This window comes from Coregonus clupeaformis, chromosome 13, assembly GCF_020615455.1.
Source record: "Coregonus clupeaformis isolate EN_2021a chromosome 13, ASM2061545v1, whole genome shotgun sequence".
Lineage (NCBI taxonomy): Eukaryota > Metazoa > Chordata > Actinopteri > Salmoniformes > Salmonidae > Coregonus > Coregonus clupeaformis.
This window is the reverse complement of record NC_059204.1, coordinates 6,172,286-6,233,233: the sequence shown is the minus strand read 5'-3', so window position 1 is coordinate 6,233,233 and position 60,948 is coordinate 6,172,286. Positions and strand designations below refer to the sequence as shown.

The window sequence follows — 60,948 nt, the reverse complement described above, 5'->3', positions numbered from 1 at the left end:
AAATACTTCTAAATCAGTGGAGGCTCCTCAGAGGAGGAAGGAGGACCATCCTCCGTTTTAGATAAAACTTCACATTCCAAATAATTGATTAAAACACACTGTTTTGCAATGAATGTCTACAGCAGCTCTCTGTAGGGAGTAGCGCCATGGTGTAGCCGGAAGACAGCTAGTTTCCGTCCACCTCTGGGTACACTTGACTTCAATACCAAACCTAGAGGTATGTTATGTTAGCTAGCTGGCAGTGGCTATCCAACACTGGAACTCTTCCAAGTCAAGGTAAGCTTTTGGTTTTATTAATTTATTGCCACCGGGGCCCACTGGTGTAACTGCTAAACTGCCTGCTGACTGTACACTGTACTGCATGATTGTAGCAGGTTCACTAACGCGTTAGATCTAGTAGCTATCTTGACTATAACGTTAGCTAATATGGTGACAACGATGTAGGCTGTGTGTGCTCGAATTCTACAACGAGCAAAGTGATCATGCTGTTTGTATGTGGCTGCTATGAAAGTGAACTGTGTTTGCGGTGATTAGGGTGTATTCATTCGCTCGATTCTGTTGAAAAACATTTCTTAAAGGGAAGCAAACGGAACGAAACGGGATAAACATACCTGAATTTGTCCAATAGAAACTCGTTTGCAACTGTTGGACTAATGATTACACCCTAGATCAGCTAGATGCAGGCAAGAGTGTGCAAGGCGGTATTGAATGTGTCACTGTCGGTCACCTTTGATTACTCAAATGTTCTCTCAACCACTGATTACTCAAAATGTTCTCTCGACCTGTGCACCTGCGTTGTAAACTTTCATTCGTAGGCTAGGTTGTAGCAACCTCATGATGGGTATAGGAAATATTTGAGTATCATGTAGTAGCTAAACCTATCGCTGTTACATTGATCTGGGTAAATGGAATATGAATGGCAGTCATCCTGTACACTGTAATAGAAATAAGGCCATGCTCATAAAAAAACAATAATCCTCCCTCATCTTAAACGGCATGGACCACCACTGTTATAAATATAAGAATATCTAAATATACATTAAATAAATACATTAAATCATGATGTCACACTGATATTTGTTATTTCTTAATGGCTATAAAGGCTTATAGACATAATATAAATATTTTATTTTGAAGAAAATAATTCAAGTACTTCATGTTAATTTCACCGGCGCCACAGCTCTCTGGGCCCCTCTTCTGAGCAGCTTCTTGGCCGATTCCTTAAACTCCTCCGTCTTCAGAACGTATATGATGGGGTTGAGCATGGGTGGCAGTACCGAGGTCAGGGAGAGGTTGATGATCCGGGCGTTGGTTGGTACGAGGGTTTGGAGGATGTATGTTAAAAATAACAGGCAAGTAGAATATGGCAACCAGTATTAGGTGTGAGCTGCATGTCTTAATGGCTCTGAGTCTGGGAGAGAGAGAGAGAGAGAGAGAGAGAGAGAGAGAGAGAGAGAGAGAGAGAGAGAGAGAGAGAGAGAGAGAGAGAGAGAGAGAGAGAGAGAGAGAGAGAGAGAGAGAGAGAGAGAGAGAGAGAGAGAGAGAGAGAGAGAGAGAGAGAGAGAGAGGTGGGAGAGAGAGAGAGAGAGAGAGAGAGAGAGAGAGAGAGAGGTGGAGGGAGAGAGAATGTGTGCCAGTACAGTGATGTGATCATCTATCCAGTAAGTTTAACTGTATTCTCAATATTTCCCAGCATTTATCGCTCTAACAAGTCCATCCCTCTAACAACATATTTCTGAGACCTCACACCAATCAGTATATAGGCCGTTTGGCTTGGACAAGGCTACTTAATGTCTTGACTTGACTTACTGATACCAATCAGGATTACTTCTCACCTGTCTTGGGGCAATGTGATGGTGAACAGGGCGTGTGTGATACAGATGTAGGATGATATGATGAAGACCATGGGGAGATAGAGGGCTGACACAGGGGTTGATATACGCCATCATCAGATTAGGGACCACATCAGAACAGGGGGCCGCCAGACGGAACAGGGGACCATGGTCACAGAAGTAGCTGTTGATCACCAGAGACCTACAATACAATACATTATACAACATTTTTATTGTCCAGATATCAGAGCGAACAACAGAAATGTGTCTTCTGCTCATGTTTTCTCCAGGGTTACAAACCCGTGACCTTTCGGCTACAGGCTCACCTCCTTATCTGTTGGAATTAGTCTCACATTTAAGAGGAACTGAGTTAATGACAACATTGAGCCATCAACTTTACAGCACTGAGTCAAAGACATCATTTAAACTTAACCTTTACAACAACCTGACAGATGACAACAACAACATAACATTCTTATTTTTATCTCCTTTGTTTTATTGGTTTTTACTGTAAAGTGTTTTGCGATTTTTAAATGCACTTGAACTAAAGTTTTGATATGATTTAACTCTACAAGGTATCGAAAGTGTTCAGTAGGGATGCTGGCCCATGTTGACTCAGATGCTTCCCACAGTTGTGTCAAGTTGACTGGATGTCCATTGGGTGGTAGACCATTCTTGATACACACGGGAAACTGTTGAGTGTGAAAAACCCAGCAGCGTTTCAGTTCTTGACACTAACTGGTTTTTTTTGTCTTATTTCTTGTTTGTTTTACAAGAAAAAAATATTTTGCATCTTCAAAGTGGGAGGCATGTTGTGTAAATCAAATGATACAAACCCCCCAAAAATCAATTTTAATTCCAGGTCGTAAGGCAACGAAATAGGAAAAATGCCAAGGCGGGTGAATGCTTTCGCAAGCCACTGTAAATCTATGTAACTGGAGTGATTTGGTAAAATGTAACTAAGTAAACAGTAAGTTGCAGTTCTTGACACACTCAAACAGGTTGACAGTTTTTTTTAATCTCCTTTATTTGATTGGTCTACTGTGAAGTATTTTGCAATTTTAAATTCACTTGAACTAAAGTTTGATTTGATTTAACAGATTAAGCTATATTCACAGAAGCTATGCTTTGCTGTAGAGTCATTGCACTACAACATGGTACATACTAACCTACAGAAAGAGAGGCGGGTGATGAGGCCCACAGAGATCAACACCATCAACACAGCAAACGTCCAGGCAGCCCCAGTCAGCCGGAGCATGGACCTGTGAGTCACCATCATGTGGTACCTGGAAAGAACACTAGAATGGAACTTTGAGGGTTGATGACATAGCCCCTCTAGTAATTTAATAAGATCTCTGTGGGAAATAATAATCTGTTCAACATTATCGTGTTATTATCCTCAATGGTTTTGTAATTATTCAGTCGAGATTCCCACATTTGGGGAACTTGCAGGAGTCAGCACGGCCCGAGTGCAATGGCAAAGCCTCACCCTGGGTAAACCTCTGGGATCAAGGTGTCTCCGCTGCCAGGTAACTATATCCTTCTATATATTTTAAATACAGTGTATCCATATGGATACATATGGTGTGTTAAAACATATTTTTTATTTAATACATTTACAAAATAGTTTTGAATAAATTGTCAAATAAATCAAATCATTCAATTAAAAATACTTTATTTATCCCATAAGGGTCAAATAATGTAGGCTTTTTTAATTTGAATTTAGTTAATGATTTGATTTATTATCTGAGACCTGAGTGGGCAGCAGATGGCCACCAGCCTGTCATAGGAGAGGATGGTGAGGTTGAAGGACTGCATGGTGAGGAAGAGGAAGATGAAGAAGAGGCTAGTGAGGCACTGGTCGTAGGAGATGAGCTGTCTGCTGAACAGGAACATATCCAGCAGTTTGGGGACCAGGGCCGTGCTCTCACACACGTCTGTGAAGGCCAGGTTGAACACAGCAATGTACTTGGGGCTGTAAGGTAAGATCATAACATAAATACCTAATCATATTAATATAAATGTCATGTAAAGGAGATTGGGGAGTAGGACGTGCTATGAAGGAAGTATTATACTGTAGTATGTTAATGAGATAAAAGAGGTCTGATTACCTGTGGAGACTACGGTCCACGTAGATGCCAGTCATGACGAAGGCGTTGCTCACCTAGACCCAATACACACACACAGACACACAGCAGAAATGAACCAAAATGGAAATACAGGTACATGCATTAGGCCAGTGACTATGGGTTGTGCTATAGGCCCCAACATAGTTCAGCTGAAATGTATATTATGTTTTCTTAAATTTTACTTCTATAGGAAAGTGAACGACTTTTGAGTTTTATCAACTGGACCAACTAGCTGATGCTGGCCGCACGTAACACCCTGGACCAGAGCTAGTTAGTAACACCCTGGACCAGAGCTATGGACTAACCAGAGAGATGATGTATACAAAACAGAGGAAGACGTAGTAGTACTTCATGTGGGGGATGGCTATGAAACCACTGATGAAGAAGTAAGGGGGTCGGATGATGGTGTTGATGTTCTCTGTCTGGTTAACGTCAGAGGTCAGGGAACTCATCCTGACTGGTGGTGTTAACGGTTCCCTCTGGCTGGTAGTAATCTGTGGAAATACATTATCAATTAATACATTATTATAAAAATAAAGATATTCATAACTGTGTATTAATTAACCTGTTGACACAAGCATCATTGAAGCATCGTTAGTGCAAAGAGAATTATCCAAGTTAATCAAAAACGTAAATTAAAAATAAATAAAATAAATGCATTTTATATTTAAATTGTTTTAATGTATTAAATGTTACCACATTCGATACCAGCTGCTAAAAAAGGGTTAAACCACTCACTTCAGACATCAAACTAAATACCAGAATGTCAACAACTCCATCAACACCGTCAACTACTAAAGCCACTGTTTATCATGTAACGTGATGTAAAGTTGAACCCACCTCCTCAGGTGATATGGTGGACCTGACAGCCCACGTCTACTGTGAGTACCTGGGCAGAGAAAACAGGCTTATATACTCTATCATCTCTACCTGCTGGCCATTAGTGGAGCCAATAGAGTTACATCAGTGATTCCCAATCCTGGTCCCGGGGACCCAAAGGGATGCACATTTTAGTTATTGCAACAACACACTTGACTTAGCTAATCAACTCATCATCAAGCCTTTGATTAGATGAATCAGGGCAAAAAACAAAATGTTGTTGACACTTTGGGAAACACTGAAACACTGAATGACATGTATAATACTGTATAATAATAGGATCTCTATGGTGAAGTCATCATGGAGGGTGTGGGACTGACAGTCAAGTTCTTCCATGTCCAGATTTAGGATCTTAATTGGATCACCTCATCCACATAATAATTCACATTTCCTTTTGCTGCAGGATAATTTTCATGCTGTAGGAGACTGGTTTAAATTAAGATCCTACAGCTGTAGTAGCATTTCTCCACCACTAGGATGGAGACTTTCTCTCCCACAGGGATGGACAACCGGCGCACCTGGGCCAAACACTCACCTGGGCCAAACACTCACCACGCCAAAATCAGGCAAAATGGGCCAAAACACTCACCTGAATAACACAGGGAAGTGATGTGTTTAGAATTATGTCATTGTTTGGTATATGGAATCATCAAGCCATCCAGGACCTCTATACCAGGCGGTGTCAGAGGAAGGCCCTCAAAATTGTCAAAGACTCCAGTCACCCTAGTCATAGACTGTTCTCTCTGCTACTGCACGGCAAGCGGTACCGGAGCGCCAAGTCTATGTCCAAAAGGCTTCTCAACAGCTTCTACCCCCAAGCCATAAGACTCCTGAACAGCTAATCATGGCTAACCGGACTATTTGCACTGCCCCCCCATCTTTTTACGCTGCTGCTACTCTGTTAATTATTTATGCATAGTATCTTTAACTCTACCCACATGTACATATTACCTCAACTACCTCAACTAGCCGGTTCCCCGGCACATTAACTCTGCACCGGTACCCCCCTGTGTATAGCTGTCACGCCCTGGCCTTGAGAGGCCTGTTGTCTTTAGTTGGTTTGGTCAGGCCGTGAGTTTCTATGTTATATATTCTATGTTTATGTTCTAGTTAGTCTATTTCTATGTTGCAGTGCTGGGTTTGGCCGGGTGTGATTCCCAATCGTTGTCTCTGATTGGGGATCATCCTTAGGTAGCCCATTGCCTGCTGTGCATTGTGGGATGTTGTTCCTGTCAGGCTGGTATGTGTATAGACCTTTGGACTTCACGTTACGTTGTTTCTTGTTGAATGTTTATTTGAGTTAATAAACATGTACGCTTTTCATGCTGCACCTTGGTCCGACCCGTCTCTCAATCTTCGTGACAATAGCCTCCCTACTGTTATTTTATTTTACTTCTGCTCTTTTTTTCTCAACACTTTTTTGTTGTTTTTATATTTTACTTTTTTATTAAAAAATAAATGCATTGTTGGTTAAGGGCTGTAAGTAAGCATTTCACAGTAATGTCTACACCTGTTGTATTTGGCGCATGTGGCAAATAACATTTGATTTGATTGAATAATACCGTATTGGTCCGAATATAAGACGGCCTTTTTTCCCCTCGAAATAGGTCCAAAAAAGTCGGGTCGTCTTATATTCGGGGTCTAGTATTCAGAGCGCAGTTTCTCTTCTTCGGCGCTCCCTTTAAATGTCAATACACATTCGCGGGCACAGATGGCGCCAAAAATTCGTTCCGGACGGAGGGAAGAGGCGTCCTTAACAACCAGCCCGTTACCGGTGTTTAAAGATGGAAAGACAGGCTGACCATTTAGAGACAAGTGGCTCAAAAGTGGGCCAGGTCAATAAACAACAGCGGAGGAGCTATGATGCCAATTTCAAAATAATGGTTGTCAATAAGGCAGAGTCATCTAACAACTGCCAAGCTGCCAAGACATTCGGGGTCACTGAGTGTAATGTAAGAAGATGGCGAGCAGAAAAACAACGTCTAAAAGATGCTAACAGTCAGCGAAAATCCTTCCGTGGTCCTCAAAGTGGTCGTTTCATTGAGGTTGACCGGAGGGTTTTTGAATATGTCAGGGAAAAAAGAAGTGAGGGAATGCCCATTACCAGAGCTGTCATCCAGGTTAAGGCCCTGGAAATCGCCAGAGAGCTCAACATCACTGGATTTAAAGCCAGCCTCGGCTGGTGTCGTAGGATGATGCGGCGTAATGGACTGTCACTTAGACGGAGAACGAAGTTTGGCCCAACGCCTGCCGTCAGACTTCGGAGAGAAGCTGCTTTCGTTTCAGCGCTTTGTTATCAACCTGAGGAAGAAGCACTCCTACCCGCTGGATCAGATCGGCAATGCTGATCAGACACCCGTTTATTTCGACATGCCAACATCGGTGACTGTCAATAGAAAGGGAGAAAAGTCTGTGTTGGTGAAATCAACGGGCAACGAGAAGAGCCGCGTCACTGTCATGTTGACATGTCTCGCTGGTGGCAGCAAACTCCCCCGTATGTCATTCTTAAGCGTAAGACTGTGCCAAAGGACCCAATGCCAGCTGGCATTATTGTGCGCGCCCAGGAGAAGGGCTGGATGGAGTCGGGGCTTGTAGTGGACTGGCTAAAGGTTGTGTGGGGCGCACGCTACGGGGGACTGAGGAAGAGGAGGAACATGCTCGTTCTGGATGCGTTCCCGCGGACATCTGACTGAGCCCGTGAAAAGTCAGGTGCGAGCAATGAACGGGGATCTTGTGATCATACCAGGGGGAATGACAAGCCAGCTACAGGTGTTGGACGTAGTTGTGAACAAGCCTTTCAAGGATAACCTGCGAAAAAATACACAGAGTGGCTCCTGTCTGGCAACCACGCACTCACACCGACCGGGAAAATACAGAAGCCGTCAGTCCGTCTACTGTGTGAATGGATCCTGCATGCATGGGATGCTATTCCCTCACAGAGCATCATCGATGGCTTTAAAAAATGTTGCATCTCAAATGCATTGGACGGCAGCGAGGACGACGTGCTTTGGGAGGAGCCGGTGGAAGCGGAGCAGCTGGGGAGCGATGACAGCGAGAGCGAACACAGCGGGGCAGAGGACGTGTGTGAGGGATAGAGAGACATCGGAGGAGAAGTTTGGCGAATTTTTGTTAAGTTTAGTTAAATGTGTGGCCTGTATTTTCTCTGTTATTTAAAAATGTTGCTTTATTATTGCTTGATATTAATTTTGAATCATACTGTACATAGTTTGCCTTTGTGTTTAATTCACTGTGTTTTTAATATTGTTATTTTAAAATAAAATGAAGTTCTTTGTTCGGCAAATCTAGTCTGCAAATCTGTTTTTCTAAATGTTTGTGTTGAAAAACGGGGGGTCGTCTTATAATCAGGGTCGTCTTATATTCGGACCAATACGGTAATAGTAATAATAATAATTCATTTAATTTGTAAAGTTCTCACACCCAAGGTGCAAAACGTTTGTTAAAAAATACATAAATAATGAAAGCAATCCAAACACAGAGAACATAGGACAGAGAGAACAAACAAAGCTATACAGTGGGGAAAAAAAGTATTTAGTCAGCCACCAATTGTGCAAGTTCTCCCACATAAAAAGATGAGAGAGGCCTGTAATTTTCATCATAGGTACACGTCAACTATGACAGACAAAATGAGAAAAAAAAATCCAGAAAATCACATTGTAGGATTTTTTATGAATTTATTTGCAAATTATGGTGGAAAATAAGTATTTGGTCACCTACAAACAAGCAAGATTTCTGGCTCTCACAGACCTGTAACTTCTTGTTTAAGAGGCTCCTCTGTCCCCCACTCATTACCTGTATTAATGGAGCCTAGGGTTAGAGCAGAGCCAACTCCCCGTACTCAGGCTAGGAAGCGTGTGACTGCTCCACTCCGGAGCCAGAGCAATCCGCTCCACCAGGGTCCGGTCCAACTCCAGTCAGCGGATCCACTCCGGAGCCAGAGCAATCCGCTCCACCGGTGCCCAGTCCAGCTCCGGCCAGCGGCTCCAGTCCGGAGCCTGTACAGATCGATCCACCGTCGTCGGGTCCAGCTCCAGTCAGCGGTGCCAGACCAGACCAGGGGCGCAACGGGGTGGTGGAGAGAAAGTGGTGGTCACGCCCAGAGCCGGATCCGCCTCCGAGGCGGAATGCCCACCCGGCCCCTACCCTGTTGTGTTTGTGTGGCGAGGTCGCAGTCCGCGCCTTTGGGGGGCGTCAACGTTGGTGACAACAGCACAGTCTTGAGCTGGGCCATAAATGTCACGATCGTCGGTGAGAGAGGAGGACCAAGGTGCAGCGTTGAAGGCGAACATATTTATTATATTAATGATCACACGATCAAAACAACAAAACGATGACGTGACAGTGAATGGTCATACACAAACCAAATACGAACAAGAAACCACACCAAATGAATGCCTAACGGCTACCTAAGTATGACTCCCAATCAGAGACAAAGAGCTACAGCCGTCTCTGATTGGGAGCCACCCTGGCCAACATAGATATACCAAACCAGAAAGTGAAACCTAGAACACACATAGACTATACACACCCTGGCTCAACATATTAGAGTCCCCAGAGCCAGGGCGTGACAGTACCCCCCCCCTAAACCAAATACCACCGGGGAGGGACCGGGTGGGCACTCCGCTTAGGCGGCGGATCCGGCTCCGGGCCTGATCCCCGCTCCCTCTCCAACCCCCCAAGGTACCCCTGGTCCGGTCTGGCCCCGCTGGCCGGAGCTGGACTGCACACTGGTGGAGCGGATTGCTCTAGCTCCGGCGTGAAGCATCTGACCGGTGCCGGACCAGCCACCGGTGGAACAGGCACGGGCCGTGCCGGATTGACGACGCCCACCACTGGTTTGGTGTGGGGAGCAGGAGCGGGCCGAGCCGGGCTGTCGAAGCGCACCCCTGACTTGGTGCGGGGAACAGGCACGGGCCGTGCTGGACTGACGACGCACACCACTGGCTTGGTGTGGGGGAGCAGGAGCGGGCCGAGCCGGGCTGTCGAGCGCACCCCTGACTGGTGCGGGGAGCAGGAACGGGCCGAGCCGGGCTGACGGGCGCACCACTGACTTGGTGCGGGGAGCAGGAACGGGCCGAGCCGGGCTGACGAAGCGCACCACTGACTTGGTGCGGGGAGCAGGCACGGGCCGAGCCGGGCTGACGAGCGCACCACTGACTTGGTGAGGGGAGCAGGAACGGGCCGAGCCGGGCTGACGGCGCACCACTGACTTGGGGCGGGAGCAGGAACGGGCCGAGCCGGGCTGACGAAGCGCACCACTGACTTGGTGCGGGGAGCAGGAACGGGCCGAGCCGGGCTGACGGCGCACCACTGACTTGGTGCGGGAGCAGGAACGGGCCGAGCCGGGCTGACGAAGCGCACCACTGACTTGGTGCGGGGAGCAGGAACAGGCCGGACCGTACTGGGGACACACACCACTGGTCCTACGCAGGGATCTGGAATGGGCCGGACCGGACTGGTAACACACCCCAGTACCTCTCGCCGTGCCTCTACACCTTCCACCCCCTCTTCGACCAGTGGCCCCCGTAACCTGGCGGCCTCCTCTGCCAATCCGCTGGGCCGCTCTGCCGCTGGGCCGCTCTGGGGCGGCAGATAGCTTAGTGGGTAAGAGCGTTGTGCCAGTAACCGAAAGGTCGCTGGTTCTAATCCCCGAGCCGACTAGGTGAAAAATCTGTCGATGTGCCCTTAAGCAAGGCACTTAACCCTAATTGCTCCTGTAAGTCGCTCTGGATAAGAGCGTCTGCTAAATGACTAAAATGTAAATGTAAATGTCTCCTGCTGGCCTGTCGTCCACGGTGTTAGCCCCCCCCTAAAAAATTTCTGGGCGTCTCTCCTACCCGTGGACCAGGTCTCCATGTCCCTCGCCAGCCTTTCGCCCTTCTGCCACAATGTCAAGCCCTTCTCTTCCTCACTCGGCTTGACCCAGTCGAGGAAGTGAAGGAGATCTGCTAGAGATCTCCCTGGCGATGGCTCCTGGACACGCTGCTTGGTCAAATCTTGGTGGTTTCTTCTGTCACGATCGTCGGTGAGAGAGGAGGACCAAGGCGCAGCGTTGAAGGCGAACATATTTATTATATTAATGATCACACGATCAAAACAACAAAACGATGACGTGACAGTCAATGGTCATACACAAACCAAATACGAACAAGAAACCACACCAAATGAATGCCTAACGGCTACCTAAGTATGACTTCCAATCAGAGACAACGAGCTACAGCCGTCTCTGATTGGGAGCCACCCTTGGCCAACATAGATATACCAAACCAGAAAGTGAAACCTAGAACACACATAGCCAGGGTGCACTTCAGCCACACTCAAGGTCCTAAACGATATTATAACCGCGATTGATAATAGACAGTACTGTGCAGCCGTCTTCATCGACCTGGCCAAGGCTTTCGACTCTGTCAACCACCGCATTCTTATTGGCAGACTAAATAGCCTTGGTTTCTCAAATGACTGCCTCGCCTGGTTCACCAACTACTTCTCAGATAGAGTTCAGTGTGTCAAATCGGAGGGCCTGTTGTCTGGACCTATGGCAGTCTCTATGGGGGTGCCACAGGGTTCAATTCTTGGGCCGACACTTTTCTCCGTGTATATCAATGATGTCGCTCTTGCTGCTGCTGGTGACTCTCAGATCCACCTCTACGCAGACGACACCATTTTGTATACATCTGGCCCTTCATTGGACACTGTGTTAACAAACCTCCAAACGAGCTTCAATGCCATACAACACTCCTTCAGTAGCCTCCAACTGCTCTTAAACACTAGTAAAACTAAATGCATGCTTTTCAATCGAACGCTGCTGGCACCCGCCCACCCGACTAGAATCACCACTCTTGACGGGTCTGACCTAGAGTATGTAGACAACTGCAAATACCTAGGTGTCTGGTTAGACTGTAAATTCTCCTTCCAGACTCACATAAAGAATCTCCAATCCAAAGTTAAATCTAGAATCGGCTTCCTATTTCGCAACAAAGCCTCCTTCACTCATGCTGCCAAACATGCCCTCGTAAAACTGACTATCCTACCGATCCTAGACTTCGGCGATGTCATTTACAAAATAGCCTCCAACACTCTACTCAGCAAATTGGATGTAGTCTATCACAGTGCCATCCGTTTTGTCTCCAAAGCCCCATACGCTACCCACCACTGTGACCTGTACGCTCTTGTTGGCTGGTCCTCACTACATGTTCGTCGTCAAACCCACTGGCTCCAGGCCATCTATAAATCACTGCTAGGCTAATCCCCGCCTTATCTTAGCTCATTGGTCACCATAGCAGCACCCACCCGTAGTCTGCGCTCCAGCAGGTATATCTCACTGGTCATTCACAAAGCCAACACCTCCTTTGGCCGCCATTCCTTCCAGTTCTCTGCTGCCAATGACTGGAACGAATTGCAAAAATCTCTGAAGCTGGAGACTCTTATCTCCCTCACTAACTTTAAGCATCAGTTGTCAGAGCACCTTACCGATCACTGCACCTGTACACAGCCCATCTGAAATTAGCCCACCCAACTACCTCATCCCTATATTGTTATTTATTTTGCTCTTTTGCACCCCAGTATCTCTATTTGCACATAATCTCTTGCACATCTAGCATGCCAGTGTTAATACTATTGTAATTATTTTGCACTATAGCCTATTTATTGCCTTACCTCCATAACTTGCTACATTTGCACACACTGTATATATATTTTCTGTTGTATTTTTGACTTTATGTTTTTTACCCCATATGTAACTCTGTGTTGTTGTTTTTATCGCACTGCTTTGCTTTATCTTGGCCAGGTCGCAGTTGTAAATGCGAACTTGTTCTCAACTGGCTTACCTGGTTAAATAAAGGTTAAATAAAAAAATAAAAATAAATAGACTATACACCCTGGCTCAACATATTAGAGTCCCCAGAGCCAGGGCGTGACAATAAAGACATTCTCTTTGGCGACTACTAAGTATTTTAAAGTCTCCTGCTTTGGGTTGGATATGTCAATGTGTAGTTCACAAATGCATAATCTACTGTATGATCAGAATTACTGTTTTACTTCAATTAGCCACGAAATCCCTAGTTAGAAAGCAACTGTTTTTCTGGAAGTTGTGTTGCGCCATTTTCCCCCTACATTTTCCCTACACGCTGAGTTAATTAGTCCCTTAACCTTTTGGCCCTGGCGGAGACTTGAATCACCCCAGAGAACACTGCTACTGCAGCTGCCCTGTCTTCATCAGACTATGTGTTCTCTCATAATCCTAGAGCATCTGGTCGTCGCGGTGGTGGCACAGAACTACTAATTTCTCCTAAGTGGAGATTTACTATTTTCTCCCTCTCTCACCTGTCCATCTCCTCATTTGAAATTGTTGTCATCTATTGCCCACCAGGTACCCTTAGAGAGTTCCTCAATGATCTGGACACCTTGATAAGATCATTTTCATGGCTCACCGCTTTTCGTATTTGGAGACTTCAACCTCCCGATATCTGCCTTCGATTCATTTCTTTCCAACTCACTCTTTCCCCTCCTTGCCTCTTTCGACCTCACCCTTTTCCAGTCACCTCCAACTCACAAGGCAGGCATTACGCTTGACCTCATCTTTACTAGAGGCTGTTCTCCTACTAATCTCACTGCAACCCCCCTCCAGGTCTCTGATCACTACTTTGTTTCCTTTTCTGTCTCCCTTTCCTCCAACCCTAACCACTCAGCCCCTACCCAGATGGTCTCTCTCTCTCTCCCACTATTCTCTCCTCTTCTATCCTATCATCTCTCCCTTCTGCTAAATCCTTCTCCCTCCTGTCTCCTGATTCTGCCTCTTCGACCCTACTCTCCTCCCTTTCCACATCCTATGACTCGCACTGTCCCCTTTCCTCCCGGCCGGCTCGGCCCTCCCTTCCTGCTCCGTGGCTGAGTGACTCATTGCGAGCTTACAGAACAGGGCTGCGGGCAGCTGAGTGACAATGGAGAAAAACTAAACTTCCGGAGGACCTATCATCCTTTCACTCACTCCTCTACCTTCTCTTCCTTTGTGACCGCTGCTAAAGCCACTTTCTATCACTCTAAATGTCAAGCTTCTGGCTCTAACCCTAGGAAACTATTTTCTACCTTCTCTTGTCATTGCTATGCAGATGACACTCGACCCACCACCACCTCAAGCTCAACAAGACGGAGCATCTCTTCCTCCCGGGGAAGGCTTACCCGCTCAAAGACATCTCCATCACAGTTGACAACTCCATGGTGTCCCCCACCCAGAGTGCAAAGAAACTTGGCGTGACCCTGGACAACACCCTGTAATTCTCTGCAGACGTCAAACCAGTGACTCCATAGAGTACGACCATACCTCACCAAGGAAGTGGCGCAGGTCCTAATCCAGGCACTTATCATCTCCTGTCTGGACTACAGCATCTCGCTGTTGGCTGGGCTCCTCACTTGTGCCATCAAACCCCTGGAACTTATCCAGAACGCTGCAGCCCGCCTGGTGGTCAACCTTCCCAAGTTCAACCATGTCACCCCACTCCTCCGCACACTCCACTGGCTTCCAGTCGAAGCTGACATCCACTACACGATTATGGTGCTTGCCTACAGAGCAGCAAGAGGAACTGCCCCTCCCTACCTTCAGTCTAACATCTGGAACCCTACCACTTCAAATAGTATCTTATATAATCACACATAATCACACCCCCCCCACCCCTCAACTCCCTCAACTAGCAAGAGGCACATCATGCACCCACAGCAGAGCGAGAGAGAGAGAAAGACCAGTGACGTGGTGCACATATCTGCACATATAGGATGTGACGTAGTGCGCAATATCCGGGGACCCCTTTTGGCTCGTGGGCACTACTTTTAGAACTACTGGCTAAAAAGTCAAACTAAAGCACCGGCGAATCTCTTTAAACGATGACAGACACTCTGCCTTCCTGACAGTTAATATTATTATTATATATTTTTATTAGGTTTATTTGAGCAGGGACAATGTATAACACAAACATTAGTCTCAGTACACTTGAGAGAAAGATGTGTTTGACCAGATTTAGCTAGCAGCTAATTTCTGTCTGTAGTGTGCTGCGGGGCTGCTGAAGGGAGATGGACCAGAAGGAACGAAGGGTGTGTGTGGTGCAGGAGAGTAGCACTAATTTATTAGTAGCATATGGCTATATGGACAGCAACAATATATGTGATGCTATAATAGTAATATACACTCCCAAACAACTGCCCCGGGCCTCCCCTCTGAGCCTGGTTCCTCTCTAGGTTTCTTCCCTCTAGGCCTAGGGAGTTGTTCCTGGCCACTGTGCTCCTGCTTCTGCTTGGTCTTTGGGGTCTAGGCCGGGTTATTGTAGAAGTACTTTTTGACAGCTGCTGATTATAAGTAATGTATTAAGGTTTTATGAAGGCTTTTTAATTATGACTTAAAAGGGCAAGTGAACGCAAAAAGAAAAACTTTCCAGGACCATAATTGACTAAAAACTGTAAGTAGGATAATTTTGGTCAACAGGTCAGTATATTCCAAAACAGAGTTTTTTTAAAGATTTACATGAGGGTTGGGTTTAGATTATAATCATGCCCACTAACACGGGATTATAATGCCAAGGGAGCACTGTTTGCACTCTATCCCATCATAGCTGCCAACCTCCAGACCTGCCCATCACACAGCGCCTCGGACTTGTTAACATAAAACAACACAATACCAATGTTATGTTGAAAGAACACTTGGACCCTAGGTCGTTTATGGAGTGGCCACTTGCCGATGTGTTTGATAGTGATCACTCCAGTCTGCCTGTTTTGGGCAAAATGAGAATTGAGACGATGGGTGCTTTCATCCCAACTGCCACTTGTCAATATTCCAAAATTCTAAACCCCTTCGCGAGCATCTTTGGTCCCTCCGCTAGACTGTTCAGTAATATGATTCCTGATTAAACACTGCCAGACTGACTCACTTTGGTAATAGATAGTGAGAAAGTTGTAAAAACTAAACGGCACCGAAGGACACACGTCACCACCAGGGGATGGAACCTAAATTATTTTCCAATCGTTCAATTCTTTTGTTCCGTTTTTTAAACCTCTGAAATCGTTTTTTTTTTTTTTTTACATTTAGCTCGACATTAAATTACTTCATCAATAGATAGAGCAGCTTGCTATGGAACGGGCTAAGCTGTGTACATGCATTGGACAGGAAAGTGTAGACTGAAATGTTAAGGGTGAGGAGAGCGCTGGGCATGAAGACGATGGGTACATGTAGCTCTGGGCATCTTGTTAGTATGATACACATTATCTGAATTAGGCCCACAGAATTATACCTACGGAGGAGCGGTTTCTATGAAGGAACTTTGAACGTCTTTGAACTTTCAGATTTGGCTTAACTAACGTCGGATCGGAACTAGCTTGTGTGTGCAGAGCGGCACCAGAATTAAAATAAAAAACCTGTATTTCCCTTTTGTAGTTAATAAATCCAGTGAGAAACGTGATAACTATAGTATCCTTAACTAGCATTGAAAAAAGTGAATCCATTGTTCTAGCTACTTGTACTAGCTAGCGTTATTGACAAACACAGAGATGGAACTTAGCTAGCTAGTGATTTTGGGGACTGATAAACAGTTTGTAGCAGCTTGTGCTTTATTTACGATAGTTTGACAGCTTGCTGATGATGAAGTTGTAAACATGTTCGATACGATAAAGCGAACATGACACACCCACATCAAATCCTCCAGACTCAAATCTCGTTCGTCTTAACGAGCAGAAAAACAGAAGCTCTTTAAACACATATAGACATAATGTACATATTTTACAAAAACTTTTTTTCATACCACTTCACTTAATTAAGTGAAGCAACAATACACTCATTGACTGTAGCTACACCAGTGGACGGCTCATAATAATGTCTGGAATGGAGTCAATGGAAACCACGTCTTTGATGTGTTTGATGCCATTCCATTGACTCCACTAGCTACACATAGCATTCTTCCAAACAAAAAACAAAAAAAAGTCAAGTAGAGATAGCAACCGAGATAGCAAAAGAGAGATATCAATAAACTTGACACTTCAAGTACTTCTAAATCAGTGGAGGCTCCTCAGAGGAGGAAGGGGAGGACCATCCTCCTTTTTAGATAAAACTTCACGTTCCAAATAATTGATTAAAACACACTGTTTTGCAATGAATGTCTACAGCAGCTCTATGTAGGGTAGCACCATGGTGTAGCCGGAAGACAGCTAGTTTCCGTCCACCTCTGGGTACATTGACTTCAATACCAAACCTAGAGGTATGCTATGTTAGTTGGCTGGCAGTGGCTATCCAACACTGGAACTCTTCCAAGTCAAGGTAAGGCTTTTGGTTTTATTAATTTATTGCCACCGGGGCCCACTGGTGTAACTGCTAAACTGCCTGCTGACTGTACACTGTACTGCATGATTGTAGCAGGTTCACTAACGGGTTAGATCTAGTAGCTATCTTGACTATAACGTTAGCTAATATGGTGACAACGATGTAGGCTGTGTGTGCTCGAATTCTACAACGAGCAAAGTGATCATGCTGTTTGTATGTGGCTGCTATGAAAGTGAACTGTGTTTGCGTGTGATTAGGGGTGTATTCATTCCGCCGATTCTGTTTAAAAACATTTCTTAAACGGAAGCAAACGGAACGAAACGGGGATAAACATACCTGAATTTGTCCAATAGAAACTCTCGTTTGCAACTGTTGGACTACTGATTACACCCTAGATCAGCTAGATGCAGGCAAGAGTGTGCAAGGCGGTATTGAATGTGTCACTGTCGGTCACCTTGATTACTCAAAATGTTCTCTCAACCTGTGCACCTGCGTTGTAAACTTTCATTCGTAGGCTAGGTTGTAGCAACCTCATGATGGGTATAGGAAATATTTGAGTATCATGTAGTAGCCTAAACCTATCGCTGTTACATTGATCTGGGTAAATGGAATATGAATGGCAGTCATCCTGTACACTGTAATAGAAATAAGGCCATGCTCATAAATAAATAATCATCCTCCCTCATCTTAAATGGCATGGTCCGCCACTGTTCTAAATATAAGAATATCTAAATATAAATTAAATAAATACATTAAATCATGATGTCACACTGATATTTGTTATTTCTTAATGGCTATAAAGGCTTATAGACATAATATAAACATTTTATTTTGAAGAAAAATAATTAAAGTACTTCATGTTAATTTCACCGGCGCCACAGCTCTCTGGGCCCCTCTTCTGAGCAGCTTCTTGGCCGATACCTTAAACTCCTCCGTCTTCAGAACGTATATGATGGGGTTGAGCATGGGTGGCAGTACCGAGGTCAGGGAGAGGTTGATGATCCGGGCGTTGGTTGGTACGAGGGTTTGGAGGACGTATGTTAAAATAACAGGCAAATAGAATATGGCAACCAGTATTAGGTGTGAGCTGCATGTCTTAATGGCTCTGAGTCTGGGAGAGAGAGAGAGAGAGAGAGAGAGAGAGAGAGAGAGAGAGAGAGAGAGAGAGAGAGAGAGAGAGAGAGAGAGAGAGAGAGAGAGAGAGAGAGAGAGAGAGAGAGAGAGAGAGAGAGAGAGAGAGAGAGAGAGAGAGAGAGAGAGAGGTGGAGGGAGAGAGGTGGAGAGTGAGAGTATGTGTGCCAGTACAGTATGTGATCATCTATCCAGTAAGTTTAATTGTATTCTCAATATTTCCCAGTATTTATCACTCTAACAAGTCCATCACTCTAACAGCATATTTCTGAGGCCTCACACCAATCAGTATATAGGCCGTTCTGGCTTGGACAAGGCTACTTAATGTCTTGACTTGACTTACTGATACCAATCAGGATTACTTCTCACCTGTCCTGGGGCAATGTGATGGTGAACAGGGCGTGTGTGATACAGATGTAGGATGATATGATGAAGACCATGGGGAGATAGAGGGCTACACAGGGATTGATATACGCCATCATCAGGTTAGGGACCACATCAGAACAGGGGGCCGCCAGACGGAACAGGGGACCGTGGTCACAGAAGTAGCTGTTGATCACCAGAGACCTACAATACAATGCATTGTCCAGATATCAGAGCGAACAACAGAAATGTGTCTTCTGCTCATGTTTTCTCCAGGGTTACAAACCCGTGACCTTTCGGCTACAGGTTCACCTCCTTATCTGTTGGAATTAGTCTCACATTCAAGAGGAACTGAGTTAATGACAACATTGAGCCATCAACTTTACAGCACTGAGTCAAAGACATCATTTAAATTTAACCTTTACAACAACCTGACAATTGACAACAACAACATAACATTCTGTTTTTTTTAATCTCCTTCATTTTATTGGTTTACTGTGAAGTGTTTTGCAATTTTAAATGCACTTGAAATAAAGTTTGATTTGATTGATCAGATTAAGCTATATTCACAGAAGCTATGCTTTGCTGTAGAGTCATTGCACTACAACATGGTACATACTAACCTACAGAAAGAGAGGCGGGTGATGAGGCCCACAGAGATCAACACCATCAACACAGCAAACGTCCAGGCAGCCCCAGTCAGCCGGAGCATGGACCTGTGAGTCACCATCATGTGGTACCTGGAAAGAACACTAGAATGGAACATTGAGGGTTGATGACATAGCCCCTCTAGTAATTTAATAGGATCTCTGTGGGAAATAATAATCTGTTCAACTTTATCGTGTTATTATCCTCAATGGTTTTATAATTATTCAGTCGAGATTCCCACATTTGGGGAACTTGCAGGGTTCAGCACGGCCCGAGTGCAATAGCCAAGCCTCACCCTGGGTAAACCTCCTTTGTCATCAAGGTGTTTCCGCTGCCAGGTAACTATATCCTTATATATATTTTAAATACAGTGTATCCATATGGATACATATGGTGTGTTAAAACATATTTTTTATTTAATACATTTACAAAATAGTTTTGAATAAATTGTCAAATAAATCAAATAATTCAATTAAAAATACGTTATTTATCCCATAAGGGTCACATAATGTAGGCTTTTTGAATTTTAATTTAGTTTATGATTTGATTTATAATCTGAGACCTGAGTGGGCAACAGATGGCCACCAGCCTGTCATAGGAGAGGATGGTGAGGTTGAAGGACTGCATGGTGAGGAAGAGGAAGATGAAGAAGAGGCTAGTGAGGCACTGGTCGTAGGAGATGAGCTGTCTGCTGAACAGGAACATATCCAGCATCTTGGGGACCAGGGCCGTGCTCTCACACACGTCTGTGAAGGCCAGGTTGAACACAGCAATGTACTTGGGGCTGTAAGGTAAGATCATAACATAAATATCTAATAATATTAATATAAATGTCATGTAAAGGAGATTGGGGAGTAGGACGTGTCTATGAAGGAAGTATTATACTGTATTATGTTAATGAGATAAAAGAGGTCTGATTACCTGTGGAGACTACGGTCAACGTAGATGCCAGTCATGACGAAGGCGTTGCTCACCTAGACCCAATACACACACACAGACACACACACACACACAGCAGAAATGACCCAAAATGGAAATACAGGTACATGCATTAGGCCAGTGACTATGGGTGGTGCTATAGGCCCCAACATAGTTCAGCTGAAATGTATATTATGTTTTCTTAAATTTTACTTCTATAGGAAAGTGAACAACTTTTGAGTTTTATCAACTGGACCAACTAGCTGATGCTGGCCGCACGTAACACCCTGGACCAGAGCTAGTTAGTAACACCCTGGACCAGAGCTATGGACTAACCAGAGAGATGATGTATACAAAACAGAGGAAGACGTAGTAGTACTTCATGTGGGGGATGGCTATGAAACCACTGATGAAGAAGTAAGGGGGTCGGATGATGGTGTTGATGTTCTCTGTCTGGTTAACGTCAGAGGTCAGGGAACTCATCCTGACTGGTGGTGTTAACGGTTCCCTCTGGCTGGTAGTAATCTGGGGAAATACATTATCAATTAATACATTATTATAAAAATAAAGACATTCATAACTGTGTATTAATTAACCTGTTGACACAAGCATCATTGAAGCATCGTTAGTGCAAAGAGAATTATCCAAGTTAATCAAAAACGTAAATTTAAAATAATTAAAAATAAATAAAATAAATTCATTTTATATTTAAATTGTTTTCATGTATTAAATGTTACCACATTCGATACCAGCTGCTAAAAAAAGGGTTAAACCACTCACTTCAGACATCAAACTAAATAGCAGAATGTCAACAACTCCATCAACACCGTCAACTACTAAAGCCACTGTTTATCATGTAACGTGATGTAAAGTTGAACCCACCTCCTCAGGTGATATGGTGGACCTGACAGCCCACGTCTACTGTGAGTACCTGGGCAGAGAAAACAGGCTTATATACCCTATCATCTCTACCTGCTGGCCATTAGTGGAGCCAATAGAGTTACATCAGTGATTCCCAATCCTGGTCCCGGGGACCCAAAGGGATGCACATTTTAGTTATTGCAACAACACACTTGACTCAGCTAATCAACTCATCATCAAGCCTTTGATTAGATGAATCAGGGCAAAAACCAAAATGTTGTTGACCCTTTGGGAAACACTGAAACACTGAATGACATGTATAATACTGTATAATAATAGGATCTCTATGGTGAAGTCATCATGGAGGGGTGGGCTGACATAAAGGTGTCCATGTCCAGATATAGGATTTAGGAGCATTTTCCTGCAAAGTAGGAAATGTAAAACTTGTAGTGTATTTGAGGTGAAAAAAATGCTTCTAAAGTATGTAATGTTGAACATCTCATTCCAAAATCATGGGCATTAATATGGAGTTGTTCCCCCCTTTGCTGCTATAACAGCCTCCACTCTTCTGGGAAGGCTTTCCACTAGATGTTGGAACATTGCTGCTGGGACTTGTTTCCATTCAGCCACAAGAGCATTAGTGAGGTTGGGCACTGTACAGGCCAGTCAAGTTCTTCCATGTCCAGATTTAGGATCTTAATTGGATCACCTCATCCACATAATAATTCACATTTCCTTTTGCTGCAGGATAATTTTCATGCTGTAGGAGACTGGTTTAAATTAAGATCCTACAGCTGTAGTAGCATTTCTCCACCACTAGGATGGAGAATTTCTCTCCCACAGGGATGGACACACCTGGGCCAAACACTCACCTGGGCCAAACACTCACCTGGGCCAAAACACTCCCCTGGGCCAAACACTCACCTGGGCCAAACACTCACCTGGGCCAAACACTCACCTGGGCCAAAACACTCACCTGAATAACACAGGGAAGTGATGTGTTTATAATTATGTCATTGTTTGGTATATGGAATCATTATTTATATTTATTTTTTGTCATTTAGCAGACGCTCTTATCCAGAGCGACTTACAGGAGCAATTAGGGTTAAGTGCCTTGCTCAAGGGCACACCGACAGATTTTTCACCTAGTTGGCTCAGGGATTAGAACCAGCGACCTTTTGGTTACTGGCACCACGCTCTTAACCACTAAGCTACCTGCTCAACACAACTCATAGCCCCCATTCTCATCGACGGGGCTGTAGTGGAACAGGTTGAGAGCTTCAAGTTCCTTGGTGTCCACATCACCAACGAACTATCATGGTCCAAACACACCAAGACAGTTGTGAAGAGTGCACGACAAAGCCTATTCCCCCTCAGGAGACTGAAAAGATTTGGCATGGGTCCTCAGATCCTCAAAAAGTTATACAGCTGCACCATCGAGAGTATCCTGACTGGTTGCATCACCGCCTGGTATGTCAACTGCTCGGCCTCCGAACGCAAGGCACTACAGAGGGTAGTGCGTACGGCCCAGTACATCACTGGGGCCAAGCTTCCTGCCATCCAGGACTTCTATACCAGGCGGTGTCAGAGGAAGGCCCTCAAAATTGTCAAAGACTCCAGTCACCCTAGTCATAGACTGTTCTCTCTGCTACCGCATGGCAAGCGGTACCTGAGCGCCAAGTCTATGTCCAAAAGGCTTCTCAACAGCTTCTATCCCCAAGCCATAAGACTCCTGAACAGCTAATCATGGCTACCCGGACTATTTGCACTGCCCCACCCCACCCCATCTTTTTACGCTGCTGCTACTCTGTTAATTATTTATGCATAGTCACTTTAACTCTACCCACATGTACATATTACCTCAACTACCTCAACTAGCCGGTTCCCCCGCACATTAACTCTGCACCGGTACCCCCCTGTGTATAGCTGTCACGCCCTAGCCTTGAGAGGCCTGTTGTTTTTAGTTGGTTTGGTCAGGCCGTGAGCCAGAGCAGTCCACTCCACCGGGGTCCAGTTCAGCTCCGGTCAGCGGCTCCACTCCAGACCAAGAAGTCAGCCCCTCTCCAGGGTCGGAGCCTCCCACACCAGGGTCCAGACAGGGCTTGGTGCATTGTGGGGGGATTGCCGATCCAGGCCCAGACGTCAGCCCCTCTCCAGGTTCGGGGTCTCCCACACCAGGGTCCAGACATGAATTGGTGCATCGTGGCAGGAAGGAGAAGGAAGCATTGCGCCGAGGTCCAGACCAGACCAGGGGCGCAACGGGGAGGCAGAGAGGAAGAGGTCTTCACGCCCGGAGCCGGATCCGCCACCGAGGTTGAAAGCCCACCCGGACCCTCCCCTAATGAGTCAGGTTGGTGCGGCTGGAGTACGCACCTTTGGGGGGGGGGGTACTGTCACGCCCTGGCCTTGAGAGGCCTGTTGTCTTTAGTTGGTTTGGTCAGGGCGTGAGTTTCTATGTTATATATTCTATGTTTATGTTCTAGTTAGTCTATTTCTATGTTGCAGTGCTAGGTTTGGCTGGGTGTGATTCCCAATCGTTGTCTCTGATTGGGGATCATCCTTAGGTAGCCCATTGCCTGCTGTGCATTGTGGGATGTTGTTCCTGTCAGGCTGGTATGTGCATAGCCCTTTGGACTTCACGTTACGTTGTTGTCTTGTTGTATGTTTATTTGAGTTAATAAACATGTACGCTTTTCACGCTGCACCTTGGTCCGACCCGTCTCTCAACGTTCGTGACAATAGCCTCCCTACTGTTATTTTATTTTACTTCTGCTCTTTTTTGTGTTTTATATTTTACTTTTTTATAAAAAAATTAATGCATTGTTGGTTAACGGCTGTAAGTAAGCATTTCACAGTAATGTCTACACCTGTTGTATTCGGCGCATGTGGCAAATAACATTTGATTTGATTTGATTGAATAATAATAGTAATAATAATAATTCATTTAATTTGTAAAGTGCATTTCTCACAGCCAAGGTGCAAAACGTCTGTTAAAAAATACATAAATAATGAAATCAATCCAAACACAGAGAACATAGGACAGAGAGAACAAACAAAGCTATATACAGGTGTCGTCAGATCAGGAGGACATGAGACCTGAATTAATAGAGGTCCTTTTCTGAACAGCACAGTCTTGAGCTGGGCCTTTAAGACATTCTCTTTGGCGACTACTAAGTATTTTAAAGTCTCCTGCTTTGGGATGGATATGTCAATGTGTAGTTCACAAATGCATATTCTACTGTATGATCAGAATTACTGTTTTACCTCAATTAGCCACGAAATCCCTAGTTAGAAAGCAACTGTTTTTCTGGAAGTTGTGTTGCGCCATTTTCCCCCTACAGTTTCCCTACATGCTGAGTTAATTAGTCCCTTAACCTTTTGGCCCTGGCGGAGACTTGAATCACCCCAGAGAACACTGCTACTCCAGCTGCTCTGTCTTCATCAGACTATGTGTTCTCTCATAATCCTAGAGCATCTGGTCGTCGCGGTGGTGGCACAGAACTACTCATTTCTCCTAAGTGGAGATTTACTATTTTCTCCCTCTCTCACCTGTCCATCTCCTCATTTGAAATTGTTGTCATCTATTGCCCACCAGGTACCTTTAGAGAGTTCCTCAATGATCTGGACACCTTGATAAGATCATTTTCATGGCTCACTGCTCTTAGTATTTGGAGACTTCAACCTCCCGATATCTGCCTTCGATTCATTTCTTTCCAACTCACTCTTTCCCCTCCTTGCCTCTTTTGACCTCACCCTTTTCCATTCACCTCCAACTCACAAGGCAGGCATTACGCTTGACCTCATCTTTACTAGAGGCTGTTCTCCTACATATCTGCACATACAGGATGTGACGTAGTGCGCAATATCCGGGGAACCCTTTTGGCTCGTGGGCACTACTTTTAAAACTACTGGCTAAAAAGTCAAACTAAAGCACCGGCGAATCTCTTTAAACAATGACAGACACTCTGCATTCCTGACAGTTAATATTATTATTTTATATTTTTATTAGGTTTATTTGAGCAGGGACAATGTATAACACAAACATTAGTCTCAGTACACTTGAGAGAAAGATGTGTTTGACCAGATTTAGCTAGCAGCTAATTTCTGTCTGTAGTCTGCTGCGGGGCTGCTGAAGGGAGATGGACCAGAAGGAACGAAGGGTGTGTGTGGTGCAGGAGAGTAGCACTAATTTATTAGTAGCATATGGCTATATGGACAGCAACAATATATGTGATGCTATTATAGTAATATGCACTCCCAAACAACTGCCCCGGGCCTCCCCTCTGAGCCTGGTTCCTCTCTCGGTTTCTTCCTTCTAAGCCTACGGAGTTGTTCCTGGCCACTGTGCTCCTGCTTCTGCTTGGTCTTTGGGGTCTAGGCCGGGTTATTGTAGAAGTACTTTTTGACAGCTGCTGATTATAAGTCATGTATTAAGGTTTTATGAAGGCTTTTTAATTATGACTTAAAAGGGCAAGTGAACGCAAAAAAAACTTTCCAGGACCATAATTGACTAAAAACTGTAAGTAGGATAATTTGGGTCAACAAGTCAGTATATTCCAAAAACAGAGTTTTTTAAAAAGATTTACATGAGGGTTGGGTTTAGATTATAATCATGCCCACTAACACGGGATTATAATGCCAAGGGAGCACTGTTTGCACTCTATCCCATCATAGCTGCCAACCTCCAGACAGTGTGAGAGACCTGCCCAGAGACACAGCGCCTCGGACTTGTTAACATAAGACAACACAATACCAATGTTATGTTGAAAGAACACTTGGCCCATAGGCCGTTTATGGAGTGGCCACTTGCCGATGTGTTTGATAGTGATCACTCCAGTCTGCCTGTTTTGGGCAAAATGAGAATTGAGACGATGGTTACTTTCATCCCAACTGCCACTTGTCAATATTCCAAAATTCTAAACCCCTTCGCGAGCATCTTTGGTCCCGCCGCTAGACTGTTTAGTAATATGATTCCCGATGAAACACTGATGCCAGACTGACACACTCTGGTAATAGATAGTGAGAAAGTTGTAAAAACAAAATGGCACCGAAGGACACACTTCGCCACTCACCAGTGACTTGATAAGCTGATTTAGATAACGTGGCTTGCTACTTGTACTAGCTAGCGTTATTGACAAACACAGAGATGGAACTTACCTAGCTAGTGATTTTGGGGACTGATAAACAGTTTGTAGCAGCTTGTGCTTTATTTACGATAGTTTGACAGCTTGCTGATGATGTAGATGTAAAATTGCGCGACAAAGACCTCCTGGGCAAAAAAACTTTACAATGAATGAAAGATTTGAGGAAGTGGCTATGTTGTTGCTACTGTGACTCAAGAGGGACAAACAACAGTAACTGCCAGGGAGGACCATCCTCCTTTTTAGATAAAACTTCACGTTCCAAATAATTGATTAAAACACGCTGTTTTGCAATGAATGTCTACAGCAGCTCTCTGTAGGGTAGCACCATGGTGTAGCCGGAAGACAGCTAGTTTCCGTCCACCTCTGGGTACATTGACTTCAATACCAAACCTAGAGGTATGTTATGTTAGCTAGCTGGCAGTGGCTATCCAACACTGGAACTCTTCCAAGTCAAGGTAAGCTTTTGGTTTTATTAATTTATTGCCACCGGGGCCCACTGGTGTAACTGCTAAACTGCCTGCTGACTGTACACTGTACTGCATGATTGTAGCAGGTTCACTAACGCGTTAGATCTAGTAGCTATCTTGACTATAACGTTAGCTAATATGGTGACAACGATGTAGGCTGTGTGTGCTCGAATTCTACAACGAGCAAAGTGATCATGCTGTTTGTATGTGGCTGCTATGAAAGTGAGCTGTGTTTGCGTGTGATTAGGGGTGTATTCATTCCGCTCGATTCTGTTGAAAAACATTTCTTAAACGGAAGCAAACGGAACGCAAACGGGGATAAACATACCTGAATTTGTCCAATAGAAACTCTCGTTTGCAACTGTTGGACTAATGATTACACCCTAGATCAGCTAGATGCAGGCAAGAGTGTGCAAGGCGGTATCGAATGTGTCACTGTCGGTCACCTTGATTACTCAAAATGTTCTCTCAACCACTGATTACTCAAAATGTTCTCTCAACCTGTGCACCTGCGTTGTAAACTTTCATTCGTAGGCTAGGTTGTAGCAACCTCATGATGGGTATAGAGAAAATGTGAGTATCATGTAGTAGCCTAAACCTATTGATGTTACATTGAACTGGGTAATTGGAATATGAATGACAGTCATCCTGTACACTGTAATAGAAATAAGGCCATGCTCATAAAAAAAAACAACATCCTCCTTCATCTTAAACGGCATGGACCGCCACTGTTCTAAATATAAGAATATCTAAATATACATTAAATAAATACATTAAATCATGATGTCACACTGATATTTGTTATTTCTTAATGGCTATAAAGGCTTATAGACATAATATAAATATTTTATTTTGAAGATAAATAATTCAAGTACTTCATGTTAATTTCACCGGCGCCACAGCTCTCTGGGCCCCTCTTCTGAATAGCTTCTTGGCCGATACCTTAAACTCCTCTGTCTTCAGAACGTATATGATGGGGTTGAGCATGGGTGGCAGTACCGAGGTCAGGGAGAGGTTGATGATCCGGGCGTTGGTTGGTATGAAGGGTTGGAGGAGGTATGTTAAAATAACAGGCAAGTAGAATATGGCAACCAGTATGAGGTGTGAGCTGCATGTCTTAATGGCTCTGAGTCTGAGAGAGAGAGAGAGAGAGAGAGAGAGAGAGAGAGAGAGAGAGAGAGAGAGAGAGATAGAGAGAGAGAGAGAGAGAGAGAGAGAGGTGGAGGGAGAGAGGTGGGAGAGAGAGAGAGAGAGAGAGAGAGAGAGAGAGAGAGAGAGAGAGAGAGAGAGAGAGAGAGAGAGAGAGAGAGAGAGAGAGAGAGAGAGAGGTGGAGAGAGAGAGGTGGAGAGTGAGAGAATGTGTGCCAGTACAGTATGTGATCATCTATCCAGTAAGTTTAATTGCATTCTCAATATTTCCCAGCATTTATCACACTAACAAGTCCATCACTCTAACAACATATTTCTGAGGCCTCACACCAATCAGTATATGGGCTGTTTTGGCTTGGACAAGGCTACTTACTGTCTTGACTTGACTTACTGACACCAATCAGGATTACTTCTCACCTGTCCTGGGGCAATGTGATGGTGAACAGGGCGTGTGTGATACAGATGTAGGATGATATGATGAAGACCATGGGGAGATAGAGGGCTACACAGGGATTGATATACGCCATCATCAGGTTAGGGACCACATCAGAACAGGGGGCCGCCAGACGGAACAGGGGACCATGGTCACAGAAGTAGCTGTTGATCACCAGAGACCTACAATACAATACATTATACAACATTTTTATTGTCCAGATATCAGAGCGAACAACAGAAATGTGTCTTCTGCTCATGTTTTCTCCAGGGTTACAAACCCGTGACCTTTCGGCTACAGGTTCACCTCCTTATCTGTTGGAATTAGTCTCACATTCAAGAGGAACTGAGTTAACATTGAGCCATCAGACTTTTACAGCACTGAGTCAAAGACATCATTTAAACTTAACCTTTACAACAACCTGACAGATGACAACAACAACAACAACAACAACAACATCACATTCTTATTTTTATCTCCTTTATTTGATTGGTCCACTGTGAAGTGTTTTGCAATTTTAAATTCACTTGAACTAAAGTTTGATTTGATTTAACAGATTAAGCTATATTCACAGAAGCTATGCTTTGCTGTAGAGTCATTGCACTACAACATGGTACATACTAACCTACAGAAAGAGAGGCGGGTGATGAGGCCCACAGAGATCAACACCATCAACACAGCAAACGTCCAGGCAGCCCCAGTCAGCCGGAGCATGGACCTGTGAGTCACCATCATGTGGTACCTGGAAAGAACACTAGAATGGAACTTTGAGGGTTGATGACATAGCCCCTCTAGTAATTTAATGAGATCTCTGTGGGAAATAATAATCTGTTCAACTTTATCGTGTTATTATCCTCAATGGTTTTGTAATTATTCAGTCGAGATTCCCACATTTGGGGAACTTGCAGGAGTCAGCACGGCCCGAGTGCAATGGCCAAGCCTCACCCTGGGTAAACCTCTGGGATCAAGGTGTCTCCGCTGCCAGGTAACTATATCCTTCTATATATTTTAAATACAGTGTATCCATATGGATACATATGGTGTGTTAAAACATATTTTTTATTTAATACATTTACAAAATAGTTTTGAATAAATTGTCAAATAAATCAAATAATTCAATTAAAAATACTTTATTTATCCCATAAGGGTCACATAATGTAGGCTTTTTGAATTTGAATTTAGTTAATGATTTGATTTATTATCTGAGACCTGAGTGGGCAGCAGATGGCCACCAGCCTGTCATAGGAGAGGATGGTGAGGTTGAAGGACTGCATGGTGAGGAAGAGGAAGATGAAGAAGAGGCTAGTGAGGCACTGGTCGTAGGAGATGAGCTGTCTGCTGAACAGGAACATATCCAGCAGCTTGGGGACCAGGGCCGTGCTCTCACACACGTCTGTGAAGGCCAGGTTGAACACAGCAATGTACTTGGGGCTGTAAGGTAAGATCATAACATAAATACCTAATAATATTAATATAAATGTCATGTAAAGGAGATTGGGGAGAAGGGCTCCCACACATGTCTATGAAGGAAGTATTATACTGTAGTATGTTAATGAGATAAAAGAGGTCTGATTACCTGTGGAGACTACGGTCCACGTAGATGCCAGTCATGACGAAGGCGTTGCTCACCTAGACCCAATACACACACACACACAGCAGAAATGACCCAAAATGGAAATACAGGTACATGCATTAGGCCAGTGACTATGGGTGGTGCTATAGGCCCCAACATAGTTCAGCTGAAATGTATATTAGGTTTTCTTAAGTTTTACTTCTATAGGAAAGTGAACAACTTTCGAATGTATCAACTGGACCAACTAGCTGATGCTGGCCGCACGTAACACCCTGGACCAGAGCTAGTTAGTAACACCCTGGACCAGAGCTAGTTAGTAACACCCTGGACCAGAGCTAGTTAGTAACACCCTGGACCAGAGCTATGGACTAACCAGAGAGATGATGTATACAAAACAGAGGAAGACGTAGTAGTACTTCATGTGGGGGATGGCTATGAAACCACTGATGAAGAAGTAAGGGGGTCGGATGATGGTGTTGATGTTCTCTGTCTGGTTAACGTCAGAGGTCAGGGAGCTCATCCTGACTGGTGGTGGTAACGGTTCCCTCTGGCTGGTAGTAATCTGGGGAAATACATTATCAATTAATACATTATTATAAAAATAAAGACATTCATAACTGTGTATTAATTCACCTGTTGACACAAGCATCATTGAAGCATCGTTAGTGCAAAGAGAATTATCCAAGTTAATCAAAAACGTAAATTAAAAATAAATAAAATAAATGCATTTTATATTTAAATTGTTTTTTTAACTTTATTAAATGTTACCGCATTCGATACCAGCTGCTTAAAAACGGTTAAACCACTCACTTCAGACATCAAACTAAATACCAGAATGTCAACAACTCCATCAACACCGTCAACTACTAAAGCCACTGTTTATCATGTAACGTGATGTAAAGTAGAACCCACCTCCTCAGGTGATATGGTGGACCTGACAGCCCACGTCTACTGTGAGTACCTGGGCAGAGAAAACAGGCTTATATATACTCTATCATCTCTACCTGCTGGCCATTAGTGGAGCCAATAGAGTTACATCAGTGATTCCCAATCCTGGTCCCGGGGACCCAAAGGGATGCACATTTTAGTTATTGCAACAACACACTTGACTCAGCTAATCAACTCATCATCAAGCCTTTGATTAGATGAATCAGGGCAAAAACCAAAATGTTGTTGACACTTTGGGAAACACTGAAACACTGAATGACATGTATAATACGGTATAATAATAGGATCTCTATGGTGAAGTCATCATGGAGGGGTGGGCTGACATAAAGGTGTCCATGTCCAGATTTAGGATCTTAATTGGATCACCTCATCCACATAATAATTCACATTTCCTTTTGCTGCAGGATAATTTTCATGCTGTAGGAGACTGGTTTAAATTAAGATCCTACAGCTGTAGTAGCATTTCTCCACCACTAGGATGGAGACTTTCTCTCCCACAGGGATGGACACACCTGGGCCAAACACTCCTTTGGGCCAAAACACTCACCTGAATAACACAGGGAAGTGATGTGTTTAGAATTATGTCATTGTTTGGTATATGGAATCATCAAGACAACTCATATCCCCCATTCTCATCGACTGGGCTGTAGTGGAACAGGTTGAGAGCTTCAAGTTCCTTGGTGCCCACATCACCAACGAACTATCATGGTCCAAACACACCAAGACAGTCGTGAAGAGGGCACGACAAAGCCTATTCCCCCTCAGGAGACTGAAAAGATTTGGCATGGGTCCTCAGATCCTCAAAAAGTTATACAGCTGCACCATCGAGAGTATCCTGACTGGTTGCATCACCGCCTGGTATGTCAACTGCTCGGCCTCCGACCGCAAGGCACTACAGAGGGTAGTGTGTACGGCCCAGTACATCACTGGGGCCAAGCTTCCTGCCATCCAGGACCTCTATACCAGGCGGTGTCAGAGGAAGGCCCTCAAAATTGTCAAAGACTCCAGTCACCCTAGTCATAGACTGTTCTCTCTGCTACCGCATGGCAAGCGGTACCGGAGCGCCAAGTCTATGTCCAAAAGGCTTCTCAACAGCTTCTACCCCCAAGCCATAAGACTCCTGAACAGCTAATCATGGCTACCCGGACTATTTGCACTGCCCCACCCCACCCCACCCCATCTTTTTACGCTGCTGCTACTCTGTTAATTATTTATGCATAGTCACTTTCACTCTACCCACATGTACATATTACCTCAACTACCTCAACTAGCCGGTGCCCCGGCACATTAACTCTGCACCGGTACCCCCCTGTGTATAGCTGTCACGCCCTGGCCTTGAGAGGCCTGTTGTTTTTATAATATAATAATAATAATATGCCATTTAGCAGATGCTTTTATCCAAATATACTTACAGTCATGCGTGCTTACATATTATTATTTTTTTGTGTATGGGTGGTCCCGGGGATCGAATCCACTACCTTGGCGTTACAAGCGCCATGCTCTACCAGCTGATTGGGGATCATCCTTAAGTAGCCCATTGCCTGCTGTGCATTGTGGGATGTTGTTCCTGTCAGGCTGGTGTGTGTATAGCCCTTTGGACTTCACGTTACGTTGTTGTCTTGTTGTATGTTTATTTGAGTTAATAAACATGTACGCTTTTCACGCTGCACCTTGGTCCGACCCGTCTCTCAACGTTCCTGACAGAAGATCCCACCAAACGAAGACCAAGCCGCGTGGCCAGGAGGAACAAACACCCGGACACAGCGGGAGGCTAAGTTGGTAGATTTTTACATTTTAGTCATTTACCAGACGCTCTTATCCAGAGCGACTTACAGTTAGTGAGTGCATACGTAATTTTTTTATTTAGATTTTTTTTCATACTGGCCCTCCGTGGGAATCGAACCCACAACCCTGGCGTTGCAAACGCCATGCTCTACCAACTGAGCTACATCCCTGCCGGCCATTCCCTCCCCTACCCTGGTCGACACTGGGCCAATTGTGCGCTGCTCCATGGGTCTCCCGGTCATGGCCGGCTACGACAGAGCCTGGATTCGAACCAGGATTTCTAGTGGCACAGCTAGCACTGCGATGCAGTGCCTAGACCACTGCGCCACTCGGGAGGGTGATGTCCTCCTCGGTTGGGGGTAAATCACGAGGAGGAGGCTGTCCGTTACGTTAGGGCAATGAAGGAGAAAGCCCGGGTAGGAGAGGATCAACGGCGACATCAACGGTGCCGGCCGAAGAGGAAGCCCGAGAAGCAGCCCCAAGATAATTTTTTTGGGGGGCTCACGGGGTGGACGAAGAGGCAGCAGGAGGCCGGGAAAGGGCTGACTAGTGAGGAGGAGGCCGCTATTTTCGAGGTCCTCCAAGACCTGCAGATCGAGAGTCAGAGAGGAGGCCACCACGTTACGGGGGCTGTTAGATCAGAGGGTGCAGGAGTTATCCGTTCAGAGGGAGGTGCTACATCAGGCTCAAAGTGAGAAGGAAGTAGTGGAGGCAAGGAGAGAGGAGCTGGTCAGGCAACAGAAGGAACGTGTGTTCATAGAAGAACCTAGGTATGCGGAGATATGCACTGTGTCGCCAGTGCGCGTTCACAGCCCAGTGCTTCCTGTGCCAGCGCCCCGCACGTGTCGTACAAAAGTGGGCATCCAGCCAGGACGGTTTGTGCCGGCTCAACGCTCCTGGTCTCCAGTGCGCCTTCACGGTCCAGTATATCATGCGCCAGTCCTACGCACTGTGTCGCCAGTGCGCGTTCACAGCCCAGTGCGTCCTATGCCAGCGCCCGCACGTGTCGTACAAAAGTGGGCATTCAGCCAGGACGGGTTGTGCCAGCTGTACAATCCAGACCTCCAGTACGCCTCCACGGTCCAGTATATCCTGTTCCCGGTTCTACGACTGTGTCACCAGTGCTCCTCACAAGCCAGTGGTGCGTGTATCCAGTCCGGCACGGCCCGTGCCTGCTCCTCGCACCACACCAGTGGTGCGTGTCCCCAGTCCGGCCCGGCCTGTTCCTGCTCCTCGCACCAGACCAGTGGTGTGTGTCCCCAGTCCAGCCCGGCCTGTTCCACCGGTGCCTGATCCAGCTCCGGTCAGCGGCTCCATTCCGGAGTCAGAGCATTCCGCTCCACCGGCGTCCAGTCCAGCTCCGGTCATCGGCTCCACTCCGGAGCCAGAGAAGTCCGCTCCACCGGTGCCTAGTCCAGCTCCGGTCAGCGGTTCCACTCCGGAGCCAGAGCATTCCGCTCCACCGGGTTCCAGTCCAGCTCCGGTCAGCAGCTCCACTCCGGAGCCAGAGCAGTCCGCTCCACCGGTGCCCAGTCCAGCCCCGGTCAGCTGCTCCACTCAGGAGCCAGAGCAATCCGCTCCACCGGTGCCTGATCCAGCTCCGGTCAGCGGCTCCATTCCGGAGTCAGAGTATTCCGCTCCACCGGGGTCCTGTTCAGCTCCGGTCAGCGGCTCCACTCCAGACCCAGACGTCAGCCCCTCTCCAGGGTCGGGGCCTCCCACACCAGGGTCCAGACAGGGCTTGGCGCATCGTGGGGGGATTGCCGATCCAGGCCCAGACGTCAGCCCCTCTCCAGGGTCGGGGCCTCCCACACCAGGGTCCAGACAGGGCTTGATGCATCGTGGGGGAATTGCCGATCCATGCCCAGACGTCAGCCCCTCTCCAGGTTCGGGGTCTCCCACACCAGGGTCCAGACAGGGCTTGGTTCATCGCGGGAGGTTTGCCGATCCAGGCCCAGACGTCAGCCCCTCTCCAGATTCGGGGTCTCCCACACCAGGGTCCAGACATGGCTTGGTGCATCGTGGGAGGAAGGAGAGGGGAAGCATCGCGCCGAGGTCCAGACCAGACCAGGGGCGCAACGGGGAGGCAGAGAGGAAAAGGTCGTCACGCCCGGAGCCGGATCCGCCTCCGAGGTTGAAAGCTTTTCACGCTGCACCTTGGTCCGACCCGTCTCTCAACGTTCGTGACAATAGCCTCCCTACTGTTATTTTATTTTACTTCTGCTCTTTTCTTCTCAACACTTTTTTGTTGTTTTTATATTTTACTTTTTTATTAAAAAATAAATGCATTGTTGGTTAAGGGCTGTAAGTAAGCATTTCACAGTAATGTCTACACCTGTTGTATTTGGCGCATGTGGCAAATAACATTTGATTTGATTGAATAATAATACACTGCTCAAAAAAAATTAAAGGAACACTTAAACAACACAATGTAACTCCAAGTCAATCACACTTCTGTGAAATCAAACTGTCCACTTAGGAAGCAACACTGATTGACAATACATTTCACATGCCGTTGTGCAAATGGAATAGACAACAGGTGGAAATTATAGGCAATTAGCAAGACACCCCCAATAAAGAAGTGGTTCTGCAGGTGGTGACCACAGACCACTTCTCAGTTCCTATGCTTCCTGGCTGATGTTTTGGTCACTTTTGAATGCTGGCGGTGCTTTCACTCTAGTGGTAGCATGAGACGGAGTCTACAACCCACACAAGTGGCTCAGGTAGTGCAGCTCGTCCAGGATGGCACATCAATGAGAGCTGTGGCAAGAAGGTTTGCTGTGTCTGTCAGCGTAGTGTCCAGAGCATGGAGGTGCTACCAGGAGACAGGCCAGTACATCAGGAAACGTGGAGGAGGCCGTAGGAGGGCAACAACCCAGCAGCAGGACCGCTACCTCCGCCTTTGTGCAAGGAGGAGCAGGAAGAGCACTGCCAGAGCCCTGCAAAATGACCTCCAGCAGGCCACAAATGTGCATGTGTCTGCTCAAACGGTCAGAAACAGACTCCATGAGGGTGGTATGAGGGCCCGACGTTCACAGGTGGGGGTTGTGCTTACAGCCCAACACCGTGCAGGACGTTTGGCATTTGCCAGAGAACACTAAGATTGGCAAATTCGCCACTGGCGCCCTGTGCTCTTCACAGATGAAAGCAGGTTCACACTGAGCACATTTGACAGACATGACAGAGTCTGGAGACGCCGTGGAGAACGTTCTGCTGCCTGCAACATCCTCCAGCATGACCGGTTTGGCGGTGGGTCAGTCATGGTGTGGGGTGGCATTTCTTTTGGGGGCCGCACAGCCCTCCATGTGCTCGCCGAAGGTAGCCTGACTGCCATTAGGTACCGAGATGAGATCCTCAGACCCCCTTGTGAGACCATATGCTGGTGCGGTTGGCCCTGGGTTCCTCCTAATGCAAGACAATGCTAGACCTCATGTGGCTGGAGTGTGTCAGCAGTTCCTGCAAGAGGAAGGCATTGAAGCTATGGACCGCCCGTTCCCCAGACCTGAATCCAATTGAGCACATCTGGGACATCATGTCTCGCTCCATCCACCAATGCCACGTTGCACCACAGACTGTCCAGGAGTTGGCGGATGCTTTAGTCCAGGTCTGGGAGGAGAACCCTCAGGAGACCATCCGCCACCTCATCAGGAGCATGCCCAGGCGTTGTAGGGAGGTCATACAGGCACGTGGAGGCCACACACACTACTGAGCCTCATTTTGACTTGTTTTAAGGACATTACATCAAAGTTGGATCAGCCTGTAGTGTGGTTTTCCACTTTAATTTTGAGGGTGACTCCAAATCCAGACCTCCATGGGTTGATACATTTGATTTCCATTGATAATTTTTGTGTGATTTTGTTGTCAGCACATTCAACTATGTAAAGAAAAAAGTATTTAATAAGATTGTTTCATTCATTCAGATCTAGGATGTGTTGTTTAAGTGTTCCCTTTATTTTTTTGAGCAGTGTAGTAATAATAATAATTCATTTGCATTTCTCACACCCAAGGTGCAAAACGTTTGTTAAAAAATACATAAATAATGAAAGCAATCCAAACACAGAGAACATAGGACACAGAGAACAAACAAAGCTATATACAGGTGTCGTCAGATCAGGAGGACATGAGACCTGAATTAATAGAGGTCCTTTTCTGAACAGCTGTCACGCCCTGGCTCTGGGGACTCTTAAATGTTAAGCCAGGGTGTGGAGTTTCTATGTTTTATTTTCTATGTTTAGTTCTAGATCGTTTAGATCTATGTTGGCCAGGTTGGTTCCCAATCAGAGGCAGCTGTAGCTCGTTGTCTCTGATTGGGGACCATACTTAGGCAGCCTGTTTGGCACTAGTCGGGGTGGGATCTTGTTCCGTAAAGGTTTGTGTTGTTAACCTCAGGACTTCACGTATCGTTCGTTTTGTTGTTTTGTTCGTGTGTTGTGTACTAAATAAAATGTACGCTTATCACGCTGCGCCTTGGTTCCACGAGTCATCAGTCAATGTTCGTGACAGAAGATCCCACCAAAAGAGGACCAAGCAGCGTGTCCAGGAACGCACGTGTCGTGCAAAGATGGGCATTCAAACAGGACGGGCGTGTGCCGGCTCAACGCTCGTGGTCTCCAGTACGCCTCCTCGGTCCCGTATATCCTGCGCCAGTGCCACGTGCTGTAGCGCCAGTACGAGTGCACAGCCCGGAAGTAGGCATTCAGCCAGGACGGGTTGTGTCAGCTCTTCGCTCCAGGCCTCCAGTCCGCCTCCACAGTCCGGCCCGGCCCGTTCCGGCTCCCCGCACCAAGCCAGTGGTGTGTGTTCCCAGTCCAGCCCGGCCTGTTCCTGCTCCCCGCACCAAGCCAGTGGTGCGTGTTCCCAGCCCGGTCCGGCCTGTTCCTGTCCCTCGCGCCAAGCCAGTGGTGCGCGTCGCCAGCCCGGTCCGGCCTGTTCCTGCCCCTCGCACCAAGCCAGTGGTGCGCGTCGCCAGCCCAGTCCGGCCTGTTCCTGCCCCTCGCACCAAGCCAGTGGTGCGGCGTCGCCAGCCCGGTCAGACCTGTTTTTGCCACTCGCACCAAGCCAGTGGTGCGCGTCGCCAGCCCGGTCTGGCCTGTTCCTGCTCCTCGCACCAAGCCAGTGGTGCGGCGTCGCCAGCCCGGTCCGGCCTGTTCCTGCTCCCCCCACCAAGCCAGTGGTGCGCGTCGTCAGCCTGGTCCGGCCCGTTCCTGCTCCCCGCACCAAGACAGTGGTGCGCGTCGTCAGCCCGGTCCGGCCCGTTCCTGCTCGCCGCACCTAGCCAGTGGTGCGTGTGTCCAGTCCGGCACGGCCCGTGCCTGTTCCACCGGTGCCTGGTCCGGCACCGGTCAGCTGCTCCACTCGAGCCAGAGCAATCCGCTCCACCAGGGTCCGGTCCAACTCCAGTCAGCGGATCCACTCCGGAGCCAGAGCAATCCGCTCCACCGGTGCCCAGTCCAGCTCCGGCCAGCGGCTACAGTCCGGAGCCTGTACAGATCGATCCACCGTCGTCGGGTCCAGCTCCAGTCAGCGGTGCCAGACCAGACCAGGGGCGCAACGGGGAGGTGGAGAGAAAGTGGTGGTCACGCCCAGAGCCGGATCCGCCTCCGAGGCGGAATGCCCACCCGGCCCGGGGGGGACTGTCACGCCCTGGCTCTGGGGACTCTTAAATGTTGAGCCAGGGTGTGGAGTTTCTATGTTTTATTTTCTATGTTTAGTTCTAGATCGTTTAGATCTATGTTGGCCAGGGTGGTTCCCAATCAGAGGCAGCTGTAGCTCGTTGTCTCTGATTGGGGACAATACTTAGGCAGCCTGTTTGGCACTAGTCGGGGTGGGATCTTGTTCCGTAAAGGTTTGTGTTGTTAACCTCAGGACTTCACGTATCGTTCGTTTTGTTGTTTTGTTTGTGTGTTGTGTACTAAATAAAATGTACGCTTATCATGCTGCGCCTTGGTTCCACGAGTCATCAGTCAACGTTCGTGACAACAGCACAGTCTTGAGCTGGGCCATAAAGACATTCTCTTTGGCGACTACTAAGTATTTTAAAGTCTCCTGCTCTCGGGTTGGATATGTCAATGTGTAGTTCACAAATGCATAATCTACTGTATGATCAGAATTACTGTTTTACCTCAATTAGCCATGAAATCCCTAGTTAGAAAGCAACTGTTTTTCTGGAAGTTGTGTTGCGCCATTTTCCCCTACATTTTCCCTACATGCTGAGTTAATTAGTCCCTTAACCTTTTGGCCCTGGCGGAGACTTGAATCACCCCAGAGAACACTGCTACTCCAGCTGCTCTGTCTTCATCAGACTATGTGTTCTCTCATAATCCTAGAGCATCTGGTCGTCGCGGTGGTGGCACAGAACTACTCATTTCTCCTAAGTGGAGATTTACTATTTTCTCCCTCTCTCACCTGTCCATCTCCTCATTTGAAATTGTTGTCATCTATTGCCCACCAGGTACCCTTAGAGAGTTCCTCAATGATCTGGACACCTTGATAAGATCATTTTCATGGCTCACCGCTCTTAGTATTTGGAGACTTCAACCTCTCGATATCTGCCTTCGATTCATTTCTTTCCAACTCACTCTTTCCCCTCCTTGCCTCTTTCGACCTCACCCTTTTCCAGTCACCTCCAACTCACAAGGCAGGCATTACGCTTGACCTCATCTTTACTAGAGGCTGTTCTCCTACTAATCTCACTGCAACCCCCCTCCAGGTCTCTGATCACTACTTTGTTGCCTTTTCTGTCTCCCTTTCCTTCAACCCAAACCACTCAGCCCCTACCCAGATGGTCTCTCTCTCTCTCTCCCACTATTCACTCCTCTTCTATCCTATCATCTCTCCCTTCTGCTAAATCCTTCTCCCTCCTGTCTCCTGATTCTGCCTCTTCGATCCTACTCTCCTCCCTTTCCACATCGTATGACTCGCACTGTCCCCTTTCCTCCCGACCGGCTCTGCCCTCCCTTCCTGCTCCGTGGCTGAGTGACTCATTGCGAGCTTACAGAACAGGGCTGCGGGCAGCTGAGTGACAATGGAGAAAAACTAAACTTCCGGAGGACCTATCATCCTTTCACTCACTCCTCTACCTTCTCTTCCTCTGTGTCCGCTGCTAAAGCCACTTTCTATCACTCTAAATGTCAAGCTTCTGGCTCTAACCCTAGGAAACTATTTTCTACCTTCTCTTGTCATTGCTATGCAGATGACACTCGACCCACCACCACCTCAAGCTCAACAAGACGGAACTTCTCTTCCTCCCGGGGAAGGCTTACCCGCTCAAAGCCATCTCCATCACAGTTGTGCAAAGAAACTTGGCGTGACCCTGGACAACACCCTGTCATTCTCTTCAGACGTCAAACCAGTGACTCCATAGAGTACGACCATACCTCACACAGGAAGTGGCACAGGTCCTAATCCAGGCACTTGTCCTCTCCCCTTCTGGACTACTGCATCTCGCTGTTGGCTGGGCTCCTCACTTGTGCCATCAACCCCCTGGAACGTATCCAGAACGCTGCAGCCCGCCTGGTGGTCAACCTTCCCAAGTTCTCCCATGTCACCCCACTCCTCCGCACACTCCACTGGCTTCCAGTTGAAGCTCACATCCACTACAAGACTATGGTGCTTACCTACGGAGCAGCAAGAGGAACTGCCCCTCCCTACCTTCAGTCTATGCTAAAACCCTACACCCCAACCCGAGCACTCCGTTCTGCCACCTCTGGTCTCTTGGCCCTCCCACCCCCTACCGGAGGGCAGTCCCCCCCTCAACCCCCCACCCCTCAACCCCCCCACCCCTCATCCCCCCTCCCTACTAGCACTGACTTTGCTGATAGCTACTTTACTGAGGAAACATTTACTTACTATGACTATGATGTGATTGTTCCACTAGCTATCTTAAGATGAATACACTAATTGTAAGTCTCTCTGGATAAGAGCATCTGGTAGATGACTAAAATGTTAAATGTACATTTTCCTCCACGTGGTCCAGCGCTTCGATTCGAGTTCAACCAATGAGCTTCAGCCACTCTCCATATGAGTGACATCTAGCAAGAGGCACATCATGCACCCACAGCAGAGCGAGAGAGAGAGAGAAAGACCAGTGACGTGGTGCACATATCTGCACATACAGGATGTGACGTAGTGCGCAATATCCGGGGACCCCTTTTGGCTCGTGGGCACTACTTTTAGAACGACTGGCTAAAAAGTAAAACTAAAGCACTGGCGAATCTCTTTAAACGATGACAGACACTCTGCCTTCCTGACAGTTAATATTATTATTATATATTTTTATTAGGTTTATTTGAGCAGGGACAATGTATAACACAAACATTAGTCTCAGTACACTTGAGAGAAAGATGTGTTTGACCAGATTTAGCTAGCAGCTAATTTCTGTCTGTAGTCTGCTGCGGGGCTGCTGAAGGGAGATGGGACCAGAAGGAACGAAGGGTGTGTGTGGTGCAGGAGAGTAGCACTAATTTATTAGTAGCATATGGCTATATGGACAGCAACAATATATGTGATGCTATTATAGTAATATGCACTCCCAAACAACTGCCCCGGGCCTCCCCTCTGAGCCTGGTTCCTCTCTAGGTTTCTTCCCTCTAGGCCTAGGGAGTTGTTCCTGGCCACTGTGCTCCTGCTTCTGCTTGGTCTTTGGGGTCTAGGCCGGGTTATTGTAGAAGTACTTTTTGACAGCTGCTGATTATAAGTAATGTATTAAGGTTTTATGAAGGCTTTTTAATTATGACTTAAAAGGGCAAGCGCTGTTTGCACTCTATCCCATCATAGCTGCCAACCTCCAGACCTGCCCATCACACAGCGCCTCGGACTTGTTAACATAAAACAACACAATACCAATGTTATGTTGAAAGAACACTTGGCACCTGGGCCGTTTATGGAGTGGCCACTTGCCGATGTGTTTGATAGTGATCACTCCAGTCTGCCTGTTTTGGGCAAAACGAGAATTGAGACGATGGGTGCTTTCATCCCAACTGCCACTTGTCAATATTCCAAAATTGTAAACCCCTTCGCGAGCATCTTTGGTCCCTCCGCTAGACTGTTCAGTAATATGATTCCCGATGAAACACTGATGCCAGACTGACACACTCTGGTAATAGATCGTGAGAAAGTTGTAAAAACTAAACGGCACCGAAGGACACACTTCGCCACTCACCAGTGACTTGATAAGCTGATTTAGCTAACGTGGCTTGCTACTTGTACTAGCTAGCGTTATTGACAAACACAGAGATGGAACTTAGCTAGCTAGTGATTTTGGGGACTGATAAACAGTTTGTAGCAGCTTGTGCTTTATTTACGATAGTTTGACAGCTTGCTGATGATGTAGATGTAAACATGTTCAATACGATAAAGCGAACATGACACACCCACATCAAATCCTCCAGACTCAAATCTCGTTCTTCTTAACGAGCAGAAAAACAGAAGCTCTTTAAACACATATAGACATAATGTACATATTTTACAAAAACATTTTTCTCATACCACTTCACTTAATTAAGTGAAGCAACAATACACTCATTCACTGTAGCTACACCAGTGGACGGCTCATAATAACGTCTGGAATGGAGTCAATGGAAACCACGTCTTTGATGTGTTTGATGCCATTCCATTGACTCCACTAGCTACACATAGCATTCTTCCAAACAAAAAAACAAACAAAAAGTCAAGTAGAGATAGCAACCGAGATAGCAAAAGAGAGATATCAATAAACTCGACACTTCAAGTACTTCTAAATCAGTGGAGGCTCCTCAGAGGAGGAAGGGGATGACCATCCTCCTTTTTAGATAAAACTTCACGTTCCAAATAATTGATTAAAACACACTGTTTTGCAATGAATGTCTACAGCAGCTCTCTGTAGGGTAGCACCATGGTGTAGCCGGAAGACAGCTAGTTTCCGTCCACCTCTGGGTACATTGACTTCAATACCAAACCTAGATGTATGCTATGTTAGCTAGCTGGCAGTGGCTATCCAACACTGGAACTCTTCCAAGTCAAGGTAAGGCTTTTGGTTTTATTAATTTATTGCCACCGGGGCCCACTGGTGTAACTGCTAAACTGCCTGCTGACTGTACACTGTACTGCATGATTGTAGCAGGTTCACTAACGGGTTAGATCTAGTAGCTATCTTGACTATAACGTTAGCTAATATGGTGACAACGATGTAGGCTGTGTGTGCTCGAATTCTACAACGAGCAAAGTGATCATGCTGTTTGTATGTGGCTGCTATGAAAGTGAACTGTGTTTGCGTGTGATTAGGGGTGTATTCATTCCGCCGATTCTGTTGAAAAACATTTCTTAAACGGAAGCAAACGGAACGAAACGGGGATAAACATACCTGAATTTGTCCAATAGAAACTCTTGTTTGCAACTGTTGGACTAATGATTACACCCTAGATCAGCTAGATGCAGGCAAGAGTGTGCAAGGAGGTATTGAATGTGTCACTGTCGGTCACCTTGATTACTCAAAATGTTCTCTCAACCACTGATTACTCAAAATGTTCTCTCGACCTGTGCACCTGCGTTGTAAACTTTCATTCGTAGGCTAGGTTGTAGCAACCTCATGATGGGTATAGGAAATATTTGAGTATCATGTAGTAGCCTAAACCTATTGATGTTACATTGATCTGGGTAAATGGAATATGAATGACAGTCATCCTGTACGCTGTAATAGAAATAAGGCCATGTTCATAAATAAATAATCATCCTCCCTCATCTTAAACAGCATGGACCGCCACTGTTCTAAATATAAGAATATCTAAATATACATTAAATAAATACATTAAATCATGATGTCACACTGATATTTGTTATTTCTTAATGGCTATAAAGGCTTATAGACATAATATAAATATTTTATTTTGAAGAAAAATAATTCAAGTACTTCATGTTAATTTCACCGGCGCCACAGCTCTCTGGGCCCCTCTTCTGAGCAGCTTCTTGGCCGATACCTTAAACTCCTCCGTCTTCAGAACGTATATGATGGGATTGAGCATGGGTGGCAGTACCGAGGTCAGGGAGAGGTTGATGATCCGGACGTTGGTTGGTATGAAGGATTGGAGGAGGTATGTTAAAATAACAGGCAAGTAGAATATGGCCACCAGAATTAGGTGTGAGCTGCATGTCTTAATGGCTCTGAGTCTGAGAGGGGGAGAGAGAGAGAGAGAGAGAGAGAGAGGTGGAGAGGGAGAGAGTGAGAGAATGTGTACCAGTACAGTATTACATTTACAGTCATTTAGCAGACGCTCTTATCCAGAGCGACTTACAGGAGCAATTAGGGTTAAGTGCCTTGCTCAAGGGCACATCGACAGATTTTTCACCTAGTCGGCTCGGGGATTAGAACCAGCGACCTTTCGGTTACTGGCACAACGCTCTTACCCACTAAGCTACCTGCCGCCCGTATGTGATCATCTATCCAGTAAGTTTAATTGTATTCTCAATATTTCCCAGTATTTATCGCTCTAACAAGTCCATCCCTCTAACAACATATTTCTGAGACCTCACACCAATCAGTATATAGGCCGTTCTGGCTTGGACAAGGCTACTTAATGTCTTGACTTGACTTACTGATACCAATCAGGATTACTTCTCACCTGTCCTGGGGCAATGTGATGGTGAACAGGGCGTGTGTGATACAGATGTAGGATGATATGATGAAGACCATGGGGAGATAGAGGGCTATACAGGGATTGATATACGCCATCATCAGGTTAGGTAACACATCAGAACAGGGGGCTGCCAGATAGAACAGGGGACCATGGTCACAGAAGTAGCTGTTGATCACCAGAGACCTACAATACAATACATTATACAGATATTAGAGCGAACAACAGAAATGTGTCTTCTGCTCATGTTTTCTCCAGGGTTACAAACCCGTGACCTTTCGGCTACAGGTTCACCTCCTTATCTGTTGGAATTAGTCTCACATTCAAGAGGAACTGAGTTAATTTTTTTTTTTACAGCACTGAGTCAAAGACATCATTTAAACTTAACCTTTACAACAACCTGACAGATGACAACAACAACATCACATTCTTATTTTTATCTCCTTTATTTGATTGGTCTACTGTGAAGTGTTTTGCAATTTTAAATTCACTTGAACTAAAGTTTGATTTGATTTATCAGATTAAGCTATATTCACAGAAGCTATGCTTTGCTGTAGAGTCATTGCACTACAACATGGTACATACTAACCTACAGAAAGAGAGGCGGGTGATGAGGCCCACAGAGATCAACACCATCAACACAGCAAACGTCCAGGCAGCCCCAGTCAGCCGGAGCATGGACCTGTGAGTCACCATCATGTGGTACCTGGAAAGAACACTAGAATGGAACTTTGAGGGTTGATGACATAGCCCCTCTAGTAATTTAATAGGATCTCTGTGGGAAATAATAATATGTTCAACTTTATCGTGTTATTATCCTCAATGGTTTTATAATTATTCAGTCGAGATTCCCACATTTGGGGAACTTGCAGGAGTCAGCACGGCCCGAGTGCAATGGCCAAGCCTCACCCTGGGTAAACCTCTGTGATGAAGGTGGCTCCGCTGCCAGGTAACTATATCCTTCTATATATTTTAAATACAGTGTATCCATATGGATACATATGGTGTGTTAAAACATATTTTTTATTTAATACATTTACAAAATAGTTTTGAATAAATTGTCAAATAAATCAAATCATTCAATTAAAAATACTTTATTTATCCCATAAGGGTCACATAATGTAGGCTTTTTGAATTTTAATTTAGTTAATGATTTGATTTATTATCTGAGACCTGAGTGGGCAGCAGATGGCCACCAGCCTGTCATAGGAGAGGATGGTGAGGTTGAAGGACTGCATGGTGAGGAAGAGGAAGATGAAGAAGAGGCTAGTGAGGCACTGGTTGTAGGAGATGAGCTGTCTGCTGAACAGGAACATATCCAGCAGCTTGGGGACCAGGGCCGTGCTCTCACACACGTCTGTGAAGGCCAGGTTGAACACAGCAATGTACTTGGGGCTGTAAGGTAAGATCATAACATAAATATCTAACAATATTAATATAAATGTCATGTAAAGGAGATTGGGGAGTAGGACGTGTTCCCACACATGTCTATAAAGGAAGTATTATACTGTAGTATGTTAAAGAGATAAAAGAGGTCTGATTACCTGTGGAGACTACGGTCCACGTAGATGCCAGTCATGACGAAGGCGTTGCTCACCTAGACCCAATACACACACACAGACACACACACACACAGCAGAAATGAACCAAAATGGAAATACAGGTACATGCATTAGGCCAGTGACTATGGGTTGTGCTACGGGCCCCAACATAGTTCAGCTGAAATGTATATTAGGTTTTCTTAAGTTTTACTCCTATAGGAAAGTGAACAACTTTCGAATGTATCAACTGGACCAACTAGCTGATGCTAGCCGCACGTAACACCCTGGACCAGAGCTAGTTAGTAACACCCTGGACCAGAGCTATGGACTAACCAGAGAGATGATGTATACAAAACAGAGGAAGACGTAGTAGTACTTCATGTGGGGGGATGGCTATGAAACCACTGATGAAGAAGTAAGGGGGTCGGATGATGGTGTTGATGTTCTCTGTCTGGTTAACGTCAGAGGTCAGGGAGCTCATCCTGACTGGTGGTGGTAACGGTTCCCTCTGGCTGGTAGTAATCTGGGGAAATACATTATCAATTAATACATTATTATAAAAATAAAGACATTCATAACTGTGTATTAATTCCCCTGTTGACACAAGCATCATTGAAGCATCGTTAGTGCAAAGAGAATTATCCAAGTTAATCAAAAACGTACATTAAAAATAATTAAATATAAATAAAATAAATGCATTTTATATTTAAATTGTTTTTTTACTTTATTAAATGTTACCACATTCGATACCAGCTGCTAAAAAAGGGTTAAACCACTCACTTCAGACATCAAACTAAATACCAGAATGTCAACAACTCCATCAACACCATCAACTACTAAAGCCACTGTTTATCATGTAACGTGATGTAAAGTTGAACCCACCTCCTCAGGTGATATGGTGGACCTGACAGCCCACGTCTACTGTGAGTACCTGGGCAGAGACAACAGGCTTATATACTCCAACATCTCTACCTGCTGGCCATTAGTGGAGCCAATAGAGTTACATCAGTGATTCCCAATCCTGGTCCCGGGGACCCAAAGGGATGCACATTTTAGTTATTGCAACAACACACTTGACTCAGCTAATCAACTCATCATCAAGCCTTTGATTAGATGAATCAGGGCAAAAAACAAAATGTTGTTGACACTTTGGGAAACACTGAAACACTGAATGACATGTATAATACGGTATAATAATAGGATCTCTATGGTGAAGTCATCATGGAGGGGTGGGCTGACATAAAGGTGTCCATGTCCAGATTTAGGATCTTAATTGGATCACCTCATCCACATAATAATTCACATTTCCTTTTGCTGCAGGATAATTTTCATGCTGTAGGAGACTGGTTTAAATTAAGATCCTACAGCTGTAGTAGCATTTCTCCACCACTAGGATGGAGACTTTCTCTCCCACAGGGATGGACACACCTGGGCCAAACACTCCTTTGGGCCAAAACACTCACCTGAATAACACAGGGAAGTGATGTGTTTAGAATTATGTCATTGTTTGGTATATGGAATCATCAAGACAACTCATATCCCCCATTCTCATCGACTGGGCTGTAGTGGAACAGGTTGAGAGCTTCAAGTTCCTTGGTGCCCACATCACCAACGAACTATCATGGTCCAAACACACCAAGACAGTCGTGAAGAGGGCACGACAAAGCCTATTCCCCCTCAGGAGACTGGAAAAGATTTGGCATGGGTCCTCAGATCCTCAAAAAGTTATACAGCTGCACCATCGAGAGTATCCTGACTGGTTGCATCACCGCCTGGTATGTCAACTGCTCGGCCTCCGACCGCAAGGCACTACAGAGGGTAGTGTGTACGGCCCAGTACATCACTGGGGCCAAGCTTCCTGCCATCCAGGACCTCTATACCAGGCGGTGTCAGAGGAAGGCCCTCAAAATTGTCAAAGACTCCAGTCACCCTAGTCATAGACTGTTCTCTCTGCTACCGCATGGCAAGCGGTACCGGAGCGCCAAGTCTATGTCCAAAAGGCTTCTCAACAGCTTCTACCCCCAAGCCATAAGACTCCTGAACAGCTAATCATGGCTACCCGGACTATTTGCACTGCCCCACCCCACCCCACCCCATCTTTTTACGCTGCTGCTACTCTGTTAATTATTTATGCATAGTCACTTTCACTCTACCCACATGTACATATTACCTCAACTACCTCAACTAGCCGGTGCCCCGGCACATTAACTCTGCACCGGTACCCCCCCTGTGTATAGCTGTCACGCCCTGGCCTTGAGAGGCCTGTTGTTTTTATAATATAATAATAATAATATGCCATTTAGCAGATGCTTTTATCCAAATATACTTACAGTCATGCGTGCTTACATATTATTATTTTTTTGTGTATGGGTGGTCCCGGGGATCGAATCCACTACCTTGGCGTTACAAGCGCCATGCTCTACCAGCTGATTGGGGATCATCCTTAAGTAGCCCATTGCCTGCTGTGCATTGTGGGATGTTGTTCCTGTCAGGCTGGTGTGTGTATAGCCCTTTGGACTTCACGTTACGTTGTTGTCTTGTTGTATGTTTATTTGAGTTAATAAACATGTACGCTTTTCACGCTGCACCTTGGTCCGAACCCGTCTCTCAACGTTCCTGACAGAAGATCCCACCAAACGAAGACCAAGCCGTGTGGCCAGGAGGAACAAACACCCCGGACACAGCGGGAGGCTAAGTTGGTAGATTTTTACATTTTAGTCATTTACCAGACGCTCTTATCCAGAGCGACTTACAGTTAGTGAGTGCATACGTAATTTTTTATTTAGATTTTTTTCATACTGGCCCTCCGTGGGAATCGAACCCACAACCCTGGCGTTGCAAACGCCATGCTCTACCAACTGAGCTACATCCCTGCCGGCCATTCCCTCCCCTACCCTGGTCGACACTGGGCCAATTGTGCGCTGCTCCATGGGTCTCCCGGTCATGGCCGGCTACGACAGAGCCTGGATTCGAACCAGGATTTCTAGTGGCACAGCTAGCACTGCGATGCAGTGCCTAGACCACTGCGCCACTCGGGAGGTGATGTCCTCCTCGGTTGGGGGTAAATCACGAGGAGGAGGCTGTCCGTTACGTTAGGGCAATGAAGGAGAAAGCCCGGGTAGGAGAGGATCAACGGCGACATCAACGGTGCCGGCCGAAGAGGAAGCCCGAGAAGCAGCCCCAAGATAATTTTTTTGGGGGGCTCACGGGGTGGACGAAGAGGCAGCAGGAGGCCGGGAAAGGGCTGACTAGTGAGGAGGAGGCCGCTATTTTCGAGGTCCTCCAAGACCTGCAGATCGAGAGTCAGAGAGGAGGCCACCACGTTACGGGGCTGTTAGATCAGAGGGAGCAGGAGTTATCCGTTCAGAGGGAGGTGCTACATCAGGCTCAAAGTGAGAAGGAAGTAGTGGAGGCAAGGAGAGAGGAGCTGGTCAGGCAACAGAAGGAACGTGTGTTCATAGAAGAACCTAGGTATGCGGAGATATGCACTGTGTCGCCAGTGCGCGTTCACAGCCCAGTGCTTCCTGTGCCAGCGCCCCGCACGTGTCGTACAAAAGTGGGCATCCAGCCAGGACGGTTTGTGCCGTCTCAACGCTCCTGGTCTCCAGTGCGCCTTCACGGTCCAGTATATCATGCGCCAGTCCTACGCACTGTGTCGCCAGTGCGCGTTCACAGCCCAGTGCGTCCTATGCCAGCGCCCCGCACGTGTCGTACAAAAGTGGGCATTCAGCCAGGACGGGTTGTGCCAGCTGTACAATCCAGACCTCCAGTACGCCTCCACGGTCCAGTATATCCTGTTCCGGTTCTACGCACTGTGTCACCAGTGCTCCTCACAAGCCAGTGGTGCGTGTATCCAGTCCGGCACGGCCCGTGCCTGCTCCTCGCACCACACCAGTGGTGCGTGTCCCCAGTCCGGCCCGGCCTCTTCCTGCTCCTCGCACCAGACCAGTGGTGTGTGTCCCCAGTCCAGCCCGGCCTGTTCCACCGGTGCCTGATCCAGCTCCGGTCAGCGGCTCCATTCCGGAGTCAGAGCATTCCGCTCCACCGGCGTCCAGTCCAGCTCCGGTCATCGGCTCCACTCGAGCCAGAGAAGTCCGCTCCACCGGTGCCTAGTCCAGCTCCGGTCAGCGGTTCCACTCGAGCCAGAGCATTCCGCTCCACCGGGTTCCAGTCCAGCTCCGGTCAGCAGCTCCACTCCGGAGCCAGAGTAGTCCGCTCCACCGGTGCCCAGTCCAGCCCCGGTCAGCTGCTCCACTCAGGAGCCAGAGCAATCCGCTCCACCGGTGCCTGATCCAGCTCCGGTCAGCGGCTCCATTCCGGAGTCAGAGTATTCCGCTCCACCGGGGTCCTGTTCAGCTCCGGTCAGCGGCTCCACTCCAGACCCAGACGTCAGCCCCTCTCCAGGGTCGGGGCCTCCCACACCAGGGTCCAGACAGGGCTTGATGCATCGTGGGGGAATTGCCGATCCATGCCCAGACGTCAGCCCCTCTCCAGGTTCGGGGTCTCCCACACCAGGGTCCAGACAGGGCTTGGTTCATCGCGGGAGGTTTGCCGATCCAGGCCCAGACGTCAGCCCCTCTCCAGATTCGGGGTCTCCCACACCAGGGTCCAGACATGGCTTGGTGCATCGTGGGAGGAAGGAGAGGGGAAGCATCGCGCCGAGGTCCAGACTAGACCAGGGGCGCAACGGGGAGGCAGAGAGGAAGAGGTCGTCACGCCCGGAGCCGGATCCGCCTCCGAGGTTGAAAGCCCACCCGGACCCTCCCCTAATGAGTCAGGTTGGTGCGGCCGGAGTACGCACCTTTGGGGGGGTACTGTCACACCCTGGCCTTGAGAGGCCTGTTGTCTTTAGTTGGTTTGGTCAGGGCGTGAGTTTCTATGTTATATATTCTATGTTTATGTTCTAGTTAGTCTATTTCTATGTTGCAGTGCTAGGTTTGGCGGGTGTGATTCCCAATCGTTGTCTCTGATTGGGGATCATCCTTAAGTAGCCCATTGCCTGCTGTGCATTGTGGGATGTTGTTCCTGTTAGGCTGGTATGTGTATAGCCCTTTGGACTTCACGTTACGTTGTTGTCTTGTTGTATGTTTATTTGAGTTAATAAACATGTACGCTTTTCACGCTGCACCTTGGTCCGACCCGTCTCTCAACGTTCGTGACAATAGCCTCCCTACTGTTATTTTATTTTACTTCTGCTCTTTTCTTCTCAACACTTTTTTGTTGTTTTTATATTTTACTTTTTTATTAAAAATAAATGCATTGTTGGTTAAGGGCTGTAAGTAAGCATTTCACAGTAATGTCTACACCTGTTGTATTTGGCGCATGTGGCAAATAACATTTGATTTGATTGAATAATAATACACTGCTCAAAAAAATTAAAGGAACACTTAAACAACACAATGTAACTCCAAGTCAATCACACTTCTGTGAAATCAAACTGTCCACTTCGGAAGCAACACTGATTGACAATACATTTCACATGCCGTTGTGCAAATGGAATAGACAACAGGTGGAAATTATAGGCAATTAGCAAGACACCCCCAATAAAGAAGTGGTTCTGCAGGTGGTGACCACAGACCACTTCTCAGTTCCTATGCTTCCTGGCTGATGTTTTGGTCACTTTTGAATGCTGGCGGTGCTTTCACTCTAGTGGTAGCATGAGACGGAGTCTACAACCCACACAAGTGGCTCAGGTAGTGCAGCTCGTCCAGGATGGCACATCAATGAGAGCTGTGGCAAGAAGGTTTGCTGTGTCTGTCAGCGTAGTGTCCAGAGCATGGAGGTGCTACCAGGAGACAGGCCAGTACATCAGGAAACGTGGAGGAGGCCGTAGGAGGGCAACAACCCAGCAGCAGGACCGCTACCTCCGCCTTTGTGCAAGGAGGAGCAGGAAGAGCACTGCCAGAGCCCTGCAAAATGACCTCCAGCAGGCCACAAATGTGCATGTGTCTGCTCAAACGGTCAGAAACAGACTCCATGAGGGTGGTATGAGGGCCCGACGTTCACAGGTGGGGGTTGTGCTTACAGCCCAACACCGTGCAGGACGTTTGGCATTTGCCAGAGAACACTAAGATTGGCAAATTCGCCACTGGCGCCCTGTGCTCTTCACAGATGAAAGCAGGTTCACACTGAGCACATTTGACAGACGTGACAGAGTCTGGAGACGCCCGTGGAGAACGTTCTGCTGCCTGCAACATCCTCCAGCATGACCGGTTTGGCGGTGGGTCAGTCATGGTGTGGGGTGGCATTTCTTTTGGGGGCCGCACAGCCCTCCATGTGCTCGCCGAAGGTAGCCTGACTGCCATTAGGTACCGAGATGAGATCCTCAGACCCCTTGTGAGACCATATGCTGGTGCGGTTGGCCCTGGGTTCCTCCTAATGCAAGACAATGCTAGACCTCATGTGGCTGGAGTGTGTCAGCAGTTCCTGCAAGAGGAAGGCATTGAAGCTATGGACCGCCCGTTCCCCAGACCTGAATCCAATTGAGCACATCTGGGACATCATGTCTCGCTCCATCCACCAATGCCACGTTGCACCACAGACTGTCCAGGAGTTGGCGGATGCTTTAGTCCAGGTCTGGGAGGAGAACCCTCAGGAGACCATCCGCCACCTCATCAGGAGCATGCCCAGGCGTTGTAGGGAGGTCATACAGGCACGTGGAGGCCACACACACTACTGAGCCTCATTTTGACTTGTTTTAAGGACATTACATCAAAGTTGGATCAGCCTGTAGTGTGGTTTTCCACTTTAATTTTGAGGGTGACTCCAAATCCAGACCTCCATGGGTTGATACATTTGATTTCCATTGATAATTTTTGTGTGATTTTGTTGTCAGCACATTCAACTATGTAAAGAAAAAAGTATTTAATAAGATTGTTTCATTCATTCAGATCTAGGATGTGTTGTTTAAGTGTTCCCTTTATTTTTTTGAGCAGTGTAGTAATAATAATAATTCATTTGCATTTCTCACACCCAAGGTGCAAAACGTTTGTTAAAAAATACATAAATAATGAAAGCAATCCAAACACAGAGAACATAGGACACAGAGAACAAACAAAGCTATATACAGGTGTCGTCAGATCAGGAGGACATGAGACCTGAATTAATAGAGGTCCTTTTCTGAACAGCTGTCACGCCCTGGCTCTGGGGACTCTTAAATGTTAAGCCAGGGTGTGGAGTTTCTATGTTTTATTTTCTATGTTTAGTTCTAGATCGTTTAGATCTATGTTGGCCAGGTTGGTTCCCAATCAGAGGCAGCTGTAGCTCGTTGTCTCTGATTGGGGACCATACTTAGGCAGCCTGTTTGGCACTAGTCGGGGTGGGATCTTGTTCCGTAAAGGTTTGTGTTGTTAACCTCAGGACTTCACGTATCGTTCGTTTGTTGTTTTGTTCGTATGTTGTGTACTAAATAAAATGTACGCTTATCACGCTGCGCCTTGGTTCCACGAGTCATCAGTCAACGTTCGTGACAGAAGATCCCACCAAAAAGAGGACCAAGCAGCGTGTCCAGGAACAGACAGCCTGGACCTGGGAGGAGATCCTGGACGGGAGGGGATCCTGGACTTGTGAGGAGATTCAGGCCGGAATGGATCACCGTCCTTGGGAGGAGACTGTGGAGGCGCGCTATAGAGAGGAGCAGCGGCAACGCAGAGGGTACCGGCCTAGGAGGAAGCCCGAGAGACAGCCCCAATAATTTTTTTGGGGGGGCTAAAAGGGTGGTTGGCGGAGCCTAGGGTTAGAGCAGAGCCAACTCCCCGTACTCAGGCTAGGAAGCGTGTGACTGGGCAGGCTCCGTGTTATGCGGAGCCACGTACTGTGCCGCGAGTGTTCCGGCACAGTCTTGTACGTCCTGTGCTAGCACCACGCACGTGTTGTGCAAAGATGGGCATTCAAACAGGACGGCGTGTGCCGGCTCAACGCTCGTGGTCTCCAGTACGCCTCCTCGGTCCCGTATATCCTGCGCCAGTGCCACGTGCTGTAGCGCCAGTACGAGTGCACAGCCCGGAAGTAGGCATTCAGCCAGGACGGGTTGTGTCAGCTCTTCGCTCCAGGCCTCCAGTCCGCCTCCACAGTCCGGCCCGGCCCGTTCCGGCTCCCCGCACCAAGCCAGTGGTGCGTGTTCCCAGCCCGGTCCGGCCTGTTCCTGTCCCTCGCGCCAAGCCAGTGGTGCGCGTCGCCAGCCCGGTCCGGCCTGTTCCTGCCCCTCACACCAAGCCAGTGGTGCACGTCGCCAGCCCGGTCCGGCCTGTTCCTGCCCCTCGCACCAAGCCAGTGGTGCGCGTCGCCAGCCAGGTCAGACCTGTTCCTGCCCCTCGCACCAAGCCAGTGGTGCGTGTCGCCAGCCCGGTCTGGCCTGTTCCTGCTCCTCGCACCAAGCCAGTGGTGCGCGTCGCCAGCCCGGTCCGGCCTGTTCCTGCCCCTCGCACCAAGCCAGTGGTGCGCGTCGCCAGAGCAATCCACTCCACCAGGGTCCGGTCCAACTCCAGTCAGCGGATCCACTCCGGAGCCAGAACAATCCGCTCCACCGGTGCCCAGTCCAGCTCCGGCCAGCGGCCTCCGAGGCGGAATGCCCACCCGGCCCCTACCCTGTTGTGTTTGTGTGGCGAGGTCGCAGTCCGCGCCTTTGGGGGGGACTGTCACGCCCTGGCTCTGGGGACTCTTAAATGTTGAGCCAGGGTGTGGAGTTTCTATGTTTTATTTTCTATGTTTAGTTCTAGATCGTTTAGATCTATGTTGGCCAGGGTGGTTCCCAATCAGAGGCAGCTGTAGCTCGTTGTCTCTGATTGGGGACAATACTTAGGCAGCCTGTTTGGCACTAGTCGGGGTGGGATCTTGTTCCGTAAAGGTTTGTGTTGTTAACCTCAGGACTTCACGTATAGTTCGTTTTGTTGTTTTGTTCGTGTGTTGTGTACTAAATAAAATGTACGCTTATCATGCTGCGCCTTGGTTCCACGAGTCATCAGTCAACGTTCGTGACAACAGCACAGTCTTGAGCTGGGCCATTAAGACATTCTCTTTGGCGACTACTAAGAATTTTAAAGTCTCCTGCTTTGGGTTGGATATGTCAATGTGTAGTTCACAAATGCATAATCTACTGTATGATCAGAATTACTGTTTTACCTCAATTAGCCATGAAATCCCTAGTTAGAAAGCAACTGTTTTTCTGGAAGTTGTGTTGCGCCATTTTCCCCCTACATTTTCCCTACATGCTGAGTTAATTAGTCCCTTAACCTTTTGGCCCTGGCGGAGACTTGAATCACCCCAGAGAACACTGCTACTCCAGCTGCTCTGTCTTCATCAGACTATGTGTTCTCTCATAATCCTAGAGCATCTGGTCGTCGCGGTGGTGGCACAGAACTACTCATTTCTCCTAAGTGGAGATTTACTATTTTCTCCCTCTCTCACCTGTCCATCTCCTCATTTGAAATTGTTGTCATCTATTGCCCACCAGGTACCCTTAGATAGTTCCTCAATGATCTGGACACCTTGATAAGATCATTTTCATGGCTCACCGCTCTTAGTATTTGGAGACTTCAACCTCCCGATATCTGCCTTCGATTCATTTCTTTCCAACTCACTCTTTCCCCTCCTTGCCTCTTTCGACCTCACCCTTTTCCAGTCACCTCCAACTCACAAGGCAGGCATTACGCTTGACCTCATCTTTACTAGAGGCTGTTCTCCTACTAATCTCACTGCAACCCCCCTCCAGGTCTCTGATCACTACTTTGTTGCCTTTTCTGTCTCCCTTTCCTTCAACCCAAACCACTCAGCCCCTACCCAGATGGTCTCTCTCTCTCTCTCCCACTATTCACTCCTCTTCTATCCTATCATCTCTCCCTTCTGCTAAATCCTTCTCCCTCCTGTCTCCTGATTCTGCCTCTTCGATCCTACTCTCCTCCCTTTCCACATCGTATGACTCGCACTGTCCCCTTTCCTCCCGACCGGCTCTGCCCTCCCTTCCTGCTCCGTGGCTGAGTGACTCATTGCGAGCTTACAGAACAGGGCTGCGGGCAGCTGAGTGACAATGGAGAAAAACTAAACTTCCGGAGGACCTATCATCCTTTCACTCACTCCTCTACCTTCTCTTCCTCTGTGTCCGCTGCTAAAGCCACTTTCTATCACTCTAAATGTCAAGCTTCTGGCTCTAACCCTAGGAAACTATTTTCTACCTTCTCTTGTCATTGCTATGCAGATGACACTCGACCCACCACCACCTCAAGCTCAACAAGACGGAGCTTCTCTTCCTCCCGGGGAAGGCTTACCCGCTCAAAGCCATCTCCATCACAGTTGTGCAAAGAAACTTGGCGTGACCCTGGACAACACCCTGTCATTCTCTTCAGACGTCAAACCAGTGACTCCATAGAGTACGACCATACCTCACACAGGAAGTGGCACAGGTCCTAATCCAGGCACTTGTCCTCTCCCTTCTGGACTACTGCATCTCGCTGTTGGCTGGGCTCCTCACTTGTGCCATCAACCCCCTGGAACGTATCCAGAACGCTGCAGCCCGCCTGGTGGTCAACCTTCCCAAGTTCTCCCATGTCACCCCACTCCTCCGCACACTCCACTGGCTTCCAGTTGAAGCTCACATCCACTACAAGACTATGGTGCTTACCTACGGAGCAGCAAGAGGAACTGCCCCTCCCTACCTTCAGTCTATGCTAAAACCCTACACCCCAACCCGAGCACTCCGTTCTGCCACCTCTGGTCTCTTGGCCCTCCCACCCCTACCGGAGGGCAGCTAGCAGCTAATTTCTGTCTGTAGTCTGCTGCGGGGCTGCTGAAGGGAGATGGGACCAGAAGGAACGAAGGGTGTGTGTGGTGCAGGAGAGTAGCACTAATTTATTAGTAGCATATGGTTATATGGACAGCAACAATATATGTGATGCTATTATAGTAATATGCACTCCCAAACAACTGCCCCGGGCCTCCCCTCTGAGCCTGGTTCCTCTCTAGGTTTCTTCCCTCTAGGCCTAGGGAGTTGTTCCTGGCCACTGTGCTCCTGCTTCTGCTTGGTCTTTGGGGTCTAGGCCGGGTTATTGTAGAAGTACTTTTTGACAGCTGCTGATTATAAGTAATGTATTAAGGTTTTATGAAGGCTTTTAATTATGACTTAAAAGGGCAAGCGCTGTTTGCACTCTATCCCATCATAGCTGCCAACCTCCAGACCTGCCCATCACACAGCGCCTCGGACTTGTTAACATAAAACAACACAATACCAATGTTATGTTGAAAGAACACTTGGCACCTGGGCCGTTTATGGAGTGGCCACTTGCCGATGTGTTTGATAGTGATCACTCCAGTCTGCCTGTTTTGGGCAAAATGAGAATTGAGACGATGGGTGCTTTCATCCCAACTGCCACTTGTCAATATTCCAAAATTCTAAACCCATTTGTGTGCATCTTTGGTCCCGCCGCTAGACTGTTTAGTAATATGATTCCTGATGAAACACTGATGCCAGACTGACACACTCTGGTAATAGATAGTGAGAAAGTTGTAAAAACAAAACGGCACCGAAGGACACACGTCACCACCAGGGGATGGAACCTAAATTATTTTCCAATAATGTTGTTCCGTTTTTAAACCTCTGAAATCTTTTTTTTTTTTTTTACATTTAGCCAAAATCTAAATTGCGCCTATATATATTATAATATATTGTGGCCTTTCTCTTGCGTTTCAAGATGATGGAACAAAGAAATAAATAGAAAACCCATGTTTTTTTGATTGTATTATCTTTTACCAGATCTAATGTGTTATATTCTCCTACATTCATTTCACATTTCCACAAACCTCCAAGTGTTTTCTTTCAAATGGTATCAAGAATATACATATCCATGCTTCAGGTCCTGAGCTACAGGCAGTTAGATTTGGGTATGTCATTTTATGCGAAAATTGAAAAAAAGGGTCTGATCCACTTGGCCCCTAGGCTGTTTATGGCATGGCGACTTGTTGATGTGTTTGATAGTGATCACTCCCAACTGCCAGTTGTCAATATTTGAAAATTCAAAACCCATTTGTGTGCATCTTTGGTCCCGCCGCTAGACTGTTTAGTAATATGATTCCCGATGAAACACTGATGCCAGACTGACACACTCTGGTAATAGATAGTGAGAAAGTTGTAAAAACAAAACGGCACCGAAGGACACACTTCGCCACTCACCAGTGACTTGATAAGCTGATTTAGCTAACGTGGCTTGCTACTTGTACTAGCTAGCGTTATTGACAAACACAGAGATGGAACTTAGCTAGCTAGTGATTTTGGGGACTGATAAACAGTTTGTAGCAGCTTGTGCTTTATTTACGATAGTTTGACAGCTTGCTGATGATGTAGATGTAAACATGTTCAATACGATAAAGCGAACATGACACACCCACATCAAATCCTCCAGACTCAAATCTCGTTCTTCTTAACGAGCAGAAAAACAGAAGCTCTATAAACACATATAGACATAATGTACATATTTTACAAAAACTTTTTTTCATACCACTTCACTTAATTAAGTGAAGCAACAATACACTCATTCACTGTAGCTACACCAGTGGACGGCTCATAATAACGTCTGGAATGGAGTCAATGGAAACCACGGATTTGATGTGTTTGATGCCATTCCATTGACTCCACTAGCTACACATAGCATTCTTCCAAACAAAAAAACAAGTAGAGATAGCAACCGAGATAGCAAAAGAGAGATATCAATAAACTCGACACTTCAAGTACTTCTAAATCAGTGGAGGCTCCTCAGAGGAGGAAGGGGAGGACCATCCTCCGTTTTAGATAAAACTTCACATTCCAAATAATTGATTAAAACACACTGTTTTGCAATGAATGTCTACAGCAGCTCTCTGTAGGGTAGCGCCATGGTGTAGCCGGAAGACAGCTAGTTTCCGTCCACCTCTGGGTACATTGACTTCAATACCAAACCTAGAGGTATGCTATGTTAGCTAGCTGGCAGTGGCTATCCCAACACTGGAACTCTTCCAAGTCAAGGTAAGCTTTTGGTTTTATTAATTTATTGCCACCGGGGCCCACTGGTGTAACTGCTAAACTGCCTGCTGACTGTACACTGTACTGCATGATTGTAGCAGGTTCACTAACGCGTTAGATCTAGTAGCTATCTTGACTATAACGTTAGCTAATATGGTGACAACGATGTAGGCTGTGTGTGCTCGAATTCTACAACGAGCAAAGTGATCATGCTGTTTGTATGTGGCTGCTATGAAAGTGAACTGTGTTTGCGTGTGATTAGGGGTGTATTCATTCCGCCGATTCTGTTGAAAAACATTTCTTAAAGGGAAGCAAACGGAACGAAACGGGGATAAACATACCTGAATTTGTCCAATAGAAACTCTCGTTTGCAACTGTTGGACTAATGATTACACCCTAGATCAGCTAGATGCAGGCAAGAGTGTGCAAGGCGGTATTGAATGTGTCACTGTCGGTCACCTTGATTACTCAAAATGTTCTCTCAACCACTGATTACTCAAAATGTTCTCTCGACCTGTGCACCTGCGTTGTAAACTTTCATTCGTAGGCTAGGTTGTAGCAACCTCATGATGGGTATAGGAAATATTTGAGTATCATGTAGTAGCCTAAACCTATCGCTGTTACATTGATCTGGGTAAATGGAATATGAATGGCAGTCATCCTGTACACTGTAATAGAAATAAGGCCATGCTCATAAAAAAACAATAATCCTCCCTCATCTTAAACGGCATGGACCACCACTGTTATAAATATAAGAATATCTAAATATACATTAAATAAATACATTAAATCATGATGTCACACTGATATTTGTTATTTCTTAATGGCTATAAAGGCTTATAGACATAATATAAATATTTTATTTTGAAGAAAAATAATTCAAGTACTTCATGTTAATTTCACCGGCGCCACAGCTCTCTGGGCCCCTCTTCTGAGCAGCTTCTTGGCCGATTCCTTAAACTCCTCCGTCTTCAGAACGTATATGATGGGGTTGAGCATGGGTGGCAGTACCGAGGTCAGGGAGAGGTTGATGATCCGGGCGTTGGTTGGTACGAGGGTTTGGAGGACGTATGTTAAAATAACAGGCAAGTAGAATATGGCAACCAGTATTAGGTGTGAGCTGCATGTCTTAATGGCTCTGAGTCTGGGAGAGAGAGAGAGAGAGAGAGAGAGAGAGAGAGAGAGAGAGAGAGAGAGAGAGAGAGAGAGAGAGAGAGAGAGAGAGAGAGAGAGAGAGAGAGAGAGAGAGAGAGAGAGAGAGAGAGAGAGAGAGAGAGAGAGAGAGAGGTGGAGAGAGAGAGAGAGAGAGAGAGAGAGAGAGAGAGAGAGGTGGAGGGAGAGAGAATGTGTGCCAGTACAGTATGTGATCATCTATCCAGTAAGTTTAACTGTATTCTCAATATTTCCCAGCATTTATCGCTCTAACAAGTCCATCCCTCTAACAACATATTTCTGAGACCTCACACCAATCAGTATATAGGCCGTTTTGGCTTGGACAAGGCTACTTAATGTCTTGACTTGACTTACTGATACCAATCAGGATTACTTCTCACCTGTCTTGGGGCAATGTGATGGTGAACAGGGCGTGTGTGATACAGATGTAGGATGATATGATGAAGACCATGGGGAGATAGAGGGCTACACAGGGGTTGATATACGCCATCATCAGATTAGGGACCACATCAGAACAGGGGGCCGCCAGACGGAACAGGGGACCATGGTCACAGAAGTAGCTGTTGATCACCAGAGACCTACAATACAATACATTATACAACATTTTTATTGTCCAGATATCAGAGCGAACAACAGAAATGTGTCTTCTGCTCATGTTTTCTCCAGGGTTACAAACCCGTGACCTTTCGGCTACAGGCTCACCTCCTTATCTGTTGGAATTAGTCTCACATTTAAGAGGAACTGAGTTAATGACAACATTGAGCCATCAACTTTACAGCACTGAGTCAAAGACATCATTTAAACTTAACCTTTACAACAACCTGACAGATGACAACAACAACATAACATTCTTATTTTTATCTCCTTTGTTTTATTGGTTTTTACTGTAAAGTGTTTTGCGATTTTTAAATGCACTTGAACTAAAGTTTTGATATGATTTAACTCTACAAGGTATCGAAAGTGTTCAGTAGGGATGCTGGCCCATGTTGACTCAGATGCTTCCCACAGTTGTGTCAAGTTGACTGGATGTCCATTGGGTGGTAGACCATTCTTGATACACACGGGAAACT

The 60,948-nt window shown here is 46.5% G+C and overlaps 4 protein-coding genes and 5 pseudogenes across 4 annotated transcripts in view; all 9 read right to left on the bottom strand.

Annotated features, from left to right (window-relative positions):
- Window positions 1–1,154: 1,154 nt before the first annotated feature.
- Window positions 1,155–4,413, bottom strand: LOC123492234 (annotated as a pseudogene).
- Window positions 3,243–3,369, bottom strand: LOC123492254 (annotated as a pseudogene).
- Window positions 4,414–18,008: 13,595 nt separating the features above from the next.
- LOC123492233 (olfactory receptor 146-like) lies at window positions 18,009–20,696 on the bottom strand. Its single transcript, XM_045224603.1, has 6 exons — window positions 20,550–20,696; window positions 20,217–20,269; window positions 19,858–20,079; window positions 19,271–19,387; window positions 18,654–18,851; window positions 18,009–18,264 (listed from the first exon to the last, which is right to left on the bottom strand). The coding sequence occupies exons 1-6, from the start codon at window positions 20,694–20,696 to the stop codon at window positions 18,009–18,011; spliced, it is 993 nt and encodes a 330-aa protein (XP_045080538.1).
- On the bottom strand, window positions 19,512–19,641 carry LOC121580392 (annotated as a pseudogene).
- Window positions 20,697–27,561: 6,865 nt separating the features above from the next.
- Window positions 27,562–30,392, bottom strand: LOC121580072 (olfactory receptor 1361-like). The gene is made up of 6 exons (XM_045224602.1): window positions 30,214–30,392; window positions 29,844–29,896; window positions 29,477–29,698; window positions 28,893–29,009; window positions 28,252–28,449; window positions 27,562–27,817 (listed from the first exon to the last, which is right to left on the bottom strand). The coding sequence occupies exons 1-6, from the start codon at window positions 30,358–30,360 to the stop codon at window positions 27,562–27,564; spliced, it is 993 nt and encodes a 330-aa protein (XP_045080537.1). The 5' UTR covers window positions 30,361–30,392.
- LOC123492252 lies at window positions 29,134–29,260 on the bottom strand (annotated as a pseudogene).
- A 13,067-nt stretch (window positions 30,393–43,459) lies between the features above and the next one.
- On the bottom strand, window positions 43,460–46,233 carry LOC121580071 (olfactory receptor 145-like). Its single transcript, XM_041895132.2, is given in 7 exon segments — window positions 43,460–43,715; window positions 44,168–44,365; window positions 44,769–44,885; window positions 45,353–45,574; window positions 45,724–45,776; window positions 46,054–46,107; window positions 46,109–46,233. Coding segments are annotated over 7 exon segments (993 nt in total). The 5' UTR covers window positions 46,202–46,233.
- On the bottom strand, window positions 45,010–45,136 carry LOC121580370 (annotated as a pseudogene).
- Window positions 46,234–59,593: 13,360 nt separating the features above from the next.
- LOC121580070 (olfactory receptor 1361-like) overlaps window positions 59,594–60,948 on the bottom strand; it is a 3,025-nt gene continuing 1,670 nt past the window's right edge. Inside the window, exons 5-6 of the mRNA XM_045224601.1 lie at window positions 60,259–60,456; window positions 59,594–59,849 (exon numbers count right to left, since the gene is read on the bottom strand). Coding sequence (XP_045080536.1) covers window positions 59,594–59,849; window positions 60,259–60,456 — 454 coding nt within the window. The remainder of the gene's footprint in view (window positions 59,850–60,258; window positions 60,457–60,948) is intronic.

Coding starts and splice junctions, on each gene's coding strand:
- LOC123492233 (XM_045224603.1), bottom strand. CDS start 20,696: ATGAGTTCCCTGACCTCTGACGTTAACCAGACAGAGAACATCAACACC. Junction 20,270..20,549: donor TTGTATACATCATCTCTCTG/GTTAGTCCATAG, acceptor TATTGGGTCTAG/GTGAGCAACGCCTTCGTCAT. Junction 19,388..19,857: donor GCCATCTGTTGCCCACTCAG/GTCTCAGATTAT, acceptor TGTTCTTTCCAG/GTACCACATGATGGTGACTC.
- LOC121580072 (XM_045224602.1), bottom strand. CDS start 30,360: ATGAGCTCCCTGACCTCTGACGTTAACCAGACAGAGAACATCAACACC. Junction 29,699..29,843: donor GTGGACCGTAGTCTCCACAG/GTAATCAGACCT, acceptor CTTACCTTACAG/CCCCAAGTACATTGCTGTGT. Junction 29,010..29,476: donor GCCATCTGCTGCCCACTCAG/GTCTCAGATAAT, acceptor TGTTCTTTCCAG/GTACCACATGATGGTGACTC.